Raw genomic sequence first — 60,948 nt, 5'->3', positions numbered from 1 at the left:
AGAAAGTAAATAAATAAACAAATGGTATAAAAACCAATTTTAAAGACTCCCTAAATACACACAGTGAATAATGCAGTTTATCAGTGGAATTCATAAAGAATGATCTTGGTTTTGCTTGTGTCTTCTGAAGTATCTTCATCTATCTCTGAAATATTTGTGTGCTTACACATTTTTCTCATGTTTAGCAATGTTCTTGTGATTTTGCTTCCAAGTATAAAACAAGTCCATTTGCTCTCACAGTCCTGTGGATAGTAGTCTTCTCCTGAGTGCTTCCCACTGTTAATCTTGGCTATGTTTTCATCTCCTCCTTCCTTATGGCACTCTCCTGCGAGTTTAAACATGTTTTAAGACAGTATAAAAGTTAAACTCTTAGCTTCCTGTGGTGTCTCCTCCTGCAGTTCCTAGTAACTAGCTGTGGCTGAGACAGGAGGATCTTCTGAATTCAAGACAGGCCTGGGCAGCAGGGCAGAGGGACAGGGTTTCTCTATGAGCCCTGGCTGTCCTGGAACTCACTCTGTAGACCAGGCTGGCCTCAGACTCACAGAGATCTGCCTGTTTCTGCCTCCCAAGTGCTGGGATTAAAGGTGTGCGCCACCACTGCCTGGTGAGAGGCCCAGTCTTAAAGCAAAACAGACCCCACAAAACCAAATTTGAAAGTTCTCTAAACAAATTCATAGAAGTTTCTTTATATGGATGTGATGGTTTTTTTTTTAAAGGCAGGATCTCTTACTTCAGGGCTGTCCTTGAAATCCCTTGACTCACTTCTGATCATTTTGCCTCAGCCTCCCAAATCATTACATTCAGTAGTGAAACAGTTACTTCTACTAAGTGTCTATACCTAATATATAATTAAATATATTTAATTACATTGATTTATTTTTCTACATATTTTTGAGACACAATATCACTATGTAGTCTGTTTTAGAACTTGCTTTATAGACCAGGCTGGCCTTGAACTCACAGAGACCCATCGGCCTCAGCCTCCTGAGTACTGGAGCTACAAGTGTGTACCATTATGCCAATTCTAAGTAGCATCTTTATTTGGCAGCAGTCAATGGTTCGGGGAGAACCTGTGTTGCTAGAGTTTTCCTGCCTGGCCCACAGTCAGGACAAATCTCTCTCACCCGCCAGTCCCAAGCCGCTCAAACCCGATCAAATAAACACAGAGACTTATATTGGTTTCAAACTGTATGGTCGTGGCAGGCTTCTTGCTAACTGTTCTTACAGCTTAAATTAATCCATTTCTATTAATCTATACCTTGCCACGTGGCTTGTGGCTTACCGGTACTTTACATCTTCCTTATCCTGATGGCGGCTGGCAGTGTCTCCCTCCCCAGCTTCCTGTTCTCTCAATTTTCCTCTCTGTTAGTCCCACCTATACTTCCTGCCTGGCCACTGCCAATCAGTGATTTATTCATTGACCAATCAGCAACACATTTGACATACAGACCATCCCACAGCACCTCCCCTTTTCTTTTCTTAAAAAGGAAGGTTTTAACCTTTACATATCTCTAAAGTAGGCTTGGTATATTTGGGAATTTGGGCGTAGCTTCTCTTACTACTTCCTGCTGGAGGGGGGCGCTGTATCTTCTGGGGAAACAAAGAAAATTTTAGGATCATGGAGTAGTCCGTGAGGCTGTATCATCTGAGCCAGTTGTCTTGAAACGGTTCTGGATGTTGGATCATCTGGGCCATGGTGTCATCGGAGACCTTTCAGGGGGTCTTGGCTGGTCAAACCTGATGTATCTTACTCTGGAACAAATCCATAGCCTCTTGCTTTCTGTGGAAACAAAAGAGACTCTTTTCCAAAGCAACATATCCTTACATCCAAATTTTGAAGTCAAAGTATCTTTAAAATATACGTACTGGTTTAACTCAGCTTCCTTTATAATCAAACATCTCTCTGTAGTTAAGAATCCCAAAGACAACACAATCCAGACTCTCTGTGTAATAGTCATCTCTACGTGGCTTATTTTTATATTAATTTTACTGTCTCTTTAAAGACTTTATTTTTTAAAACCATGTATTTGTTTCTATACTGTATATATCACCTTTTTTTGTCTCTTTCAAGCCCTACGTATATTTTACACACATTTTAAACTATTACATCTGAATCTGTCTTATTGTGAATCTATTGCTTTAAGCTGCAGCAGCTGTGGCTGCTGGCTCCGCCCACCGCAGCTTCCCAACTTGGCGTGGTACTTTACCACCAGCTCTGGGAGCTATCGTGGGTCTATGCTTTTATCCAAGCAGCGTGTAGCCCAGAAACCTCTTTTTTTGTTTTGTACTAGCAAAGGCTAAATCCACAATGTAGCTTAATGTGCCACTTGCAGAGGCCTCATTCCCGCCATACTGTAGGTCAAGCGCGCACGTCAGCAACCCGCCAGTAGCTCAAACCGGCAGCTGCCGCTCATTTGAGAGAGACAATTAGGAAGCTGTTTTTCCGCTCCGTTTTAGAATCTTTTTTCTCAGGTTTTAGGTGGAAACTCTTGCCCCACGTTGGGCGCCATTTGTTGCTAGAGTTTTCCTGCCTGGCCCACAGTCAGGACAAATCTCTCTCACCCGCCAGTCCCAAGCCGCTCAAACCCGATCAAATAAACACAGAGACTTATATTGGTTTCAAACTGTATGGTCGTGGCAGGCTTCTTGCTAACTGTTCTTACAGCTTAAATTAATCCATTTCTATTAATCTATACCTTGCCACGTGGCTTGTGGCTTACCGGTACTTTACATCTTCCTTATCCTGATGGCGGCTGGCAGTGTCTCCCTCCCCAGCTTCCTGTTCTCTCAATTTTCCTCTCTGTTAGTCCCACCTATACTTCCTGCCTGGCCACTGCCAATCAGTGATTTATTCATTGACCAATCAGCAACACATTTGACATACAGACCATCCCACAGCAACCTGGGTATTTCACATGATATAACTTATGCTGTACCTCATAGTGTAAAATTATTTGACTTGCTCTGATTCCTTGATATTTGGACATCCAAGAGACTTAATAAGTAACAAAGTACTATAATTGCTTATGTGAGGTTAAAAAAGGTATTTCTTTAGTCTCACAGTTACTCACTGATGAACAGTCTTAGTTGATTCTGCTTTTTCTCTTTTTTTCAGTATGGGAAATTGAATTTATGTATGCTGGGCAAGTACTCTTCTACTGAGGTTCACCCTCACTCACCCTCACTCTGCTATAAGAGAAATCCACAGAGTTTGTTTAAAGGGCAAAGAATTTATTAAGGGGAAAAACTCACTGTACAGAACAGAATTGGCACAGGTTCTGGAACGCTGTTCTGGCCACCTGGATCAGTCCTGCATCCAAGTCTCACAAGGGAGGACGGTGCCTACGTGCATCTCAGATCTTAGGGTCACCTACAGCCCATGCCCAGGGACATGTACTTCAAGGTCATAGGCAGGTGGAGCAGTTACCTGCTGCATCTCTAGGGATGGTGCTTCGAGGTCATAGAACAGCTACCCACTACACTCAGCACCCCCAACCCCCCCACCCCCCCCCCACCCCCCAGGGTTTCTGTGTAGCTTTGGAGCCTATCCTGGAACTTGATCTGTGGACCAGACCAAGCTGGCTGTGAACTCACAGAGATCCAACTGCCTCTGCCTCCTGAGTGCTGGGAGTAAAGGCATGTGTCATCACTGCCCAGCTCACTCAGCCTTTTTAAATTTTGAGATGGAGTCTTGCTACATTGCCCAAGGTGGCCTCAAACTTGTTATTCTCTTGCCTCAAACTCCAGAGTAGCTAGATTATGTGGAGGGGCCCTAAAACAGCTTGACCACACAGCAGCCATTACAGGCTTAGGGGCCTACACAGCTTCTGTGACAGGTTTACTGGCAGGCAACACCCACATCCAGGAAAAGCCTTAAGCTGATACCACCCAGGCATGAGGAAGTGCCTAACATCCCAAATATTCCAACCATTAGATGAGGTAGCCAGATGTCCTTGAGTCTAGCACACACCTATTTTTTGTTTTACAGATACCCCTAGACAGTTGTCAGCCAATCAGGGTCCTGGACCCTGGAAATCCCCTCACCCCAACCTCTGCTATGATAAAAACCCCACCCCACTGGAACTCGGGACTCTCTGCTCTCACCGCTGTGTCAGACAGACAGAGGGACCAAGCTCCGGAGCTTGAAATAAAGGCTCTTTGCTTTTACATGTGGGATTTGGTCTCAGTGGTGGTTTTTTGGGGGTCCCTGTGATCTGAGCATAACAGATTACAGATATGTATCACTACACTGGCTTCTTAGTCTGTTTTGTGCTACAATGACATAATACTTGAGACTGGGTTACTAATTTATTCCTTCATTTAAATACATTATTTATTTATTTAAATTTACTTTAAAAATGTATTTATTCCATCATTTAAATGTTAAATTAAATTAGTGGGTTGGGGAGATGATTGTGCAAGCATTAGGACCTGAGTTCAGATCCCTAGTACTTGGACTGAGTGATACCCATCTGTAACCCCTCATGGAATGGTTCAAATAGGAGGATCCCAAGGCCTCACTGACCAGCCAAGTTAGTGGAAATGGTGAGCTTCAGGCTCAGTGACAGACCCTGTCTCAGATATGTAAGGTGAAGGCGCAACTGAGGTAATACATCCTGGTGTTCGTATGGACAAGTACACCTGTGCACATCCATGCGCATACACAAAGGTAACATACACGTAAGTTCAACTATCAATGGAAAACTTTGACGTTTTTAATTTTTATATGCAATCATTCTCTATAGAGAGGTGTAGTGGGTAGCCATTCCAGCTTTGATCTGAAAGTTCCAACCCCCATTGAGGCTTTGGTAACTGTCAGGCTTACAAGGCAGGGCCAAGAGAGGACCCTGAAGACCCGAGATCCGGAGGCACCGCCTCTCTTGGTGCCTGGACCCTGGGCGCTGGACGCTGGAGGTAGACCGAGCAGAGTTCTCCAGAGAACACTGCCAGACTGTGCTATGTCTTCCCGAGACCCTGCAACCTACCTATCCCTTCATTTGTAAATTACGCCACTAAATAAACCTCCCTTTTAACTACGTGGAGTGGCCTTAATAATTTCACCAATAGAGAGGTGCAAACAAAATATATAAATACAAGCTTTTTTCCCCTTCAGTACACTGTAATCTTTGGGAGGACATCAACTTTAAATGTCTTCTTTAATGTTGTATTGCCAGTGTCTCTTTCAAGTGTTTGCCTTTATGTAGCAGGTGCTCGAGAGACATCGGAGGTGCCGGGCGGTGGTTGCGCACGCCTTTAATCCCAGCACTCGGGAGGCAGAGCCAGGCGGATCTCTGTGAGTTTGAGGCCAGACTGGACTACAGAGTGAGTTCTAGGACAGGCTCCAAACTACACAGAGAAACCCTGTCTCAAAAAACAAACAAACAAACAAACAAAAAGAAAGAAACATTTGTGGGATAAATGAGTAAAATTCAAATAAAAGCTATTAGAAAGCAATCATTGATTTTTGTCATTATAGATATGTCATATAATTGTCATTATGAATACTACTAGGTTGCAAATAATATCCTTCACAATCAGAAAAAAAAACTGACCTTTTCAACTTTTTGTATAACTTGAATTTCAAGAATATTAAAAATCAAAGTAATTAACAATTAAATATAAAAGAATAAATTCCATAAAAGAAAAACCAACAAAAGTATATAGAAACAAATTAGAAGGGTTGAGCGAGACTGAGCCATCTAGTTGTGAAATAATTTCACTATCTGGCATATAATTATGTTCATTAAATGTTGGCTAAACAAAAACAAATACATATTTAAGGCTATTTCATAGAAAGAACAGTGCATTATAACCAAAGTAACTGGCTTAACCATACTATCTATCTAGTTAACCAAAATAAATATTTTTGAGAACACATTATAAGTTCAACATAGCCATTAAAAATACTAGGCATCTCCCTAGCATTGAGCAATTCAATCACTTATCAAAATTTATATATAATCATGAACTATTTCTTCCTTTCTTCATGATTAAAAATCCATTTAGGGTGGTTAGGTAATAGTATTTTAAAGGTAGCTCATAAATGAACTATTAGCCGTGGGTAGGGCCAGTTATAACATGTTCAAACAAAAAACGAAGAAGTACCTTTGGAATGCACCTGTATGTTCAAAAAAATAGCAGGTGGTCATTAAAAGATATCTTAGGACTGTTTTATAGCTGGGTGGTGGTGGCGCATGCCTTTTAATCCCAGCACTCCAGAGGCAGGTGGATCTTCAAGTTCTAGGATGGCCAGGGCTATGCAGAGAAGAAAAACAAAAGAACTGTTAGCCTGGTGGTGGTGGTGGTGGTGGTGGTGCACGCCTTTAATTCCGGCACTTGTGAGGCAGAGGCAGGTAGATTTCTGAGTTTGAGGCCCGCCTGGTTTACCTAGGAGTGAGTTCCAGGACAGCCAGGGTTACATAGAGAAAACTTGTCTCAACTCCCCCGCCTCCCCCACCAAAAAAAGATTTTTTTTTGTCCATTATGTGACAGGCATTGTTTTAGGCATTGGGATACAAACATAAGAGAAAACCTTTGCTTTAAGTAGTTGTATTTTAGTGAGGTGTCATTTCTCCCCTTCTTACAGGAAGAGAATTACAGAACGCTTTAAAAAAAACTGTGGTCTTCACAAGTAGGTCTGAACTGTGTTCTAGGAATTGGCTGTTGAATTAAAGTAGCACTTCACAAGTATTTCTTTGAATCTGTGTTGTTGGCCCTACATCGAAAGCAGTGAAACTTGCCAGCAATGATAAAGTTTTACAGTTATTTCCACACTTTGCAGCAAGGGACCAATATCAAGTTCTGGAAAAAGACCACCCTTTTCCCCATCTTCTCCCTATCCTCCCAGAATCACCAGGTGTAGTATCACAATCATTCTTTATTTCCTACTTTTTCATCTGAAAAGTTACTTCAGGATCATTCTCCTTTTCTCCTCCCACGTCGTTCCCTGGAACTTCCCTTTGTTTTCTATAGATTACTTCCTTTCTTCTAGAATTGTCTCTCTTTTTACTTTTTAAGGAACATTTAGATATTAGATCACCATATATTCCACAAGGAACAGTGTGTATTTTGCTTCCGCTTTCTCCCTTCTGAAGCGGTTTTGCTGGGGAGAGAAGCTCTTCATGACTGGAGGACTTGGGTCTTTTCAGAAAGCGGTACCTTTCCCACACTAATTACCACCATAGTTTGCAGAGGCTTGAAAACTTAGTTCCAAGTGAGCAAAGCAAAACAAACAACCGAGTTAGGGTTTGGATCATGTTTGAGAAGGGTAAATGAGCAGTGTCAAATGGGACTTTATTAAGGGACTCGTCGAAACTACAAGAACGAAACCTCCACAGGAACGAAACCTCTACTGGAGAACTGACATTTTATTTTGTGTGTGTGCATGTGGAAGTGAATTTGCAGAAGTCGGCTCTCACCTTCAGGTGGTCTTGGAAATACTTAAAGATTTAAAGACAAAACGTAAAGCTCACCTTCAAACAGAATTAAGGAAAGGTGAGGACAAGCATAAATTAAGTGGGTGCCTCCAAGACAACCTTCTCTGTCACCTCAAGCTAGAAACTGGGCATAGGTGCCCGAATGCTGCAAAAGTACCTTCCAGAACTTTCCGAGCTTAGCAGGGTCCTAAAGGGGTGCGGTTGGCTGAGGAGAACCGCTCACCTTTACGTCTTTCACGCCCTGCCACGCCCCCGCGTCGGCTCCCACCCCGGGGCGTTTGTTTACGTGACTTTGCGTAGTAGGCAGGCCCCGCCCCCGTCCCTGCGGGCCGCCGCGTTTCCCGCGCCGCGCGGCTTCTCCCCTTAAAAGGACAATAGAGGCCGCGGGAGCGCGCGCGGACGCCCTGCCCTCTCCCCGCCCAGCCCGCGACGCGCACGCGCCCGTATGCAAATCAGCTCAATTCAAGAGAATTTGGTCCCGGGAGCTGCGCGTGCGCAGAGGGAAAGCGGAATCTACACCTCCGTCCGCGGTAGCAACCGAAGAACTGCAGGAGACAATCTTTCTGGACTCGGCGCAGGCGGAGGGAGTGCTTGCAGGGGGTTGGCCTGGTGCAGTCCGCACCGTGGGGACGCTACTGCGCGTGGAAGGTGAGTGATCCTAGTCGGGACACCGGTACAAAACTGTCTCCGAGGCTCCGCTTTCTGCATTTTTTTCTTTCCTCCCTTTACCTCCCCCGCCTCCTCCGTCCTTCCCATACACAAACACACAGGAAGTTTTGTCTTGGAGATGGCATTGCGAGGAGCGCTGTCCTCGTGCTCTACGGACTCCAGATTCCTTTGTACAGGGGTGTTGGATGTGCGCTTCTTAATTGGGGAGGGTATTTGAGGTAAACCGAAAGTCAGGGTGTGGGGAAAGTGAGTGCAGCGTGGAAACGAACGAGTAGCGGCGGAGTTGCATCCACGCTGAAGGTGACAATGACTTTTCTCAGTTGTAGTGTTCCCCACCGACCCAGAGAGCTGAGTCGGGGTCGCGGAACCCCTGTAGGCTCCGGCTGTGGTCTCGTGCGCCGCGAGCACCCGCGTGTTGCACTCCCGCGGCGCTCGCGATGGTTTGCACGCGGGTGCACAACAAAGCCGGAGCTCGTAAACTAACTTGCCACTACCTGGAGCCGGCGGCCACACGGGCTAAAGACAGCCGGTGAGGGCCAGCCCCGGGGTTGCGCGGCGCACGCGGCGTGGCGTTGTTGGCGAAGTCCGCAGGGACGCGTCTGCGACAATGAGCGCGCAGCACGCGGTCTCTGCACTCGGCCGGCGCCGAGCGGTCTCCGCAGCCCAAAGTTCGCCGCCGGTCTGGTCACCTGTAGCGTGGGTGCGGGCGTCACGCGAGGGGTGGCCGTGGCCCGCAGAGCCAAGCCGTTTGGATGGAGGCGGGGGCGCAGTCCACTGCAGGAGGCACCCAACTCTTTTTTTTTTTCCCCCCTTTTCCCTTTTTGTGTGTGTGCTCCACCTGACAAGCCACGTGCTCAGGGCCGTGACCGGTCTGCGTCCGAGTGTCCGGCTCCGAGTGAGCTGCGGTCGCCGTCGGGGCTGTCGGGAGCAGGACAATGTGATTTCCTGGTGATGGCGTCTTGCCAGTTTCCAAAGCACAGCGAAAGTCGCCAACTCGCAGCATACGCGCGGCGGAGACCTCCGGGCGTCTCTGATCGGGGACTCGGCAAAAGTTTGGCCCCGGGGGCCTGCGGCCGAGGGCACCCGACCTCTCCTGGGGCCCCGCGCGCGGGTCCCTGTCGCCCCGACGCCGCCGGACAACAAAGGGCCGCGTGTGCCCGAGCGGTGCGGGCCGGGCGGGGCGCGGGGCGGCTTTTGTCCCTCAGGTCCTCTCGGAAACTTCCGCAGCGGCGCGGCGAGGCCGTGTCCGTGGGGACACCTCGGCTTGCGGGTCACCGGCGGCGCGACGGAGCGCCGCTCGCCGGGGCGCACGCGTGGCCCGAGCTCCGAGGCAGGGAGGCCGCGTCTGGGAGGTCCGTGCATCCGCCTTTGAAGTGGAACTGTTGCCATGTTTGAATTACGTCAGGCCGAGCGTGCGGAGCGGCCCGGGAGCGGAGGCGCGGCCTTCGGGCGGCGCCGGCGGGGCGCGGGGCCGTTGTTCGGCGCAGGTGAGGGCGGCGGGCGGCGCGTGGGGCCCGGGAGCCCCGAGCGCTGCGCTCCTTCGAGGAGTGGAGTTCTGCGCCCTACCCCAGGACCTCCGACTACACGCGGGGAAGTTTCGGTGCTCCGGGAAGTAGTGACTGAGGAACTAGGGGTGCGTGCCGTGCCGCCTTTGTGTGTTTACACGTGGGGCGAGCTGCGAAGCGTAGCGCAGGTTTGGCAGGGCGGCTTTTAGACACGGTGCAGTTTGTTCTGGTAACTAGCACCCCAGCCCGCCTCTTGTTTTTATTTTATTACTGCAGGTGATGAATGACTTCGGAGGCAGATGCTCATGACCCCCCCCCCCCCCCCCCTCCAATGTTAGGAGTTCGTTCTTAGTAGACTCTTCGCCCTGTCATGTTTTCTAAAGATTGAGGGAACTTTTGCCTTCTTTTAGTAAGAGGTGGACATGAAACTTGTTATTAGCAGGGTACTGAAAGCACCTGCTTTTGAACTAAAGTTTGCCATACTTGAAAATAATTTTTAGTGATCTGTGCTGCAAAACTGAACACGTTTAAATTGCCCACTCTAAATGAAAGTCTGGGATTCGCTTTTGAGTCGGGGCAAAGGCTAAAAGCGTGTGAAGTATTCAGAGGATGATTCGGAGGATGTTTTGGCCTTTAAGAAATGCAGGGCACATATAAATCTCAGACATGACCTTGAAGAATCCTGAGTTGGGGAGTAGTCTTTCAAAGATAGTAAAAGGATGCTGGGAGAAGTTGCTAGAGTGTGACACTGCTAGGGAGCCCTTGCTAGTTTCATAAGTCCTGGGAACTGCGTTGACCTTCGAGTTACCCCTCTTAGACTTTTTTTTCAAGCTAACTTTTTTTGGTATGTGGCTCCAGGCATAGCTCAAAAATTATGCTGGTTTGACACATGGATGCTTCTTTGGTATTTGGGGTTTGCCTGCAGTCTAGACATCTAACCAGCAACATGGTGTCTTGCTTCTTTCCTGATTTCTCCCGTGTTTCAGTTAGTTTGTTAGCATCTAGGTGTGGCATTGACTGGGAAATAAAATTAGATGCTTTACCCTCATGCACCATAAAAATTGAAATCGTTTTTTGTTTGTTTGTTTATTGTTTTGTTATTAGAGAAACATTCCTTTCAAGTTTTGTTGACCAAGTTAATGATACCGAAAGGTAACCCGTCTTGGGGTGCATTTCTTTTGAAGTGACTAGGAAAAGCCTATCAAGAAAATGAAAAACCTTGGGTGTTATAACCTTGGCTTTCCTTTGGGTGACTCCTGGGACACGTGAAAAGACATGAGGTGCTTTGCAAACATTGTTTGATCTGGGTGTTTTTGTTTGTTTTGTATTTCATAGCCCGCTTACTGTGAGACTTCAGCATCTTAGGAAAGTCCACACACCGTGTAGAACTAAACTTATCTGTTCTTACAATCAAGTGGTGCTTGTAAAAGAGACTTGAACTAGTTAAGAGAAAAATGAAGACAAGGTTTCCACTCCCTTCTTGTGAATTTTTTTTTTTTTTTTTTGTGGGTGGTGGGAGACTTTTAAAGAGCATTTGAGGCTAGAGAACTACTTGGGAGGAGTTGGGTATCTCCACCACATGAGTTTAGGCATCAGATTCAGATAGGTAAGTAGGTGGTCAGACTTTATTGGCTGAGTCATCTTGGTAACACTGTTTTAAATACCCACCCTCAAACTTGGTATGTTGTACCACTGTGGTACCTCCACAACTATAACACACACACACCCTACCACCCCCGACAGGGTTTCTCTGTGTAGCTCTGGCTGGCCTGGAACTCAGATCTGCCTGCCTCTGCCTCCTGAGTGCTAGGATTAAAGTCATGTACCACTACCACCCAGCTAAAATAAACTTTTAAATGGAAAAAAACATTTTTTTCTCTTTTAAAAAGACTTATTTATTTTTACATGCAGTGGCATTTTGCCTGCATGTATGTCTGTGAGGGTACCAGGTCCCCTGGAACTGGAGTTGCAGACCATTGTGAGCTGTGATGTGGGTGCTGGGAACTGAACCGGGGTCTTTTGGAAGAGCAGCCAGTACTCTTTCTTTGGGGGGAGGGGTGAACACTGAAAGATCAGAGAAACAGAACAAGCCACAGCTAACCTCACCTCGCCAACTTCTCAGCCAATCCCAATGGATCTCAGCTGAACTGCTGCTAAAAAGCCTAAAAGCTTTAAAAAGCCTGTAGTTCCTGGTCTTCATGCCTTATACCTTTCTGCTTCCTGTCATCACTTCCTGGGACTAAAGGTGTGTGTCATTCCCAAGCAATACATGAGATCTGAAGTGCTGAGATTAAAGGTGTCTGCCGCCATGCCTGGCTTTTTCCAGTGTGGCCTTGAACTCACAGAGATCCAGATGGAGCTCTGCCTCTGGAATGCTAGGATTAAAGTCATGTGCCACCACTGCCTAACCTTTATCTAATATAGTGCAGCCAGTACTCTTAACCCCTAAGCCATCTCTCCAGTCCCAGTGGAAAAATCTAAAGCCAACTTCCTAAGGCTGCTTTGAGAACAATTAACTTTCCATGCCAAGTCCATAGCTGTTGCTTTAGAAATACGTGTTCTGGGCTGTAGAGTTGGTTTGCTTGCTGCTGTAGCTGAAGGCCTGAATTGGGATCACGGCTTCCATGTCAGGTGACCTGCAACCAACTGTAAAAACTCAAGCTTCAAGAGATCCAACACCCTCTCCTGGCAGCCCCTTTGGGCACCCTCACACTTGTGCACACACCCTGCATATACATTAATACAACAAATACTTTTTCCCTCCCTTCCTCCCTTCCTTCCTCCCTCCCTCCCTCCCTCCCTCCCTCCCTCCCTCCCTTCCTTCCTTCCTTCCTTCCTTCCTTTTTTTGAGACAGGTTTTCTCTGTGTAGCTTTGGAGCCTGTCCTGGAACTCACTCTGTAGACCAGGCTGGCCTCACAGAGATCTGCCTGGCTCCGCCTCCCAAGTGCTGGGATTAAAGGCATGAGCCGCCCTGCAAAACAAGTCTTTTAAGGGTTTGAGCCATCTCCTCAGCTCCCAGAAACAATTCTTCAAAAAACAAAACAAAACAAACAAACAAAAAAAACACATTTTCCCCCTCTAGGTAAATGTAAATGGTAAACCTAATTAAAACACATTATCTGAAGCACTTGCTTAATTGTTCAGAAGTTTCTGGGGTTAAATGCCTAGGATGGGGGCCAAATGTTGTGGCACCTTTAAATCTTTAATCCCAGCATTTAGGCAGAGGCAAACAAGTAGGATATCTGTGAGTTTGGGCCAGCCTGGTCTATCCATCCAGTTCCAGGACAGCCAGGGCTACACAGAGAGACCCTGTCTCCAACAAAAAAGAGGAGAATGTCTGCAGTGGGAAGCTGATTCGCTTCGTCCAGTGTTTTCATTTGTGATAATGGCAGTCATACCTGTTTCCACAGGGTTGAAAGTGACTGAAATGTGGGCAGTAAGTGACACAGCTGTTGTCCTCAGGCTGATGTCCTCAGGATTGGGCAGTAGACATCTCAGTTACTTTGCCCAGAGAAACAGTAAATGCTGCATGGAAAGAGTGTGTGTTTGGCCCCTTCCCCCACCATCAGAAACCAGTTCTGGGAAGACACTGCCCTCAACTTCTGTTTGTTATTCCAGATCTGATTCAACCATTTTACACCAAAAAGTCCGGTGAATACCTGGTAAATGTCACCACTTTGTTCCTGGTTTCTCTACAGCGCTTCCCTGGGGTCCTACACTTACTTTTGATTCTTCACAGATTTAAATGGGAAATACTTTCTTTTGATTCTCAAATTTCTTTTTTAATTTTTTTCTGCAACTAAGATTTTGCTGTTGTAGGACTAATCTAAAAATCTAATCCAAAAAGAAAGGCATTTGTTTTCAAGGTGAGAAGGCTTGCTTTCTCCACCAGGAATACAAGGTCACAGATACTTGCTACTACAGATACTTTGTTCTAGAACAAAAGTTGAAACCTAGGCTAAAATAATTCATTTCTAGTTGTGTATTTTGTTTCAGTCTATTATAAGTTTGATTGATTGAAGTAGTTCTAATTGTGAGACTCATTTCTCCTAATTGCTCCCCTCTTGAAAAAAGAATGAATTATTTTTCTACCATTTTATGAAAATTGTTTACCATTAATAATCTTAGGAGTTCATTTGGTTTATATTTTTGTGGGAAGTCTTTAATTAAAAAATTTAAATATTAAGGAAAAACTTCTTTTGAAAACTTTGTTCACTTACTCGAAATTCGTATATGTACGTGTACCAGGTGTGTGCCCAGTGTCTGCAGAGGCCAGAAGAGGGTGTCAGAGTCCCTAGAACTGGAGTTAATAGATGGTTGTGAGCTGCCATGTGGGTGCTAGTAATTAAACTAGGGTCCTGGAAGAGCAACAAGCTGAGACATGTCTACAGTCCTTTTTTTAAAATTATTTTCTTTTTTCTTTTTCATTTTTCAGTCTGCCTTTATGTTCATCTTTGCTGTCCTACTTTCTTGGTAGTAAGCAAATGCCCATGTGTAGAGTTAGTACATGGGTATAATCACGACTTGTTTGTCCTGTCAGGGTTTACTATTGAACAGAGGAGATAACGCAATAAAAAGGTTAAATGAAATCTCATTTGATAGGTAAGTGCTGGTTATTGTGACTCAGGCCTGTAATCCCAGCACCTAGGAGATGTAAGCAGGATAATCAAGAGTTTGGGGTCATCTCAGTTATATATTGAGTTCAAGGTCATCCTCGGCATGTGACTCTGCTTCAAAACAATAAAACTGATCTGAGCAGTGGTGGCACACATCTTTAATCCCAGCACCCAGGAGGCAGAGGCAGGTGGATCTCTGAATTCAAGGAGAACCTGGTCTACAGAGGGAGTTCCAGGACGGCCAGGGCCACACAGAGAAATCCTGTCTTGAAAAAAAAACAAAGCAATATTGAAATGATGAGGGGCTGGAGAGATGCCTCAAAAGTTAAGTGCACTTGAGATTTTAGAGGACCTGAGTTCAGATCTCAGCATACATGTCACATGTACATGCCTGTAACTCCAGCTCCTCTATGGGGATTCAATAATACTCCCTTCTGGCCTTCACTGGTCCCCACACATGAATGTGTGTACACATGTAGATACTCGTGTGTATGAATACAAATTAAATACATTTTTTTTTTTTTTTTTTTTTGGTTTTTCGAGACAGGGTTTCTCTGTGTAGCTTTGCGCCTTTCCTGGGACTCACTTGGTAGCCCAGGCTGGCCTCAAACTCACAGAGATCCGCCTGGCTCTGCCTCCCGAGTGCTGGGATTAAAGGCGTGCGCCACCACCGCCCGGCTTACATTTTAAAAGAATAAAGACATGTAAAGTTTTGTGAATAAACCCTGGGTGAGGGATGGAAAGGAAGCCATCTCAGACAGAAACACCAGCCTGAGCGCTGGAGTGGCTAGGTATCAAAGTTGATTTGGCCCTCCTGGAATACCAGTGTTACAAGTTGTGAGCAGCTGGTAGGCAGGGCCAGCTCCCGAAAAGCTTTGAATTCCTTGCCAAGGAGTTCAGAGCTTAGCCTGCAGCCAAGAGTTGGTACCCTGGAAGGATGATTAATATTTGAGCTGTAGGAAGATAACTATGTTCTAGAAGTCAATCCTAACAAAGACAGGGACAGGCAGGAAAGGAAGACAGCATAAGGACCTTTATGAGATTAGATGGGAGAGCCATGGAGAGAGTGATAGGAAGACAGCTGTTGACTTTCACATTTTTGTCTGGCTGTGGATCATAACCAAGGAAGCTGACACGGCAACAGATTTGGAGGGGCAATATTATCATCAGTGTTGGGCATTTAAAGGTTAGAATGGTTTCGTAGTCACGTGACTGTATTGCTCTCCAGAGCAAAAGGAAGAAATTGGATCAGCTTGGGGATGTTGGAGAATTTCCTGAGAGTGGACTAGACCAAAACTAATGACGAAATGAAATGTTGAGGAAGAAGAGCTGGCATTAAGACAGAACTGGCAGTTAGGGTTGTTGCTTGCTGGATGCGTCCTGTCCTCTGATGCTCTAACCCTTGTGTTGGTGTGTAATATTCAAGAGTTGAGATTTAGCTGTATTTTAAGATGACATTAAAGTTTAGGAATGTTCCTGAAGTGTGAGTCAGGTATGTGTCTGTCTGTGGTCTCTACTTAATATTTTGTTGGAGTGGATTACTTACGATCTTCCTTATGACCCCCTTCCCTCCCTAACCTCCCAAGTTTAGGTTTCACTTTTCCTGCAGGAAACACTCAGTTGAATCCCTAGGATATGTTCTGGGACTGGAAAAGTTTATGTTTCAGTAATGTGCAGATCTTATCAAATTCAAGAAAAAAAAATGTACCCTGGTATTTTCATATACTTGGCAGGAAGTGAGATTTCACCTTAATATTACCAAAGGGCCAATAGAATTAGAAGCAATTTGTGGTTTTTTTGTTTGTTTGTTTGTTTGTTTGTTTGTTTCCGAGGCAGGGTTTCTCTGTAGTCCTGGCCATCTTATGATTCACAGTGTAGACCAGGCTGGCCTTGAACTCAGACTTGAACTCAGAGATCTGCCTGCCTTTGCCTTCCGTGCTGGGATTAAGGGTGTCTGTCACCATGCTCAGCTAAAAGCAAATTTCTCTCTCTCTCTCTCTCTCTCTCTCTCTCTCTCTCTCTCTCTCTCTCTCTTCAAGAGATTTATTTTTGTTTATGTCTAAGCATGTTTGTGCATTTGGGTATGTGCACATGAGTGCAAGGACCTGTGGAAGCCTTCCTCAAGTGCTCCTAACCACTGAGCCATTTCTTCAGCCTCCCTAAAAGCAATTTCTTAATTGTGAAGAAGTGGTAGATAACCTTTTCACCATTTACTGTATGGCTAAATTCTGTAACTGATAATTGCCTCTTAAAAAGCTTACAGAGACTCCACCCCTTCCCACATCACTCCTAATCGAGAATTGGATGGGACGGTTATTTTTCCCTTTATGTTGTGCAAATAGGCAGACCTAGCATTTTTTTTTCTTAATATATACCATCTAAATTCCAGAGGCCTGGGTTTGTGATTTAATTTTTAACCTGTGTTGTCTTAGTGGAAGACTTATTTATGAGTTTGGACCCCTTTCTTGTAAAGTGAGTTTTAGGCTCTGCCAAACAGCATCTACAGTTAATGCTTAGGCATGTGGTTTCTTAAGAGATACGTGTTTGGAGCTCTTTGCAAACAAGTGGAGTCTACAGCCTCATACTCAGCTTCCAGGCAAATTAAAATCCATCACCTTCAAAGTGTTGAGGTAAATTTGGAGGCTTTAATGCAGGTATCTAGAAGGGGGAGGGCGAACAGTATTACTCTTGCTTTCCCTAGGCACCGATGCAGTGTGTTTCATTGTTGGAAAACTCTGCAGCCTAGTGACCTAGCAGTGGGTGAAGAAACAAAACCTTCTTCTGTTGACCCTTTGTGAAGAGTGTTGCTGCAGTTACACTGTTTGCTAGGTTCTGTGAGCACAGGTGATTAAAGAGCACACATGATTAAAATGCCAGCATTACCAATTGCAGCAACTTGGGGATCCCCATACCATGTGCTCACCAGTGGGTTTTCATGTTGAATTTGCCATTTTCTTTTTCTGCCTTCACTCCAAAGTTGTCTTTGGGTTTTTTTTTTTTTTTTTGCTGCTTTACAAGGGTTGTTCTGTTGTCTGTTCTGTAGGATCTGCAGTGGTGTGAATTGTCTAACACGTAGATACCTTTCCATCTGTTTGTTTGTTTTTGAGACAGGGTTTCTTCTGTGTAGTTCTGGCTGTCCTGGGATTTTTGTAGACCAGACTGTCTTTGAACTGAGATCCTCCTGCCTCTGCCTCCCAAGTGCTGGGATTAAAGGCACATACCACCACTGACCAGCTCCATCTGTTTTGCTTTTAAGAAATTTACTCAAGCTTTTTCTTGTTTTTATTGTGTATGTGTATTTGCCTTTGTGTGTGTCTATGCACCAGATATGTACCTGGTGCCTAAAGAGGCCAAGAGAGGGTGTTTGATCTCCTAGAACTAGAGTTAAAGATGATTGTGAGCCACGATGTGTGTGCTAGGAATTGAACCTAGGTTTTCTAGAAGAGAAACAAGTATACTTATCTGCTGAGCCATCTCTCCAGCCCTTCTTACTTTGCATAGGATCTCATGTAGCCCAGGCTATCCTGGAACTCCCTATGTATAGGATACTGATCTTGAGCTACAGCAGTCATTCTGCCTCCACATTTTAAATGCTGGGTTACAGGCACGTTCCATGCACTTAGCCATAAAATTATGTATGTATGGGGAGATGCTATGCACATTAATGTGTAGTGGGGGCCAAAAGAGTTTTGGATCCTCCGGAGCAGAGATTATAGGAGTTAGAGCCCACCCTCGTGAGTGCTGAGAACAAGAAGAGATCCTGAGCTGTCACTCCAATTCAGCCTTTATCTTTCATATGGGAGATTAACTCACCTTTTTTTGTTTTGATTTTTATTTATTGAGCATAGTATTTATAGCCACTCATCCTATAACTTTGCCAGCTATTTACTTTGCAACAAAATATGTTAGGATATTTATAGAAGGAAGTTATAGGGAAGGAGTGTGTATGTTGAATGGATACATTATTACATATTAACTATTTATTGTGGAATAAATTGAGAAATCATAGCTTGTGGTTTCTGGTCTATTTGCATTTATGACTTTCAGATGCAATTTGTATGTCATAAAATTTACTATTCATATAGTTCTGTGGTTTTAGATATTCAGTTTGTCATCACCACCACTGTCTGTAATGTTAGAAAATAAGTTACAATTTTAAGTCCTTTCTAAGATGAGATTGTGTGGTGTCTGTTCTGCTGTGAGCTGCAGCGGACTCACCCTCAGTCAGGAAGCAGGTGATTGCCTCTGGTGCAGGAATGCTTCCAGTATAGATAAGATGCACTGCTGACCAAGCTATTTGAGCAAGTGAGACGGCTCCAGAAGAACTACTTACTTACTGTTTCACAAATTGGGACTTGGAAAGAAGTAAAGAACAGCCACCAGGTTGCTGAAATACCAGGAATCTCAAAATCACAATCAAACCGTGCCAGTCCCACCCACCTTCTCAGATATAACCTGATATAGGGGCGCTATGCTGTGTCTGACTTCACTACAGGGATTGGGTAGATGTTTTGGTTTTGAATATAAGTGACTCCATAGATTTCAGTTAATTCTCAGGGCTCCCCAAACCTCAGTGGTTAAATACCACCACTTTAACGGGCTGCTGTAAACAAAGCTTGGAATGAACACCCTGTGTATTTGCTGCAGATTCCCACGTGCCTCTTAAGGGTGTGGAAGAGCTCAGAAAGGACTTTAATAGGGTTGAGTGGTCATCTAATAAGAGACGACTTGGGTTAGGATCTTGCTTAATTTCTCACAGCACTGTCTAGAATAGAGGATGGACCCTGGGTTTCTGCTCCCACCCCACCCTTGTTCAAGCAGAAGCTAGTCCACAGGAATGTGGTGGGCTGTTAAAAGTCAAAAAAGTCAAAATTCTTGACGGGCTGGTAGTTACTTTTGTGTGTATCCTCACCAAGAAAATTACTGATTGGCTTCACTGTTGAGCAGAGGCTGTAGCTTGTCAGTGTGATGAACGGACGAAACTGGCTTCTTGGCAAATCCAGTCTTGAAGGCAGCTAGCCTCACAGCTTAGAGACAGTCTGGGTGCCCTGTAGTTTTGGCACGGTGTTTTTCTGGGGGGAAGGGAGGGGCTGTGAGGGTAGTTTGTAGACTGCAGGCATGGAGCTTCGTTGTGTGTACTTCCTTTGTCCTTGCTCATGAAGAGGCTGAAGTTTCCTAGTGCTATTGATGATTGTAAGAGGAACTGTGGACTTTTGAACTTAATGGCAAGGGTGTTTAGAGAAGAAACAGGAATATACATGTCTAGTTTCTTGGGTCTGTCATTTGATACTTGCTGTTTTGACTGAAGTGGCATGACCATTTGTTTGGGAGGACATTTTCTTTAAATTTTCTTGAGTTCAGGTTAAAAAAAAAACAAAAAAAACCTCATCTTAACTTTTTTTAAACTTATTTTTTTTTCTTAAAGATTTATTTATTTATTTATTATGTATACAGTGTACTGCCTGCATGTATGCCTGCACACCAGAAGAAGGTGCCAGATCTCATTATAGATGGTTGTGAGCCACCATGTGGGTGCTGGGAATTGAACTCAGGTCCTCTGGAAGAATAGCCAGTGCTCCTAACTTCTGAGCCATCCCTCCAGCCCCTCTCATCTTACCTTATTCTTCAGTTTTTTTGTATTATGTACTTTTCTCACTTTTCTTCTAACAATCCCGCTACTTTGTTTTTCTGTCTTAACAATTTTTACAGGTAGCTGTTAGTTTAGACTTAATAATTAAAGTGTTAGTGGTCTTATTCAGACAGAGACAGGCAGATCTTTGAGTTCCAGGACAGCCCGCCCGGGCTACACAGAGAAACTCTTGTCTCAAAAAACAAACAAACAAGCCGGGCGGTGGTGGTGCACGCCTTTAATCCCAGCACTCGGGAGGCAGAGCCAGGCGGATCTCTGTGAGTTCGAGGCCAGCCTGGGCTACCAAGTGAGTTCCAGGAAAGGCGCAAAGCTACACAGAGAAACCCTGTCTCGAAAAACCAAAACAAAACAAAACAAAAACAAACAAACAAACAAAACAAAGATACACATGCCTCTGGATATTTGGTTACGTGTGAACCTCTTTGTACCTGCTGTGGTCCATGGACGGCACTGGGCTCAGGCAAGAGATGATCTAAGTGGCAGATAGGAAGCTTCATGGCTCTATAAATTCCAACACTATATGTGCAAAGGGAATTGTACCTTTTTATTTCTTTGCCTGATGTTTTTGTGGTAATTGGTAGTTGGGTGTACACATCCTGTGGTCCATTGGTTTTAAGTTTCCATATTTATTGTCCCTCCACTTGGCAGACCAGACTGACCTTGAACTCATGGCAGCCCTGCCTCAAGTCTCCCTGGTGCTGGGATTACAGGCATGTGTCCCCTAATCCAGATCTGGTGAAGTTGACCTTAGATGTGGAGTCTGACTGGCCTCCAGCCTAAAGATAGTTTTTAACCTTCCTTAGTATTGGGATTTTGACCAGAGGAGTTAATTTCCCTCAGTAGTGCATTGACATAATTTCTAAACTCCTAAGGTTGGATTTCCGTGATTTTCCTATCTTCCTTTCAGCTAAAGGTGACTGTATAGAACTTCCCATTTAGCAAAGAGCACACCAACACCAACACCTCTCACTTCCATAGAGGACAGTTGAGTGGAGCTCCTTGTGTCCTGGGAACGGAGGGTCATGGTGAATGCACACAACTTTCCTAGCGGGGAATTGTATTAATGCAAAGACACAAAATACCAAGATTGTTATTAAGTTTTAGGCACATTCTTAATGGCATGTGTGTATGCAAGGAGGCACAGTAAAGAAATTGCCAACATGCCTGACCACTACATGATATGACTAAAGTTTTTATTGTAGATATGAGAGAGAGAACAGCCAGAGGCATCTGGAATAGTCCAGAGCAGAGGGAGAAAGCAGACTGAATATGGTCAGCAAACTGGACATGGCCAGGGTTCTGTAAGAGAAAGGAGACTAACCAGAGACAGGGAGTAGAGAGAGCATAATGAGACTAGCAAGAGCAGAGAGCAGTGAGAATAGCTCGTTTATAAGGAGGATAGTAGTTGGACGAGCTTGAGCTGGAGGGAGTATAGGGTAAAAGGTGAGAAAGGCTAGTGTGAAACCTGTAACAGGTCCTTGTGATCCTGAGGGACCCTGGAGCCCAGAATGGGCTTTGATAGGCCGATAGGTGCCACAAGTAGCCATATGTCCCTTGAGGATTGTGGTATAGTAAGTTGGTAGGGTGTGTGATTTAAGAAAAATGCTGTCCCGTTTCTAGAATATTGACAGGGAGAAACAAAGGAGGTAGTGGATTTATGCCTCCTAGCTTTGGGCATTTTCATGTTCTGTATACTGGCCCTCATGCTGTGGAGTAGTAGATCTGGGGGAGCTCCTCTCTAGTTTGTTAGACTTGGTTATAAAATTACCTGTGCTGGGGGTAGGGTTGAGTAGAGGAAAGTCCTTGCATAGTTTCTTGTCATTGTCCTTAACAAAGCTGCGTCAATTCCCTTGTCTTTACAGCTATTGCCCAGAAGAAAAGATGTTTGGTTTTCACAAGCCAAAGATGTACCGAAGTATAGAGGGCTGCTGTATCTGCAGAGCCAAGTCCTCCAGCTCTCGGTTCACGGACAGTAAACGTTATGAAAAGGACTTCCAGAGCTGTTTTGGGTAAGATTAGTTATGTTCCATTCTTAGATGGAAAAATAGTCAAAGTGTGTGGAAATATTTCCGTGCAAAGCAATGGGAACAATCTGCTAATATTTAAAATCACTAGTTTTCTAATATCTGGATTAGTGAGGATTCATGTTCTTTCTTTTTCTTTTTTTTTTTTCTTTCAAGACAGGGTTTCTCTGTGTAGCTTTGTGTCTTTCCTGGAACTCACTGGGTAGCCCAGGCTGGCCTCGAACTCAAAAAGATCCGCCTGCCTCTGCCTCCTGAGTGCTGGGATTAAAGGCGTGCGCCACCACCGCCCGGCTCATGTTCTTAAAGTAACTTGCTGAGGAGGATGATAGCAATATACTTAATATTCTGCCCTGAAACTTACCAGGGTATGTTAACTTTCCAACAGTACCTGGACGAAATAAAATATTTAATGTTGAACCATTTCCTGTTGTAGAAGATAGTATGTGGAGAGATGGCTCAGAGGTTAAGAGCACTGACTGCTCTTCCAAAGGTCCTGGGTTCAATTCCCAGCACCCACATGGCAGCTCAAAACTGTCTGTAGTTCCAGTTCCAGGGGATCTGATACCCTTACACAGGCATCGAGGCAGGCAAAACACCAATGCATATAAAATAAAAATAAATAAATCATTTAAAAAAAAAAGATAGTATGCTTGAGAGAGAGTGCACCTGCATTTGCATGACATTGATTTTGATTGATTGCATGTGCGCTTTGTTTTCGAGACAGGGTCTCTCTGTAGCCCTGACTGTCCTGGAACTTGCTCTGTAGACCAGTCTGGCCTCAACTCCGAGATTCCCTTGCCTCTGCCTCCTGAGTGCTGAGATCAAAGGCGTGCACCACCACTGACTCCCTGACGCATGTGAACATTTGAGTGCTTGTGTGTGCTCTGTCATTCATGCTGGGGTCGGCACCCTTGAGTGTTGATCTTGCCTAGTCATTAGGCCAGGCTAGCTGGCTTGTGAACTACTAGAGATTCTCCTGTTTCCACCTCACAGCTCTTAGAGATGAGAGCTGGGATTACAGATGCACATGACCATGCTTAGTTTTGCATTGCACACCTCCACACCTGGTTTTATGTAAGTTCTGGATATTTGAATTCAGATCCTCCTGGTGTTTGTTCAGGAAGTGTTTCGCCCACTGAGCCATCCCCCCAGACCACATACTACTTTTTCTTAAAGCATTTGCTCATTGCTAATTCTAGACATAGACTCTGTCTTACTGTTATTAGTTGTTTTTTTGAGGAAGGATATCCTTGTGTATCCCTGGAATTTGCTATGTAGGTAGACCAAGCTTGCTTCTTGGCTGCTGGGATTAAAGGTGTGTGTATTATCCTTTCTGGCCTACCGTGTTTTTAAAGAGTGTGTGTCATTCTAGCCCATGCTATTCACAGTAGCCCTCTTCCCTCTACCTCCTGAATACTGACATTGTAGGTATGCATCACCGCAGCTCAGACTTTGTATTCTTTAGTTTCAAACTGTTAAAATGTAGTACATTGGGGCTGGAGAAATGGCTCAGCCCCTAAGAGCACTTGTTGCTCTTCCAGGGACCCTGGTTCAGTTCCCAGGACACACATGGTAACTCATCTGTTCGAATTCCAGTTTGAGGAGATCCTACTCCTGATCTCTATGGCACCAGGCACACACGGTACACACTTACACACATAAAAATTAAATAAATCTGATTTGACTTTTTTTTTTAAAAAAAGGCAGGCTCTCACTGTGTAGCTTTAGTTGCCCTGGAACTCAGTATGTCTATACCAGGCTGGCTTTGAATTTAAAGAGATCATCTGCCCCTGCCTCCCACGTGCTGGGATTAAGGGTTAGCACCACTACACCTGACTTAAAAAAGATTTTTGAATGGAATACATTGATATGATTGACTAATAACTTTTTTTATTGAAAATTTCGTGTGTGTGTGTGTGTGTGTGTGTGTGTGTGTGTGTGTGTGTGTGTGTTGATCAAATCTACCCATCTCATTCCTTTCCCACCACTCCCCATCATTTTTTTCTTCCAATTTCAACTGCTCAGACTCTTTTCTCTCTTTTTTTAAAAAAAGAACCCACTGAGGGGCCTGGCATGGTGGTGCACACCTTTAATCCCAGCACTCTAGAGGCAGAGACAGGCAGCTCTCTGAGTCTGAGTGAGGCCTGACCAGCACAAACTGAGTTCTAGGACAGCCAGGAGTGAATATTGAGACCCTGTCTAAAACCAATTAAAAAAAATAGGGTAAAAAAAAAAAACAAAAAAATTTCTTTTAAAATACCACTGACTCCACTTAGTGTTGCCTGTATGTATACACATGGGTGTAGGACCACTTACTGGCATATTAATTTAATATCTGAAATGCACTAGAGAAACAGTGGAATAGATCATGTTAGGATAGTCAGAAATCGCATCTATGAGCCATAAATGGGTGTATTTTTCTCCAAGCGTGGTAACATTCTGTTTTCCTTGCAGGTTGCATGAGACTCGCTCTGGAGACATCTGCAATGCCTGTGTGCTGCTTGTGAAAAGATGGAAGAAGTTGCCAGCGGGATCAAAAAAAAACTGGAATCATGTTAGTTCATCTTTTCCTATCTCTTTTAAAATAACATTGACACCAGCATTCCCAATTTAGGAAAGTCTATATCACTAGGATAGAAAAGGCTAAAAGATAAAGATAAACTAGCCTGGTGTTGCATTTCCTGGTCTGTCTACAATACCCTTATTGGAGATTTTGCGGTTGCACATTGTCAGATTCTAAGACTTCATCTCTAGGAAGTCCCAGAGTTAGACCTGGATCCTTTTCACTCTTAGACTGACATGCTGCTTTGAACTAATGAGCGCATAGTTTAGTCTTGTGTTTACTACTTGTCTGACAGGCTACAAAGCTGTCAGCTGCCCATAGAGCTACTGTGGAACCTGAATGAGGTGGTGCCCATAAAATAAAAGGCTAGATGGATGCTGTTCTGGATAAGCTGTGTTAGGTCAGCAGTGTTGATGTGGATTCTGTTATGCTTTTTCCTTTTTTTGCCCATGTCACTAGAATTATATAAAATATATTTAGATATATTTGTATTTTTAAAAATTATGTGTGAGTGTGTACCAGAGGTGGGGGCTATTGTATCCTTTGGAGCTGTGCCTGGGCATGGCACTCAGAGTCAGCTGGAAAAGCCGCTCCCTCATTTGATCTAGATGATCTGAGCAACACTTTTTTAATGTTATTTTTGAAGATGTATTTATTTTCAATCTATATGTGTTTTGTCTACTTTTATGTGTGTGTGCCTGCAGAGGCCAAAAGAGAACGTTGGATCCCCTGGTACTGGAGTACAGATGGCTGTGAGTCACCAGGTGGATGTTGTGACCCGAATTCACTTTCTGCAAGAGCAGCATGTGCTTTTAGTTGCTATACCATTTCTCCAGCCCCCAATCCTTTTTCATTTTTGGTGCTAGGGATTGAACTAGAGTGTGGAACATGCTAGATTAAACTTGTGCTGCTTAGTATCCCCTAGTCTAGAGTTTTGTTAAATTCTTGAATAATGTTAGGTAGCTTTTCAGATTTTTTTTGCTTTATTAAGACAAAGTCTCATGTAGGCTCAGCTAACCTCAAGCTCCCATATGGCAGAGGACAACTTGACCTTCTGATTTTATTACCCTGCCTCTCAGGTACCAGGGTTACAGGTGTGAGCCCCCATCTGTGACCAAGATATGAAATTTACATTACATAAAATATTTTGCTTAAATAGGCGTTTTTCTTTACACAACACAGTGCCTCCCTTTGACAGTGTTAAATTACTGCAGTGGGTTTCCTATGGACCTGTCACCTTAATATGAACATAAGCTTTTCTTTAATAGCTTATCTGAGGAAATCACAATTGTGGTATTTGAGGGTGATGACAACCTTTTATTTTAATTTTTATTTTTTTAACTTTTTTTTTTCTTTTGGTTTTTCGAGACAAGTTTTCTCTGTGTAGCTTTGCACCTTTCCTGGATCTCGCTCTGTAGACCAGGCTGGCCTTGAACTCACAAAGATCCGCCTGCCTCTGCCTCCCGAGTGCTGGGATTAAAGGTGTGTGCCACCACTGCCCGACCAATGACAACCTTTTATGTTGAAGGCCTAAGAAGTAGAACCATGCCATGCTAGACAAGTGAGAGGAAATGCTGCTGTGGTTGATAAATTTAGGGATTGGCATGCAGAATGGTCTAAGTCGTGCTTATTCTTTTCTGTCATGTAACGGTTAAAAGTAGAGAGGAACCCTCGTCACTTTTGAGTATAAAACTGGTTCTCAAGTAAGCATGGGCCCAGATGGTATTAAATATTCAGTATTTTCTTCCAGGTGGTAGATGCAAGGGCAGGACCCAGTCTAAAGACAACACTGAAACCAAAGAAAGTGAAAACTCTATCTGGAAACAGAATGAAAAGCAACCAGATCAGTAAACTGCAGAAGGAATTTAAACGCCACAGTGAGTTTGTTGTTGAGCACCAGTACTGAGTTGTAGTGTTTTATTTTTGACCGGGGCTGGTTTTACAGTATGTGAATCCATTTCCTGCTTACTGTCTGCTAAGTACTGAGGTGGACCCCCTTCCTGTTTTGGAGTCTTAGCCTTTGGAAGGTACTATTGAATCAGTGACTGTGTATTCTTTTTTTCTGCTTTTCTTTTCTTTTTTTTCTCTTTGTGTGTTCTTATTTTGATATCTTAAAGTAACTATAAAGGGGCTTGGGAGATCCTGGAGTGGATAAAGAGCTTGCTGCAAAAACATGAGGACTTGAGCAAGACCCCAGCACCCACATAAAGGCTGGGTGGAGCCTGCAAGGGAGCTCACCTGGAAAGGCAGTTGCTGCCCAGGCCTGATAGCTGGAGTCTCTAATCTCCAGGACCAATGTGTTAGGAGAACCGACTTCCAAAACGTTGTCCTCTGACTTCTGCACGTGCACTGTGACATGTATATGTTTATATACGTACACTAATAAACGCAGCAACAACAAAAAGCTGGGCAGACATGCCTGCCTGTGATCACAGCACTCAAGATTCAGAGATAAGGGATCCCTGAGACAAGTGAGCACTGGATTCAGTGAGAGACCCTGCCTTAGTAAAGATGTCAGTCTGGCTTTCTCATATCATGGGTGTAAACATGTACACAGACAAAACCAACATTCGCATTCTCTCTCTCTCTCTCTCTCTCTCTCTCTCTCTCTCTCTCTCTCTCTGTCACACACACACACACACACACACTCTTATAATAGGTAGCTACTTTTTCAAAGCATACCAAGACAGTGTGTCTTTATTGACATTTTAATTTTCCAGACTGCACTGCCAGCTTGTTTACTTGGGTTTTATACATAAAGAAATTAAGTCCTGGAGATGTACAGAAAAGTCAGCAAATTAGTGGACACAGCATTCAACCAAAGCCTAGATTTCTGGAAAGAAACTCTAGAAATCATCACTCACATGGAGGAAAGTAGCTTCTGACCTTTCAGTGTAAGACACATGTGTTGTGTTGGAATGTCAAATTCATACTGGGTTCATAGACTGTTGTTGGAGATTGTGGTTATCCATATGTTCAGTTTAGACTTTAGACTTTGAAAATGGAAACAGCCTCTTGTTACTGTATAATACCTGTTTAACCCTGGGGACCTGAGGCAAAACTGCTAGATTAAACACACGAGTATTTCATAATAAGAATGTAGTTATTCACAGTTGATAGAATGGCTAGTTTGTTGTCGTCTTTTTACTACAATAAAGATAAATGAAAGTTGTTAAGTGTTTTGGAGGTTCTAATTCAAAGAAGCCTGAGACTTTGTTTGTTGCCCACCTGCCTCATGCTCTCTTGTTCATGCCTAACTGATCCTTACCAATTACAGTTCTTTACTGTATACAGTTGTTATATTATCTTGTATCCCAAAGTCTTAGATTAATCTAAGGGCAGCTTTTAAATGTAAAAATGGTCCACACTGAAATTTGAAATGTTTCAAAGAATACTGAGCATTTAGGATAGGGAGCCTCCCTCACACAGAAGCTGTCTGCTGATGTTTGGGAGGTTTAAATATCCTGCTAGGTTATTCCTTTCAGGTGTGATACTCTTGAAGATTTTGTCTTTAGGAAGTTGAATACCATTTATTAAAATAAAATAGCATACTAATAACACATGATACTTTATTTCAGATGTTTAATTTTCCATTATTTATGTAAGGATTTTTAAAGAGGAACTTGTGAGATCCTTACATTTATAAGCTTTTATTTTCCTTGAATGCTAGAGCTCAAACCTGAGGCTTTGTGCCAGGAAAACATTCACTACTGAACTGCATCTCCTGCCCTTGTAAGCACTCCAGAAAATGTTTCAGTGAGACTAGAGAGATGGCCCAGGGTGTCACTGCTCTTGCAAAGAAGCTTGGTGCCCATCAAGCACCCTTATCAGGTAGCTCACGACTACCTCAGACTCCAGCTCCAGGGCATCAGATAACCTCTGGTCTCCAAGGTTGTCTGCATATGTGTACATGCACACACAAAATTTAAACTAAAGCTTTGGTGTTTAATAAATATTAATAATTGTTTCTCTGAGTTAGAAACTTAGACTGTTAGAGATCCACCTGCCTCTGTCTCACAAGTGCTGGGATTAAGGGTATGCAACACCAGGCCCAGCTCATAATTACGTAATTTTTAAAGTGTTTAAATTTACCTCAATATTTACTATTTCATCCATTCCTCAATTTTAATCTGGGATCTCTTTGTCTCTTTGTAGATAAATCTATTTTCCAGTCAAAATAATTTGTTTGGTTTTGAAGCAGGGTCCAGAGCTGCCTCAAACACATGATCCTCCTTCCTCAATGGATTAGTTAGACTGTTCTAACTAATAAATAAATAAATAAATAGTTAGACTGTTCTATCCATATCCTGGATAGATGGGAAGTTTAAGTGGTGGTTTTGGTCTAAACAGTACTAAAAAGCACAGTGACCATCAACCAAAAGGTTTTTCTGGCTTTCATTCATTCATTTATTTATTCATTCATTCATTTATTCATTTTGGTGTTTTGAGAGTGGGTCTCTCTACATATCTCTGGCCATCCTAGAAATCACAGTGCTGATCAGGCTATCCTCGAACTTAGAGAGAGTGAACCCACAGAGATGGTGTGCCTCTGCCTTCTGAGTGCTGGGATAAAGGGCGTATGCTTTATTTTCTGGCTTTTAAATGCAAAAATATGCTGGTGTAGCTCTAGGCTAGTAAATTAACCTTTATTTTGTGAGTTATTTTTCCATATAGATAAGTGGAGCAGCACCTGGACTTTGCACATGGTGAAACTGGAAATGTCTTTTGTGTTTAATGCAGATTCTGATGCTCACAGCACCACCTCAAGTGCCTCTCCAGCCCAGTCTCCCTGCTACAGTAACCAGTCAGATGATGGCTCAGATACAGAGATGGCTTCCAGCTCTAATAGAACTCCGGTTTTTTCCTTTTTAGATCTTACCTACTGGAAAAGGTAAAAACCAAAGAAAAATTTGTTTATAATCACCAACCCATCTCAACTACTGACTGCAGTGTTCTAGGTATATAGCAGTTGAAAGTATTTGACAAATAACTCGTGGCACAAATAGGAAGTTGGATTAGCAGGAACTGAGCAGACCTTGAATGTAAGACATACATCAAGGTACTTAAATTTACATTGATGGAGTAAGACCTAGCTATTCAGACAGTTATCTCTAAAAAAAGGACAAGTGGTTTAAAGTCTCTTAAAAGGTGTCTTAGTTTCATTTCTGCTTGCTGAGTTAAATATGTGGGGAGAAAGGATATTTTAGCCCACAGTTCCAGGTTACAGTGTCTGTCACCATGGGGAAGTCATAGTAATAGAAGCTTGAGAGAACTGCCCACATCACATCCGTCAAAAGCAGAGGAAATAGTGTGACCTATGTGTGCTTGTGCTCAGCCAGCATCCTCTACTCTTACACAGTCTAGGATCAGGGCCACCCATAGTGGGCAAGTTTTCCCAACTCAATTCTAGATTATGTCAGGTTGGCAGTTAAAACTGTCGTGGTGATAGGGAACACTCAGGCCAGATATGTGGCCAGAGACCAAAAAGAGTCAATAATTAGAAAAGGGAAAATATTTCCAAAGAAAAAGTAGTATCTCTAGGATACAGAAAACAGATAAGACATTTTACTTGTAGACATGCCTAGAACTACAAAATATGAAGGACAGTATAGTTCTGTATGGAGAAAATACACTGCTTTCACAGGAACAATCAAGACACAAAGATGGATTATTTGAAATATGCATAAAGCAAGCCAGAAACCAGTATATTAATGTCTTCAGTTGGCTAAGAGATATTAGCTCTGAGCCAGGCATGGTGATCTTTAATCCCAGCAATTATGACACAGAGGCAGGCAGATCTCTGAGTTCAAGGCCAGCCTGGTTTACAGAGCGAATTCTAGGTCTTGAAAAACCAATAGAATGAGAGAGAGACAGACACAGAGACAGACCCAAAATAAAACTATATTTAGCAAAAAATATCTTATGCACAAGTGCGTGAGACAGTTGACTGGAGCCAAGCATGATGTCTTTTGCCTGTAATCCATTGAGGAAGGAGGATCATGTGTTTGAGGCAGCTCTGGACCCTGCTTCAAAACCAAACAAATTATTTTGACTGGAAAATAGATTTATCTACAAAGAGACAAAGAGATCCCAGATTAAAATTGAGGAATGGATGAAATAGTAAATGTTGAGGTAAATTTAAACACTTTAAAAATTGTGTAATTATGAGCTGGGCCTGGTGTTGCATACCCTTAATCCCAGCACTTGTGAGACAGAGGCAGGTGGATCTCTGTGAGTTCAAAATTAGCCTGGTCTACAGAGGGAGTTCCAGGACAGCCAGGGCTACTCAAACTGTCTTGAAGCACCCCGCCCCCCCCCAAATCAAAAAAGTAGTTGTGGAAGTTTGAAATGAAGAGAAACTAGAGAGCTTGGTGGTCAGAGCACGTTTCAATTAAGAGCAGTTGGCTCTTTGAGAGGACCAGAGTTGAGCTCCCAGCATCCTGTTGTCTGGAAGCTTGTAACTGCCTATAACTCCAGCTCTAGGTGATTTGACATCTTTTGGCCTCAGTGAGCACCTGTACACACACAAAGACATACACACACACATAAATAAATGATAATAAAATAGAGGGAGGGTTATTACTTGTTGAGTCTGTGGTAGTAAAGATGATGGTGGATTTAAAGTGTCCTTGCCTTGCTGATACTAAATACACTGAGTAGCTAGAATTCTATGAAGTAACTAAAGCCAACAGTGTTGAATTAGCATAAGTTAACCTGTAATCAGAATTTTCCTGTCCTGACTTCTCGGTCCCAAATAACCTACTCAGAGACTGAATATGAATCATAAATACTTGGCCGATAGCTCAGGCTTGTTACTAGCTAATTCTTACACTTAAGTTAACATATAATATATATTATTTATTTATATATAAATATATGCTTTGGCTCATGGCTTATTACCTACCTCATTTTCTACACATCCTGCTTGCTTGGTGGCTGGGTGGCGTCTCCCTATGACTCTGCCTTCCTTCCCATCATTCTCAGTTTGGCATTCCTGCCTAGCTTCCTGCCTGGCTACCAGCCTGTTAGCTTTTTATTAACCAATGAATGATACATATTCACAGTGTGTAGATGGATTATTCCACAGTATTATCCCATATAAAAGATAGTAAAGTAGGAAGAGTAGAACAGAAAAAGTGAAGTAATATGATAGAATAGGACTGGGCATATAGGTTCTAATTAATATATGTAAGGACCTAGGTTCAGTCTATACCTAGCTCTTCCCTGAACAGAAAGGAATAGTAGAACCCAAATTAGTTAGTGATCACAGTGATAACATTAGCATTTCAAAGATGGATAATCAAAGAATCTAACAAGGTAAAGTATATTCTATACAAGATAAGAGACAGGAAAATTACATCCAGCAAAACAAAGTAATAGAAACCAACCCATATAAATGGAAGTGAAAATATAATACAGATTGGAACATACAAAGGAACATAACTGTGTGAGCTTGAGGTTGATTTTTGATCTCAGCACTGGGGAGGCAGAGATAGGATCCCAGGGTTTTGCTAGCCAGCTAGTCTAGCCAGATTGGTGAGCTCCAGGTGAGGGGCAATTGAGGAAGACACCCCATGTTGAACTCAAGTTTCCACACACATTTGCATGTGCACATGCGTACACACAAGTTCCACATCAAGATGTATGGGTAAATGATTATTGCTTTTGGGATATAGAGGTAGATTAAGCAGGATTAATTATATTTTCATAAATAATCTGATGAGTATCTAAGATCAGTAAAGTACCTAAATCCTAAAGGTAAGCGTAGAAATAAAGGGAATCAAAAGGAAATAGGCAGAGAATCAGAGAAGAGTAGGATTTACTAAAAAGATCTGACCAAAATGTGTTTCAAGAGAACAGAAGCTGTGGGACTGGAAGGATGGCTCGGAACTGAACAACTTGAGTTCTGAAAATGCACGCTTATAATATATCTTGTTCTCCTTTATTTTAGACAGAAAATATGTTGTGGTATCATCTATAAGGGCCGTTTTGGGGAAGTCCTCATCGACACACATCTCTTCAAGCCTTGCTGCAGCAGCAAGAAAGCAGCTGCTGAGAAGCCTGAGGAGCAGGGCCCGGCGCCTCTGCCCATCTCCACTCAGGAGTGGTGACTAAGGTTCATGTAGAGGGGAACAAAGAGTGATTTAAACGTTGAAAAGACCACAAAGCAACAAACTGACCCTCCTATTTTTAACTTGGATACCTGCTATTCTGCCAAAAGACATTTTCTAGAATAGTTTTTAATGGGTTACCCGTCCCCCATCCAACAAACTCTGAAGCCAGTTTCTAGCTTACTACAAGAAAAAAGTGTACATAATATTTAAGATGCTGAGTATTTCATAGGAAAGCTGAATGCTGCTGTAAAGTGCTCTTTAAGTCTTTTTTTTTTTTTAAATCCCCTTTAATGAACAAAATTAGGGGATTTCAGGGGACAGCGATGGGATTTGTTGTGTGATAAACCATTTGTAGTTTAGTCTTTCTGTGGAGAGGCAGTGGTTGGGGCATTTTAAAATGGCTGGCTACACTTGTTTTCCCTCATGATAATTTGTCATAACTCAGTAGCATGACCTGCCCCTAGAGGTAGTTAAACATTTTTAAATGCTAAGGTGTTGCCAAGGTTCTGATGAATCAGACCTGTACTACTGATTTTTAAGCAGGACAGAATGAGCTTTCTGCAAATAGCTTGAAGGAGGAAGCAATTTCTGAACACAGGTAGTACCTGTCGCCTCCCTTCATCATAATATTTGATAAAAGACTTTATGTGAACCTTATCAAACAGAACCAGAGCTCTTTCTGGGGAAGGCAAGCCTGTAGGATGGGCAAGGTCCTAGAGGGATAGTACCAAAGCATCACCACACAGTAGGGAACAGGTGGTTAGAAACCACTTAAACAGAATGTGTAAGTCCTGGGGATGCACGGGGCACAGCTGATGCTGCTTGGGGCACATTTCTTAGAGGGCTTGCAGTGTGTAAATAATTGACATTGGTGTTACACAACTGTCTGGGATTCACTGAAATCCACATGATTCAGTTCTAGCTCTGGATTACCTCAGTTGACCTTTGTGGAGGTTTTATCTATAGAGTAGCTCTTTGCCTTGTCATAACTTTATTAGGGTTTGGGGTTTTGTTGTCTTATTTTTCTCCCACTATTTAAAGTTGATTAGAAGAAAAGAGTTGTGTGTTGAGGTTGGCTTCTTGGAGTTGGGCTCCTGAACATCAAGATAGCTGAATGGAGCTCCTCACATAGAGATCTCAGCAAGGGCTTCTCAGTTGAGCCCTACTGAAGTTGTCTGATTTCCTCTTCTCAAAATTCAGGAAAAACAATAGTGCCATTTCAGACCTCTCACAGAGGGAGAGGTATATGGCTGCCTTAGTATTCTGTCACTCATAATTATTTTAAAAACTGGAGTTTTATTAAAGTCTGTTAGTGTTTCACAACAAGGAGGGCCACAGTTTGTGGCATCTTACAGTTTTATAGTTTTACATTGTGTGTCTTTTTCCTTTTTGGAAAACCTACCTAGTACAAGCCACCACATGCACAGACTGCTCAATGAGTGGGTTGGTTCTCCACGGCCCTTGACGTAGTACAGAGTCCAGCCATTACCATTCTCCTGCGTTACTTTGACATGGGATTTTTTTTTTTGTACATTTGGCTGCAGTATTGGTGGTAGAATATACTTTGATGGATCATCTCTACTTCTGTATTTATTTATTTATTACTAGACCTCAACCACAGTCTTCTCCCCCTCTACTCTCTGCCTGTAGGATGTACTGTATGTAGTCATGCACTTTGTATTAATATATTAGAAATCTACAGATCTGTTTTGTACTTTTTATACTGTTGGATACTTATAATCAAAACCTTTACTCTAGGGTATTGAATAAATTTAGTCTTATTAGAAAATAAAAGCTGTTTTGTGATTTTGTTTTAAAGGTCTCTGGTAAGAATATTTTTCAGGGCCTGGAGAGATCACTCCCTTGTTAAGAGGACTGACTACTCTTGCAGAAGACCCATGTTGGGTTCCCAGTACCCATATGACAGCTCAAGTATCTGTAGATCTGGTTCCAGGGGCTCTGATGCAGTCTGGCCTCCTTGGGGACCAGGCAGGCGTACGGTGCAAGTTAGAGGCAGACAAAAACACCCCATACACATAAAATAAATATAAGATTTTCTTCATGAAGACACAGTATAAGCTCTATTTTGATGAGCTGGGGTGGGGACTCAAGAATAAATGGATGTTACAATTGACATGCAGAGAACTTCATGTCCTGATTTTAACCTGAATGTCCATAGTACTAGAATGTCTGTGACAAGGTTTCATTGTCTGTGGGCAGAGTCAGACCTGGACAGTGTGTAAAACTGCAGAATTATGAGGAACTCAAAAATAAGATAGAAGCTTTAAACAAGATTTTTGAGAGTTGTATATCCAAGCTTGTGGGTGAGGTAGCTGAGTAGTGTGGGTATGTGAGCCAAGCCTGATAGTTTCTGGAGTTGGGTCTCTAGAACCCATGAGGTAGGAGGAAACTAAATCCCACAATTTTCCTCTGACTTCCACACATGTACTTATCACACCCTAGACCATTTCCCTCTGTCTGTCCTTAGTGTGCCATGCACAGGTCAGAATGCTTTCATATACAGAATGTGCTTCTCAGACTACATCTTAAATAGCACGTTCCCGTTTCCTTGAGCTGGAACCTAGGTCCCTAGTGTGTCAAGGGTCAGAATGTCAGCGTAGAAACCTGAAGGCAAGAACTGAGCAGGGATCATGGAGGAAAACTGCTTACTGTTTGTTTTTCATGGCTTGCTCTACAACCCAGGACCACCTGCTCGGGAGTGGCACTGTCCCCAGTAGGCTGGGCCTTCCAACATCTATCATTAATCAGGAAAATGTCCCACAGACTTGTCTACTGGGCACTCTTATTAAGGCTGCCTTAGTTATTATTCTGTTGCTGTGAAGAGACACCATGAGCAAGGGAACTGTGATAAAGCATCTAATTAGGAGCTCGCTTACAGTTTCAGAGGGTTAGTCCGTTACGGTGGCGCACAGGCAGGTGTGCAGACATTGGGTAGAGATACAGCCTGGTCTGGGCTCTTGAAACCTCAAGGCCCACCATCTCCAACAAAGCCACATCTCCTGACCCTTCCCAACAGTTGACCAACTGGGAACCAAGCATTCAAATATATGAACCTATGGGGCCAATTTTATTCAAACCACCACAGAGACATTAAGATTCTCTTCTCAGATAGGTCTAGGTCTGTGAAATTGACAAACCAACTGGGACAAATTGTGATCTACCATACCTGAATCATCTTTTAAGATGAAGCTCTAAATTTACATTGGGCCTCTTGATCTATTTTTTTTTTTTGGTGGTCCCCCCCCCCCGCCCCCCCCCAGCTGAGGACTTGAGGACTGAACCCAGGGCCTTGCGCTTGCTAGGCAAGCGCTCTACCACTGAGCTAAATCCCCAACCCCAGGCCTCTTGATCTATAATGCTACTACTTTGTATGGCAAATCGGAAAACAGATCTGTTATGAAACATTACTATGAGCCAAGTGTTTTTAAACATTAAAAACATCCTGCAAAGTTGTCTTAGTTACTTAAATGTTGTAAAGAGATGCATGACCAGGACAACTTAAAGAACGCATTTAACTGGGGGCTTGCTTAAGGTTTCAGAAGGGGAGTCTGCGACCATTGTGGCATGGCAGAGGTAGGCCCGGTGTTGGGCCAGTTGCTGAGAGTTTACATGTTAAGACAATGGCCATGAGGTAGAGTGGAGAGACTTAACCAAGAGAAGAAAGGAAAGCCCAGCCCTAGTGACACGCCTCCAACAAGACCACACCTAATCCTTCCCATACTTCCACCAGCTGCCGCCCAAACATTCAAATGTAAGCCTATGAGCACCATTCTCACTCAAATCACCACAAAAGTTAATTTAAAACAAACACGGGGTTGGAGAAATGACTCAGTGGTTAAGAGCACTGGCTACTCTTTCCAGAGTTGTTCCAAGGGATCTGGCACCCTCACACAGATCAGTGCACACAAAACAATTGGCAAAAACACCAATGCACACAAAATTAAATACTTAAAGCCCAAAACCTCGTTTGCAGCTGAGTAGAAGTGTAAAGAACAGTGTAACTTGGATAAAACCTGCTTTTCTGATTTGTGTTTTTTTTTTCTTTGAAAAAGGGTTTCTCTGTAGCCCTGGTAGTCTTAGAACTCTCAGTAGACCAGGCAGGCTGGCCTCAAATTCAGAGACCTACCTGGCTCTGCCTCCCTGGTGCTAGGATTAAACCCTGCCCAGCAGTGTTCATTCTCTTTTGGAATGATTTATGTATAACTAGGAACCCCAGGGTCCCTCCTGCCTCCACCTCCCAGCACTGGGAACACAGCTGTGCCCCACCAATACTTACTTTGTGGATACTAGGGCTCTAAACTCTGGTCCTCATCTTGTGTGACAAGCACTCGATCAGCTGAGCAGAACCCCAGTTTTGTTTTTTAATGCTGATCTTAAAAATGTATTATACAGCTTCCATGGTGGTACACACCTGTAACCCGAGCACTTGGGAGGTGGAGGTAGGCGGATCACAATTAATTCAAGACCACCTGAGGTATGTGAGGTCCTGAGTTAAAAAAAAAAGTCACCACAGTTGGACAGCCTCAAGTGTAGCCAGATCTTAATGCCTGCCCTGCAGTGCAGAGCCAAAGCTCTCCAGGGACACCCTGGGAAAGAGTGCTCAATGTTGCAGATCGGTGTTCTGGTGCCTGCCAATAGTTTTTTTAATGGTGTTCAATGAACTGGGCCTGGAAAGGAAGGAGACAGCTAAGTTGGATCAAAGGTAGGTAATTTCACAGACTCATTTATGAAAGAAAGGGACCAGAGGATACTGTTGGAGGATTTCTCTATCTAGCTGTGGAGTTTGGTTACTCATTGTCAGTATCATGTTCCCTACACCCTGAGTAAAGGCTACTTATTATTGTATGTTGAGCTTGGGGGTGGTGGTGGGGGTCTTAGACAAGCCTATTCATTCGGTGTAGAGAGTGACTAAAATGAGAGCTGTCCTTTGTCTCCGTGTCTGGAAGGGGGAAATTATTCTGTTTTAGAATGTCTATACTTACACAGCTTACCTGCACTTAACTTCAGGTGTGGGATTTTGCAGCTACAAGGAAATAGGGGGTTTATGCTTGTGTTTATGTTTCAGTCTCAAACAATGGCTCAGCAGTCTTGAGTTGTTGAGCAGGTCCCTGGTAATGTTAGAAAAGGAACTGAACAATTGTGCTGTTGTTGTTTAAGTAACAAGTACATTCTTGGTCCTGAGCTACTTTCACAAACTCCCTGTTGACTTCCCACCACTCAAGGTCCCTGCTGACTTTCCTATGGGAGATGGCAAATCCTTTATAACCATACAGCCTCTCTGCAGGTGACCTCCTAGGGCCTGTGAGCTTTAATACCAAATTACAAACTCAGCTTTAATTAGAGCAGAGCTCACCTGACCTCAGACTCACTCACAAACCTGGCTAGGAGCACAGGGTGTATTCCCCAAGTTCAATAACGAAACCATCTCCGATTGCAAGTGGGCTGAATTACTGAGAAGGCTGTTGGGGAACGGCCTGCAGGAAGAGCCTGCTGCTGTGGCTGTACACAAGCTGGGCGGAGTTCCTTCTCATGCGCTGAAACGAATACACACCAGGTGGCGCTAGTTGAAAAAACTGAGAACATTGTGGGCATTCTTTTTTAAAGACAGGAAACCCAGATTGCAGAACTATTGGAAGGTGAGGGAACCTTTTTAGGAGGCAGAACCAAGCGGGAGGAAGGTAGGTCATTGGAGGAGCTCCCTAGAAGGAGATACCGGGATTCTGAAAATCTCAAATCTATCAACTCCGTCTCTCCCTCCCTCCCATCCTCCCTCCTTCTGCTCTTCATCTTCTTCCCCTTTCTCCTTTTCCCCAGTTTCTGTGTTGAACAACCTCATGCTCTGCAGTTCTGTAACAGTCCTCTGCCTCTTCGCAGGCCCCCCAAAAGCAGTATATGGATTGAAACCTTTAGAGTCATTAGCCAAAATAAACTTTTCCTTTTTATAAACTGACTTTTCAAGGTATTTTGTCATAGAATGTTTACACATCTTTAAGAAAGAAATAATACCTACCTTCAAAACTCCTTTTTGATAAGGACAAATGACATTTCAGGCCAATATAACATTTTGATAATAAATAATTTTTATTTTAATCAGCATATAATTGCATTATTTCCCACCTTCCTTTCCTCCCTCCAAACACACACACACACACACACACACACACACACACACACACACACACAAACACACGACAGGGTCTCAACCAGGTTGGTGGTGGCACATGCCTTTATTCCCAGCACTCAGGAGGCAGAGGCAGGTGGATCTCTGAGTTCGAGGCCAGCCTGGTCTACAGAATAATTTCCAGGACAGCCAGGGCTGTTACACACACACACACACACACACACACACACACAAAAACCCTGTCTTGAAAATTGTCCCCCAAAAGAGAGAGAGAGGGAGAGAGAAATTAAGAAAACACTTTACTTTTAACATCCACATGTCAGATAAACTCACTGAATGGTCACCCTAATATTTTAGGACAAAAACGAGCTAATGTGTTGCTTCACCCATAGTTTAGTAAATAATTATTTCAGCCCAAATGTAAACTTTTTTCTTTTCTTTTTTTTGAGACAGGATTTCTCAGTGTAGCTTTGGAGCCCGGCCCGAATGTAAACTTTAAAAATGATTTTGTTTCCTATTTATTTATTTATTTATTTTGGTTTTTCGAGACAGGGTTTCTCTGTGTAGCTTTGGAGCCTGTCCTAGAACTCGCTCTGTAGCCCAGGCTGGCCTCGAACTCACAGAGATCCACCTGCCTCTGCCTCCCGAGTGCTGGGATTAAAGGCTGCGCCGCCACCGCCTGGCTCCTTTTTATTTTTATTTTGTTTATATATGAGTGTTTTGCCTACATGCATATGTCTTGAATTCCCTGGAGCTGGAATTAAAGTTGTCAGCGGCCATGTGGGTATTTGGAATAGAATCTGGGTCCCTTAGAAGAATAGACCATGCTCTTAAACTGCTGAACGAACTCTCCAGCATCCCCCCTCCCCCTAGTCTGGGCCCAACAGAATCTCACTCTGTAGCCAGGCTGGCCTCAAACTTGAGGCAAACTGAGGGAATTCTGTCTGCCCAACATAAACTACCACGCTCAGTTTACAATCTGTTTCCATTTGTTTGGCCAGGATAATTTAGGAAAGAACTAAGACAGAGACAGTTATGGCTGATGCCTATAACCCCTGAATTAGAGAAGCAGAGCCAGGTTGATCATAGTAAACTCAGGCCTTAACCTGACCTATTTATTTATTTATTTACTTATTTAATTTATTTGAATGTTACGTGTGTGTTTTTGCCTGCATATTTGTATGTGTACTGTGTGCATTCCTGGTGCCCTCAGAAGCTGGAAGAGGGTGTTGGGCCCCCTGGAACTGGAGTTACAGAGGATTGTCTGCTGCCATATGGGTACCGAGAACTGAACTCAAGTCCTCTGCAAGAATAGCCAGTGCTCTTAACTGCTGAGCTATCTCTCCAGCCTCTCTTTAAAAAATAAAAAAAATATTACACTTATTTCTTTATAAGGGAGGCATGTATGCCTCGTTCAGTCTGCAACCACAGTGGTGTACTTCAAATTATTTTTTAAAAGATTTTTATTTTTATGTTTAATTATGTGTATATGTGTCTGTCTGGGGGTGTACATACTGAGTGAGGGTACCCACAGAGACCAGAAGAGGATGTCAGATCCCATGGGAGTTACAGGCTTGGTTGTTATATGACACCTGTGGAGGCCAAAGGACAACTTGCTAGAGCTGGTTCTCTCTTTCTAATAAGCATGTCCCAGGGATTGAACTCAGTTCACGTGGCTTACAGCAAGCACCTTTACCTTCTGAGTCATTTTTCTGGCTCCTTCCTTTCCTTTATTATTATTATTTTTTGACGTTATTTTTAGTTAAAGAAAAAAAAAAAAACAGACTTTCCAAGGGTGACAAAGTGAACTGAAGGTCAGAAGGAAGCTGTGTGTGGGCTTATCATAAGCTCTTCCTCCAAAGCCTGGAAATGAGAACTGACTGGATCACCAGAGAGACTCTTTGTTGGGGTGGGCAGAGCTACCATTGGCATGGTCTATATGGGCTCTTGGGCAACCACCCTGTGCCCACTGACATGATTAACACTATTATTCTGGGGGATGTTAAATTAAGGAATGACACGGGAAGCCGAGACAGTGGCTTATTTGGTTATTCAGTTGGATTCTGAATCACAATCAGGAAATAGTCTTTATCTGGTGCAACCATAATTTCATTTTTCTTGGATCGAATTCGAAGGAAGGTTAGATCATTCTGGGGGTCCATTTCACGCACAGTGCTCCGTGCCTTCAAGATGAAGTTGTGCATGAGGTTGGCATATTGTGTAGTAGTGGGATTGTCCATGGTGCTCTTGATGGGAATGCCTTCCGTGTTCACCACGATGATTCCCTGAACTCCTTTCTGGCTCTGAAGTCTCTTGAGTGTTTCCTCCACCTCTGCCATCTCGGACCGATCCAGCAGCTCCGAGTCCACGACGCCCAGCCAGCTCCCCGCCTTTCTCCTTTCCTCTATTTTTTAAAGATACATTATTTTATTATTTTGAATTGTGAGTATGTATATGTCTGTGAAACTGAGTACAGGTACCTGTTGAGAACTAGAAGTATCAGATCCCCTGGAGCTGGAGTTATAAGCAGTGGTGAGCTGGTAGACATGGATACTGGGGACTGAACTTGTATCTTCTGTAAGAGCAGTAGGTGCTTTTAACCACGGAGCCATCTCTCCAGCCCCCTCATTTTTTCTTGAGATAGAGTCTCACTGTAGCGCCCACTGCCTTGGTGCTTCACAGTGTCACAGTGATGGCCGCCAGCCTCCAGAGTTTTGTGCTTACAGATGTTGCCAACATGTCTAGCTCTTTTACCTTTTTCTGCAGTTAAATTGTCAAGAATAGAAAGAAAGCACATTGATGTCCTCTGCATGCTGCTACCCCAGAAGATTGCCACTGAGACGTGACCAGACACATGCAATTGCGGATATGCCGGAAACTACGACCACAGTTCTAAACTTGAAGGACAGCTTCATACCTGTCAGTCTATTTCTTAAAAATTAATTTTATTTATTAATTGGTGTGTGTGTGTGTGTGTGTGTGTGTGTGTGTGTGTGTGTGTGTGTGTGTTCTTGTCAGTTCCTCCTTCCTCCATGTGGATCCTAGGGATTGAACTCAATTTGTCAACCAAGCCTGTAACTCCCATGGGATCTGACATCCTCTTCTGTTCTCTGTGGGCACCCTCATTCAATGTGTACATCTTCAGACAGATACGTATACACATAATTAGACACAAAAATAAAAATCTTAAAAAAAATAATTTGAAGTACCCCACTGTGATTGCAGATAGAACCAGGAAAGCTGAACTGGATATAGTCTCGTCTATATTAGGCTTTCCAGACCACTGTGATTCTTTTCTCATTATTATTTTTTAAGACAGGGTCTCATGTAGCCCAGGACTTGAATTTACTATATGTAGTTAGAAATAATCTTGAACTTATGATTCTCTTGTTTCTGCCTCTCAAATGTTGGGATTACAGGCATGCACTGTCAAAGCTGGCAAATACCTTGTCACCTTTTAAAAAATGATTATTTTTAAACATTTATTTTATGTGTTTGTGTGTGTTTACACACATGTGTGTGGAGGTCAAAAAAACTGCCCAGGAGTCAGGTTTTTTTTTTTTTTGTTGTTGTTGTTGTTTTTTTGTTTTTTGAGACAGGGTTTCTCCATGTTGCTCCTGTCTTGGTCATCAAATCCAGAGGCGTGGGGCCTGCTCTGGAGGGAGAGAAAAGACTGTACCCTGAAGTTGTAGGCCTTGGCTAATTTGAATCCTCTGGAACTGGAGTATATGTGTAGGAGTGGATCCTGGGGAAAGGGAATTGAATTTAAGATGGAAAAAGGAGTTTACTTAGAACAGTCATGATGCAGTGTCATGCCCTGGCTAGGCGTCCAGGAGATGGCGCTAATACACTGTAAGGTTGTGTCTTACAAGTATTGATCATATGACTGAGGAAACGGTGAAAGCTCTGCAGTAGCAAATCGTGAAAGAAGTGGAATGCCCAGAGAACATCTATGCCAAAATGCATATATATGAGGGCTGTGCTTGGTACACAGTTACTGGGCAGATTGAAGCAGGAGGACCATGAGTTGAAGACCAACCTAGGTAATTTAGTAAGACCTTGCTTCAAAATAAAAGCATTTAAAGAAGAAAAGAAAGGAAAGGGAGATAGGAAGGTAGAATGGTAGAGTGCTTGGTTAGCATGTGAGAGGCCCCTGGATTTGATCTCAAGTGCCTTACATTATATAGGCTATAAAACCCACCATCATGTCAAATGGGAGACTCAGAGGATGTTCCATTCTCTCTCTCTCTCTCTCTCTCTCTCTCTCTCTCTCTCTCTCTCTCTCTCTCTCTCTCTCTCAGACACACACACACACACACACACACACACACGTATAGCCTGGTGAAAAGGGGCAAGAGTTGAGTGAGTGTAGTGAGTGGTGGGATATAGTATCACGTGCTGGGTATGTGGCTCCTGGAATACCAGAGGCCTGTCAAGAGCACCATTGAGCATGATGGGGGCAGCATTAGATGAATAGCCAGAAACAGTTGACCATGGACATAGAAGTCAGGATGGGATTGGGCAGGAGGTATAGATCCAGCATCAGTCCACAGCAACTCAGTGAGGCCAAGTCTTCCCACCTGAGGTTTCTAGACAGGGTCTCATTCTGTAGCCTAAGCTGCCCTAGAATTCATCCTTTAGGCCAAATTGGCCTTAAATTATAGAGCTCCTCTTTTCTCATCTTTAGTGCTGGGATTATAGATATCTGCCACCACACCATTGATTTCTACTCTTAGATATATGTACCTCCCCATCTTTTCCTATAGGTCAAACTAAATCCATGCCAGCCAAACTCCGGGCCTCTTTCTCATGCCATTATTCAGCCAATGTTATCAACCATATTTCAAAAACTGTGATGCTGTTGTTTAATCCATCCCTATATGCAGACATTTCTTTATTGCCAGTGCAATTAACCTGAAGTATGATCATCGCTTATGTAGAATGCTAAGCATTTCCCTTGCTTGTCTCTCTGCTTCACCCTTGACTTATAATTTTTATTCCACACTGCAGCCAAAGGGTCTTATACAAGAACTAAGACTCATATTAAAACATGAGATCATCTAATAACACAGTTTAATGTCCTCTCTTCATTTCCCATCACATTTTGAATAAAAACTTAAGCCTCTTCCATCACCCTCAAGACCCTGAATAACCTTGGCTTCCCTCTCTGTTCTATTTCTTCATTATTATTTATTAAAGCTTGACACACAGGTTCTCTCTCTCTCTCTCTCTCTCTCTCTCTCTCTCTCTCTCTCTCTCTCTCTCTCTCTCTCACACACACACACACACACACACACACACACACACACACACACACACACTCACACTCAAGCTTGACTCAATCTACTCCTCTAAATGTTCTTACTGAGATACTCATGAAGCTTGTTCTATTTAGAAGAAGGATTGAAAAAAAGAATTAAATATTTTTCTTCCTTTTGGTTTGATCAACTTGGATGGTGGTTCTGTTTATGGGGTGTGGGTATTGGGGGAAGGAAGAACTTGAGAATTCTATCACTAGCTGACATTTGTAAGGGTGCTTGGTGCTGTTAGCCTATTGCTGCATAAGAACTTATCCCTAGATTTAGTATTTAGGGGCTTAATGTAACTTTTTTTAAAAGACATGGTTTCACTCTGTAGCTGGGTCTGGCCTGGAAGTCACAAAGATCCACCTGCCTCTGCCTCCTGAGTGCTGGGATCAAAAGCATACACCACCATGGCCGACTTAACACAGCTTTTATTAGTTCAGTTTCTGTGGATCAGTGGTCTTATTGTAGCTTGGCTAGGTTTTTAGAGGCAGTTAAAACTCCAGCAGGAAGGTTCAGCTGCCTACTCACTGCAACTGTTAAGTGGGGAGGTTCCTTGCAAATTGTTCTACTGAAGTTTCATTTTCTCATAGCCTGATAGCTAAAGTCTTGGCCCAGTTTCTTACCACGCAAGACTCTCCTAAGAGCAGTTCACAACACTGGAGGACAATAAGATTATTAGCAATAGAAGGAGGGAGAAAAGGAAAATGGAAAAAAGGGATGGGTGGGAAGAAGAGGGATTAGGAAGTGGTATCCGTTTGTAAGCTGATGACCTAGGAAAACCATTGGTAGAGTTTCCTTCTAGCTAAAGAAAGGCCCAAGGACCAGGAAGCACATGTCAGTGGGCAAAATCAGTGAAAGTAACTATCTTAGCTCCAGCAGACTAAAGTTATTCTTTGTTCTGACTGTGTTCTTAGTGGCTTGGGTGATGCCCACTACATTGGTGAATAAATGTTCCTTCACTCAGTCCATACATTCAAATGTTCATCTTTTCTGGAAACCTCTTTACAGACATAAACAGATGTACTATTTTTACCAGTTTTTATTGATATAAAAAATTCACCATCCACCATCACTTTTGTTATATTCCATGTTTCAAAAGGAAGTTATTATGTTTCAGTTCACACTCAAGGGAAGGTATTACACAGATCTGAATCAAGAATCAGAGACCATGGGGAACTATGTCAGAAGCTGCCTACCACAGGAAGGTGGTCCATTCAAAACACTTCACATGTCTTAATTCACTTCATCTTTTTCCTTCTTTTTGATGTAAAGATTTATTTCTACTATTTTAAAATTATGTGTATGTGTGTGCGTCTATTTATGTATGGGTGCACATGAGTTCAGTGCCTGTGGAGGTCAAACGTATTGAATTCTCTGGAGCTAGAGTTACAGGTGGTTGTGATCCACCCACTATGGGTGCTGGGAGCCAAACTCTGGTCTTCTGGAAGAGCAGTTAAGTGCTCTTAACTGCCAAACCATCTCTCCAGTCCCAAATCACAGGAATTTGACTATGGCTTGGCTATCTTGTCTTAAACTGTACTAATATTGTTTCCATCATAATATCAATAGCTAAAGTAACTTGTCTGAGGTTCAGCAGCTTTCAGCCTAGACTGCCCTACTTCAGCATTTCTATCTCCTTTTCGGTGCTAGAGGTTAAAAGCAGAACCTTGAATGCACTAGGCAAATACTGAGCTGCATCCCAATAATGTTATTTCTTCTTTTTTTTTTTTTTTTTTTTGGTTTTTCCAGACAGGGTTTCTCTGTGTAGCTTTGCGCCTTTCCTGGATCTCGCTCTGTAGACCAGGCTGGCCTCGAACTCACAAAGATCCACCTGGCTCTGCCTCCCGAGTGCTGGGATTAAAGGCATGCACCACCACCACCACCACCACCACCACCACCCAGCTAATTATTTCTTTTAGATGGGGTCTTTCTTGCTCTGGAGTCCAGGATAGCCTTGAACTTGGCATCCTCCTGTTTCAGTCTCCTGAGTGCTGGGGTGGTATCTGGCTCAGCATCTGTATTCTCAGGGAGTTGGCTGGAATGTGAAGTAGAAGTTGGATGGCTTGGGAAAGCAGTGGGTTGGCAAGGAGAACTGGAAGAAGAAATTCCCGAGCATCGAGAGAAGAATCTAAGTTAACCCTTAGGTAGTTCGGCTCTAGCTTGCAAGTTCCTGGTGCCAAGGACAGTCACTTGTTCCTTCTGTAAATATTAAGACAGATATGGTGGTGCACACCAGAACTTGAGAGAGTGAGGCAGGAGGATCACAGATCTGAGGTTGGCCTGAGCTATGTAGTAATACTCAGTCTCAAAATACCCTTTCCTGTTGCTAGAGTTTTCCTGCCTGGCCCACGGTCAGGACAAATCTCTCTCATCTGCCAGTCCCGCAGCCACTCAGACCCAACCAAGTAAACACACAGAGACTTATTATTACTTATAAACTGTATGGCCGTGGCAGGCTTCTTGTTATCTAGTTCTTATTTATTATTATCTAGTTCTGGCTTTTTTTTTTTTTTTTTTTTTTTTTGGTGTTTCGAGACAGGGTTTCTCTGTGTAGCTTTGCGCCTTTCCTGGAACTGGCTTTGTAGACCAGGCTGGCCTCGAACTCACAGAGATCTGCCTGCCTCTGCTTCCTGAGTGCTGGGATTAAAGGCGTGCGCCCAGCTAGCTTATTTTTTATACTACCTTTACTGTCTCTTTAAAGACTTTATTTTTAAAAACTATTTCTTTATATAACTATATATATTCCTTTTTCTCTCTTTTCCAAGCCTATGTACATTTTTACACACATTGTAAAGCATTAAAGTCTTGTTCCATCTGAATCTGTCTTATTGTGAATCTATTGTTTTAAATTGCAGCATTACTAGGGCTAAAATAGCAGCTTTGGCTGGTGGCTCTGCCCACCTCAGTTTCCCAACATGGCGGTGGTACATTTACCACCAGCTCTGGGAGCCAGCAACTCTTAGAAACAGTGGTTCTATGCTTCTATCAAAGCAGCATGTAGCCCAGAAACCTCTTTTTTGTACTAGCAAAGGCTAAATCCACCATGCAGCATAATGTAGATGCCTCATTCCCGCCATACTGCAGGTCAAGCCAGGAACCCGCCATAGTAGCTCAAACCGGCAGGCTGCCGCTAACTTGAGAGAGACACTAGGAAGCTGTTTTTAGCTCTATTTTAGAATCTTTTTTCATAGGTTTTAGGTGGAAACTCTTGCCAACCCGTTGGGTGCCATTCATTTACTGTCAAGCAGTGGAAGAATACTATTCTGGGGACTGTATTTGTACAGTCTGTGGCTACAAAGATGAAATATAAATTGAAAATTTTGAATAACTAACTCAAATCATTCACTTAACTGTCATTTATTAAAACTTGAATTCTCTCACTACTAAATGTACCAATAAGGAGTGCTACAATATTAGGACATAAGCAATTTGTAAATTGTTTGAACAGATTTTAACCAGGCTTACTACTTTGGCATTCTCTATTATCTACTTAGCAATCAAAGTGTCTCCTCCACTTAACATATAAAGTTGAAAATACTTTCACAATATTTCCAGTTAAGCTTCTTTTCATATTACTGCTGCTTTTTCTCTACTCAAGCGTAGTATGACAAAATTCTATTTCCTATTTTATCAATAAATCTGCTGTGTTCTTCCATTTGGTTCATTAACAACTTACTATGATTCAATTTCAGAGATATGAAATTAAATACTACTCTACAAATTACAATAACCAACTTCTCCAAATGAACCATAAGGTAAAACCAAAGTTAAACTACTTTTTCTTCATTTGTCTACAACAAGCCAAAGCTTGATAGTTCATTTTAGTAAGCAGAGTGGGCAGAATTCAGGAGTTTATTGGTAAGAAGTCTGACCTACAACAGAGAGGACATTACAGGAAAAAAAGAAAAGATGAAATCACCTATGTTATCTAATTCATAATTTAAAGTTGGAGAATATAATTGAAAGGCAACCTGGTTTCCTTTTTAACAAAACACCCAAAGTAGAAGAACAATGTTTTTCTGCATTCAGTATTTATTAACTAATTATGAAGAAAAGTAGGTTGTAAAAACCTACATATAAAGTGGGCGTGGTGTTGAACATCTGTGATCCTAACACCCAGGAGGCAGAGGCAGGAGGATCTCCACATGTTCAAGGCTAGCATGGACTACATATTGACTTCCAGGCTGAGGAGGAGTACATAGTGCCTTAAAAAATCAAAACAAGAGGCTGGAGAGATGGCTCAGTGGTTAAGAGCATTGGCTGCTGTTCCATGAATCCTAAATGGTCTTACAATAAAAATCCAGAGCCAAATATCAGGGTGAAAGCTGAAAGATCAGAGAAGCAGAGCAAGCCATAGACGCCATCTCTTACCTCACCAACTCCTCAGCCCGAAAGAGAGCAAGTTCCTGTCTCCCCCTGCCTTATATTCATTTCTCTGTTCAGCCATATCACTTCCTGTCTCAACCTTCCTAGTGCTGGAATTAATGGTGTGAGCCACCACTGCCTGGCTCTGTTTCTCTTTTATACTGGATTAACTCGTATAGCCCAGTGTGGCCTTAAACTCACAGAAATTCAGACGGATCTCTGACTCTGCCTCCTGGGTGCTAGGATTAAAGATGTGTGCCACCACTGCCTGACCTCTATGGCTCTGTGGCTAGCTCTGTCCTCTGATCTTCAGGCAAGCTTTATTTCCTAGATTACAAACAATATGTCAGCAAAGGCTGCCCTTCCAGAGGTCCTGAGTTCAATTCCCAGCACCCACATGGTGGCTCACAGTCATCTATAGTGGGATCTGATGCCCTCTTCTGGCAAAAAGCCATACATTCAGACTGAGCACTCATATACATAAAATAAATAAGTAAATCTTAAAAAAAAAAATCAAAACAAGCTAGGCATGGTGGTGCATGCCTTTAGTCCCTGCACTCAGGAGGCAGAGGCAGAGGCAGAGGCAGAGGCAGAGGCAGAGGCAGAGGCAGAGGCAGAGGCAGAAGGAACTCTAAGTTCAAGGCCAGCCAGGTCTACAAAGTGAGTTCCATGACATCCAGGACCACACAGAGTAATCCTGTCTCAAAAACCAAAAAACAAACAAAAAAATCAAAACAAGACTGGGGAGATGACTCAAAGGTTAAGAGCACAATGCTTTTCTAGAGGACCCAGATTTGATTCCAAGTGTACACATGGCAATTCACAACTATCTGTAACTACACTTCCAGGGGATCAGACACCATTTTCTGAATTCTGAGGACACCAGGCATGCACATGGTGCACAGACATACATGCAGGCAAAACATCCATACACAGAAAATAATAGTTAAAAAAAATCAGCCAGGTTGTGGTTACGCACGCCTTTGATCCCAACACTCAGGAGGTAGAGGCAGGCGGATCTCTGTGAGTTTGAGGCCAGCCTAGTCTACAGAGTGAGTTCCAGTACAGTTAAGGCTACCCAGAGAAACCCTGTCTCGAAAAATCCACCCCTCCAATTAAAATATCTTAAAAACAAATAAACAAAGCAACAACAGTATATGGAGAATGTTGGAGAAGTTATATCACCTGGGGAAAGCTATTAATTTTTGTTCTTGTTTTAAAAAGCATCTTATTTCATAGCCCAGGTGTAGTTGGAGTTTTCCTGCCTGGCCCACAGTCAGGACAAATCTCTGTCACCTGCCAGTCCCACAGCCACTCAGACCCGACCAAGTAAACACAGAGACCTATACTGGTTACAAACTGTATGGCCGTGGCAGGCTTCTTGCTAACTGTTCTTATAGCTTAAATTAATCCATTTCCATTAATCTATACCTTGCCACATGGCTCGTGGCTTACCGGTATCTTCACATTGTTTCTCATCGTGGCGGCTGGCAGCGTCTCTCTGACTCAGCCTTCCACTTCCCAGCTTTATTCTCCTCCTTGTCCCGCCTACACTTCCTGCCTAGCCAATGGCCAATCAGTATTTTATTTATTCACTAATTAGCAACACATTTGCCATACAGAACATTCCACAGCACCCAGGTTACCTCGAACTTACCATGTAGCACATGCTGGCCTTGAACTTATAGCAATATTTTTGCCTTGGTTGCCTGAAGGGTGGGCTCACAGGTTTGTTCCACTATGCCTTGCTTAAATATTTAGTTTTGATAAACATATGAACTACCAATCTGGTTATACCATTAGATTTAGATAAATAACAACCAATTTCTAAGGAATAAACTTGACACGTTGATGATTGCTTCATTTATTAGTCCAGTTTTATGTTTTCATGTTGTAGCTGTGGTAGCGCTCTGATGACTCACATGACTATCCCAGAGTCTCCTTATTTGTCTATTAGAATTGTTAAGAACTTCCTTTGCAAAAGTGCTCATTTTTATGTATCTAAGATACCAAAGCAGTTATTCTCCAAAGAATATCAATATCAGGAATTAAATTTAAAGAATTAAACATACTACAAGAGAGTTCATGTTTGAATCCTGCAAATGTTCTGTGGGTCTAAATGAGTCCATCTGACAAGCTTTAGTAGCCTTGAAACCCTTACTATTGACTCAGGCTCAACTTCCTAAGGACTGGATTACAGGTTAAGGCTGCTTTTTTCTCTCCCTTCCTTTGTGGATCATGCATGCCCCCTACCCCCACCTTCCAGACAGGGTTTCTCTATATAGCTCTGGCTGGGCTTGCCTCAAACTTGTGGCAGTCCTCCTGGCCTCGAATTCACAGAGATCCACTTGCCTTTGCCTCCCAGGGTTGTTTTTGACTAAACCTCAATCATTTGATTTTACCAATAAAGACTTAGGAGCCAGATGCTGGGGTGAAATCTTGCTAGTTCAGAGAGGCAGAGAAAGCACCCAGCTGACCTTCCTCCTCCACAATGTCCCAGAAACCGCTCCTCTCTCCTGCCCTCTCATACAAGACTCCTCCCACTGAATGTCCCTCCTTTCTACTTCCTGTGTCTCTCCATTGGTCCTCCTGACTGCCTCTTGCTTTCTATGTTTTTTTCTTAATAATCCTATATTGACTTCCTGTCAACTGGTTGCTTGTTCTCTTGACCTATGGTAGACTTTATTTAATCCTGTTTACAATATTCAAGCAGAAAGCTCTTGGATTAAAGGCATGTGCTAGGGCTGAGCCATACCAACTAGAAACAGGTTTTTCCAGTAAATAATGCAATCTCAGGATTCACAGTGTGATCAAATACCCTGCAACATCCCAGTGCTGTGATTAAAGGCTTGGTCACCATATCCAGCAACTTTTGGGCTTTTTGAACCTCACATGTGATTCTGATTATTGGGTCTGGTAACTGTCAAAGTTTGGTCCCTGGACCTATACTATTAACAGCACCTGGGAACTTGTTAGACATGCATGTTCCCACCCAGTCCAGTGGAGTCCAGAGGCAGGGACTAACAGTGAAACCCTCTTGGTAATCCTGGTGCTTAGCCTTTTCAGTGTTTGCTGTAGGTATCTGTGTTCTGCTCTCTTCCTGCACTGATGACGGAACAAGACTGGGGTACTTAGGCAGATTCTCCTCCCTTGGGGTCTTCTTACTTTTAACGTGTCTGAAGAAGAACGTCTGCAAATGATTATTGTTTGGGGGAACAGATTTGAGACAGAATCTCATTAGGAAGCCCAGCTTGGACTTAAATGTGTTGTGATAGTCCTGCCTCAGGCTCTCAAGTGTTGTTATTACAAGAATGAGACAGCCAAGCCTGGGCTATAGCATGAGACTCTATGTCACCTCTAAATTTAGCTTGTTTATTACATATTTATTTTATGTGCATGTGTGGGCATGCACATTGTGGAAAGTGTGTGGAGGTCAGAGGACAACTTGTGCAAGTTGGTCTTCTCTTTCTACCATGTGTGTCTTAGAGATTGAACTCAAATCACCCAGATTGGCAGCAAGTGCCTCTGCCCACTGAGTCATCTGGTCAGCTCCAAGAAATTCTCTTTTTTGTTGTTTTTTTTGGTGGTGCTGGAGAGTGGACCCAGGCTTCAAGAATGTGAGGCAAGCACTCTGCAACTGTGCTTCTTCCTGGTGCCAAATGTTAGTTAAAAAAATTTTAAAGTAGTATTGTATGTACATATGATGTGTGAGTATATGCATACCATGGTGTGCATGAGGAGGTCAGAGAACAATTCTCCTCCAGCTTTATGTGGGTCCCAGGGACTGAGCTTGGGCTGTTAGACTTGTGTGGGAAGTGCCTTTTGTAGGCAGACTTTTCTTTCCCACCTGCCAGTTCCCAAATAACCAATACAGAGACTTAATATTAATTATAAATGCTTGGCCAATAGCTCAGGCTTGTTACTAGCTAACTCTTACCACTTAAATTAACCCATTTATATGAATCTACATTCTGCCACATGGCATTACCTCTTTTTAATCTTGCACATCCTGTTTCCTTTTCCTGTCTTGCTGGTGATTCCTCTCACTTCGCCTTTCTTCTTCCCACTGTCCTTATTCTGGTTCTCCGTCCTAACCTTATCCTGTCCAGCTATTGGCCAGTCAACTTCTTTATAAACCCAACCATAGCGACATATAGTCACACAGTGTAAAGGAATATTCCACAGCCTTTTCTTTAACCCATTGAGCTGTCTCACTGGCCCTCTCACCTCTAAATGTTGTTTAAACATCAAACAAACACCACAAAGGCTGCTGTGAAGAAGCAGTAGTACTATGACTTGAAAAGATACTTTGGAATTGAGAACCATTATAGTTTGAGTATACAATGTCCCCAAAGGCTCATGTGTTGGAGGTTTGGCCCTCAGCTGGTGGGACTATTGAGAAGTAATTCAGTTATTAGGATGCTAACTTGATGGGTTAATCAAGGGATGATTTTGCAGCTGGATGGGCTATTAGGAGGTAGGGCCACTTGGAAGAAGTAGATCTTTAAGGTGTAGCTTTCGTGCTTTCTCTTTTTATTTTTGAGACTGTGTCTCTGTATACAGCACAGCCTGATGGTCTGGTAATAACTGCATAAACAAGAGTAGCCTCAGACTTCTGGTTTTCAGGGTCTCTGTTACAATCATAGCCAGCAGAATAACAATCCAAGGAATGCAAGAATGTAGTTCGGTTCAACAGAACTAAGTAGCTGGTGTTGGTTTAAACTTCAGGAGTCTGATCCTGAGTAGTTTACTTTAGACACATTTAAGCACAGCACGAGTTGGGAAAAACTTTGCTGGTGATAATTAACTCAATCCCATGTGTACAATAAAGTACAAAATATTGAACTTGACTACATCGAGGGTCTTTGAAAAGTACATGTGGCACCTTCTGTAAGGATGGGTTCTGTAGACTGGCTACATGTGGCACTTTCCATAAAGATGGGTTCTATAGACTGACTACCTGTGACATCTTCTGTAAGGATGGATTCTGTAGACTGGCTACATGTGGCACCTTCCACAAAGATGGGTTCTATAGACTGATTACCTGTGACATCTTCCATAAGGATGGGTTCTATAACTGACTACATGTGGCATCTTCTGTAAGGATGGGTTCTATAGTCTGACTACCTGTGACATCTTCCATAAGGATGGATTCTATAGATTGACTAAGAAAAACAAGCTCATGATAAGGGTCTGGGAGAGGATCTGGCATGGTCTTGACCAAGTAGTGCCAAGGTACCAGGCTACCTTCTGGGTAGATAACAGGTTATGTATCACTTCCTTTGTAGAATTAACCCTGTGTGCTTATCTGTGAGCCCAAAGACCTCTGGACTTATGACACCTGGGATCCTTTTGCTTCTTCTGTCTCTGGAGTGCTGAGGTGATAGGAGCATGCCAGCTCCCTGGCTTTCATGGTTGGATCTTGTCCTTGTCCTTGCCCTCTCTCATAATGGGCTTCCTGGCTGCCATGAAGTAAGAAGCCCTGCCCTGCAATCCCCACAGGCCCAGCAGACACAGCAACAGAGCCAGTGGTCTGTGGAAGGGAACCTCTGAAATTGTGAGCCAAAACAAACATTAAATCCTTCCAGATTGATATCAGGTATTTTGTCATAGCAACTTAAAGTGACTAATACAGTGACAGTTAAGTAGGTAGGGATACCAAAAGCAATTGTCCTGGAGAAAATGCTACTCCAGCATTGGCCTAGAGTCCTGTGTATTCCTACTAGCAGCAACATCTGTTTTGTCTCCTTGGACATGTGTACAGAAAGAAGCCCAGGCAGCTTCAGCAGCATGAACCATATGAGCGGAGATCAGCAATCTTCTAAGATGGGAGCTCTCTTAATTACTTTTCTGTTGCTATGAAGAGACACCATGACCAAGGCAACTTACCATTGTGGCAGGAAGCAAGGCATGATGCTGCATCAGTAGCTGAGAACTTACATCTTTTTTTTTTTTTGAGACAGGGTCTCTCTACATAGCTGTAGCTGTCTTAGAACTCATGATGTAGACCTTGAACTCACAGAGATTTGCTGTCTCTGCTTTTCCAAGTGCTGGGATTAAAGGTATGCACCACCACACTTGGCAAGAGCTTACATTTTATCCACAGGAAGCAAGCAGAGAAAGAGAGACTTGGTAGGCCTGGCATGGGCTTTTGAAATCTCAAAGCCCACCCCCAGTAACACACTTCCTCCAATAAAGCCACATTTCCTTATCCTTACTAAACAGTCCACCAACTGGGAACCAAATATTCAAATAAATAAGCCTATGAGGAGTATCTCATTCAAACCACCACAGGGTATTGTTGAATTTGTTTTATTTCACTCTTTGTTCTTTGTGGGGCCCAATACCCAGCTCCCAAATAATCACATAGGGAGACCTTTTCTTACTTATAAATGCCCTGCCTTAGCTTGGCTTATTTCTAGCCTCATTTTCTTAACTTAAATTATCCCATATACCTTTTATCTCCGGGCTTTTGTCTTTCTCTATTCTATATATCTTCCTTTACTTCCTAATCTATGGCTTGCTGTGTAGTTGGGTGGCTGGCCCCTACTGTTCTCCTCTCCTCCTTTCTCTTGCTTCCTTTCTTCTCCTCTAAGATTTCTCCTCCCATTTATTCTCTCTGCCTGCCAGCCTTGCCTTTCCATTCTTCTGCCCAGCTATTGGCCGTTCAGCTCTTTATTAGACTAACCAGGTGTTTTAGACAGGCACAGTAACACAGCTTCACAGAGTTAAACAAATGCAACAAAAAGAATGTAATACATCTTTGCATCATTAAACAAATGTTCCACAACATAAACAAATGTAACACATCTTCAACTGATATTCTACAACAGAGAATGTCTTGTTTTATGAATGCCTATGTAGGGACCCATCCCCTTTCCTTTGACTGCTTTCAAGAATGTTTCACAGGTTGTGTATTTTTCTCTTTCTTATGAAAATCAGCATGTTAATTTCCTTTTCTTTTCCATGCCCTGTAGGTTGCTAACCTGTAGGAAGAATGTCATTCTCTCAGAATTCCTCCTGAGATTACAGGAAATATTATTTTTCAAATAATTCACTGAATTTATTCTGATACAGACATCCACTTTAAAGCTTTAATGAATGTGGCATGATTTAAAAGAGGCTAATTTCCAAAAGCTCTAAAAATAAAATTATGATGGATGAGGCGAATGGAGAACCATTTATATTAGAGTCACAAGCTCAGTTGCCACAGGGGATCTAGAACTTGCTTGCACACCTTCATTTAGTCAACTTTGTCATTGTGATGTGTAGTGTGTGTATATATCCCTTTGTGTGTGTGTGTGTGTGTGTGTGTGTGTGTGTGTGTGTGTGTATGTGTGTACAAGCCAGAGATCAGTGCTGGGTGTCTCCCTCATGTTGTGCAATAATCTTTTTGTGCACTGTGAAGATGTGTCACTCAGATTGGTTTAATAAAAAGCTGAATGGTCAATAGGTAGGCAGGATTTTTGGGACACAGAGGACACTGGGAAGAAGGGCAGAGTTACCAGCCAGATGCAAAGGAAGTAGGACATGCAGGAGGAGAGGTAACAGCCACAAGCCACATGGCAGGACATAGATTAATAGATATGAGTTAATTTAAGTTATAAGAACTAGTTAGAAATAAGACTAAGCTATAGGCCAAGGTTTCACAATTAATAATAAGTCTCCATGTCATGATTTGGGAGCTGGCTGGCAGCCAGAGGAAAATCTCACTACACCCTCTCTTGCTGAAACTGGAATTCCTCACCATTTCAGCCAGACTGGCTGGCCTGCAAGACCCAAGGCTTCTGTCTCTGCCTCTATAGTGCTTAGTTTACAGATACATACTATCATATTTTGTTTTTTATATGAATTCTGGCGATCCAAGTACTCAGTTCTTCATGCCTGTGTGGCAAGTACTTATTGACTGATCCATTTTCCTAGCTTGTTTTTATGAGACAGGTTCTCACTTTGTAGACCAGGTTGACCTCCAAATTGTAAATATTTTCCTACCCAGCCTCCTGAATGCTGGGATTAGAGGCCTGTGCCACATCTGGCTGCCTGATAATAATCACAAAAAGAATTTAAAGTAGAACTTCAAAGTGGGAGGTGATACCAGAAAGGGAAGAAGGAAAGCGTCAAGTAGAGCGTGTCAGACAGTCAGCAACTACTCACTGCTCTCCTAAGGGACTTCAAGAGGCCCTAATGGCAAAACATAATGTATTCATTTCAGTCCCACAAACAACAAAAATAAAGCTACTGAAATCTGATTATAATTTGAAGGAAAATATAAGCCCCTCAAACATTAATTTTAGCTGGGTGGAGTGGCATATGCCTTTAGTCCCAGAATGAATGAATCTCTGTGAGTTCCAGGCCAACCTGGTCTACATAGCAAGTTCTAGGCCAGACAAGGCTGCATATTAATTGATTAGATTAATTATTGTCTTAGGGTTTCTATTGCTATGAAGAGACACTAGGACTACAGCAACTCACTTACAGTTCAGAGGTTCAGTCCATTATTGTCATGGCAGGAAGCATGGCAGTGTGCAGGCAGACATGGTGCTAGGGAAGGAGCTGAGGTTCTTACATCTTGACTCACAGGCAACAGGAAGTGGTCTGAGACACTGGGTGTGGCCTGAGCATATTTGAGACCTCAAAGCCTGCCTCCATACTGACATACTTCCTCCAACAAGGCCATAGCTATTCCAATAAAGCCACACCTCCTAATAGTGCCACTCCCTTTGGGGGCCATTTTCTTTCAAACCACCATAATTAGTTAGAAACTATGAATTATTTCAAAAATATTCTAAATGGCAAGAGGAAGGGAACCAATCAGAGAAGAAAGGGTATGGGGAAGGCCAATGGGGTGTTGAATAAGAACAAAATTTAGCAGAGCATGTTTCCACATGCCTTTATTTCCCAGCATTCAGGAGACAGAGGCAGGAGGGTCTCTGTGAGTTTGAGACCAGCCTGATCTACATAGGGAGTTCCAGGAAAGCCAGAATTACATAAAGAGACTCTGTCTCAAAAAAAAAAAATCAAACAAAAAACAAACCCCCAAATGAACAAAACAACCCCCCCAAATTTAATGATATATATGTATGGAAATGCCATAATGAAACCCATTGCTTTTTACAATAACTAAAAAAGCAATTATGTGTATATGTTGACTATAGAAACAGTTTCATACTATCTGTCTTGGTTACTATTCTATTGCTATGAAGAGACACCTTGACCAAGGCAACTTATAAAAAAATATCATTTCACTGGGGGCTTGCTTACTGTTTCAAAGGATGAGTCCATGACCATCATTGTGGGGAGCATGGCAGCAGCCAGGCAGCCAGGCATGGCACTGGAGCAGTAACTAAGAACTTACATTTTGATAATGCACGTTGGCATACCTCCTTCAACAATGCTGCACTTTCTAATCCGTCCCAAAACAGTTCCATCAACTAGGGGCCTAGCACTGAGTATATGAACCTATTTGGGCCATTCTCATTGATACTATTGCACTATCTGAGGTCTATTGCTCAGCTCTTCACTTTCATGATAACTTTCTTCTCAAGTATCTGAAGAGATATCCTATGCTATAGAAGTACAGGAGAGTACAATTTCTAAAATCCTTAGGTGAAGCTCCACTTGGTTTCATTCCCCACAGTGTTCTTATTAGTTGTTTGGCTTTCCTTGGGGTAGGGAGTACATTGAATCAAGGATCTTGTACATGTTCCCAAGGAGTCTCTATTTTGTTTTGACTTCTTATTTTTCTAGTTCTCCCACCCTCTCTCAACAAAGTCTTTAGAGTACTGACAAACAGACTTCTAGCATCATAACAAAATATCCAGGGTAGATGCAACCAGCATTTACATCTTTTGGTAAATTAATTTGTTCAGTATTAACAAGCAATTAACATTAATTATGTGGCTGCAGTCTAATCATCCCTGCAGGGACCTGACAGTTGCCAGACAATGCATATATAAGATCTTCACATTTTTCAAGAGAGGCAAGGTCTGGCCAATTTTGATGAAATAAAAAAATCCACTTTAACACTTAAGCATCAGGGCTGGAGAGATGGCTCAGTTGTTAAGAGCACTGGATGCTCTTGCAGAGGACCCAGATTTGATTCCCAATGCCTACATAGTACCTCACAATTGTCTGTAACTACAGTTTCAGGGGATCCAAAGCCCTCTCTATCTAGCCTTTGAGGGTACCAGCCACACAAGTGGTATAAAGACATGTATGCAGGCAATGTAAAACACTTGCATGCATTAAAAAACAAATAAAAATTAGCTTTTTTGTTCCTATTTTATTGGTCTAGTTGTTTTACCACTTATACCTGAAGCTTTCTTTCTTTCCTTCCTTCCATTTTTCTTTTTCTTTTCTTTTCTTTTCTTTTTTTTAAGCTATAGTTACACAGTGTAGACCAGGCTGGATTTTTACTAACTCATAGAGATACTCCTGCCTCTGCCTCCCAAGTTCTAGGGTTCAAGGCATGTGCAATAACGCCCAGTTTTACTTGCAGCTTTTATGAGTCCCTGCTCAATTCTATGCGGGAAGGTGCTGAGTTATCTTGTTGACACTTACAGTGGTGTTCCCTAACAGGGATTCTTTATGCACCCTGGCAGTCCTGGAACTCGCTCTGTAGAACAGGCTGGCCTCAAACTCGAAATCTGCCTGTGTCTGCCTCCTGAGTGCTGGGATTAAAGCATGCTCAGCTTAAAGTGACATTTTTTTAGTTATCTCAAATATAATAATTCCATGGTGTAGTTGGTGGTTTGAAAGAAAATGATCCCCAAAGAGAGTGACACTGTTAGCAGGCATGGACTTGTTGGAGGAAGTGTGTCACTGTTGGGGAGGAGGACTTTGAAGTCTCTTTTGCTCAAACTTCCCTCAGTGTGACTGTCAGTGGACTTCCTACTGTCTACAAGATGTAGGACTCTCAGCTACTCAAGCACCACGTCTGTCTGTAGGCCACCATGCTCTCTGCTGTGATAATGGACTGAACCTCTGAAACTGTAAACCACCACTTCAATTAAATGTTTTCCTTATAAGAGTTGGTGTGGCCTAGCTGTAGAGGCGCACGCCTTTGATCCCAGCACTCAGGAGGCAGAGGCAGGTGGATCTCTGTGAGTTCGAGGCCAACCTGGTCTACAGAGCGAGATCCAGGACAGGCACCAAAACTACACAGAGAAACCCTGTCTCGAAAACAACCAAAGAGAGAGAGAGAGAGAGAGAGAGAGAGAGAGAGAGAGAGAGAGAGAGAGAAAGAGTTGGTGTGGTCATGGTATCTTTTCACAGCAATAGAAACCCAAACTAAGAAGTTGTTTTATATCGGATGTGGGTGTAGGTTCACGTGGGGCTGTGGAATCAAGAGACAGAGGCACCTCGAGGATGAATCTTTGGCCTTTCCCAGCTGTAGGGGGATTCATCTCTAGGGACTGGTCCACCGTAGCTTAGCAAAGGGCCCTTTTATTGTTAAACAATTCACACCTTCAGCAAGTCAATTCCGTATAACAAAGCTTCGTATTATAAGTTCCCCAGCGGAACAATGCCAAACACAAATTCTCATCAAAAGAATACCACAGTGTTCTGTGTTGTTCTTAAACTAAGTTTGCCTTGACCCCCTAGGAAAACTCTCAGATAAGACTTCAAACAGAAGGTAAGGAGACAGGAGGTAGCAATCACAAAAGGCAGATCAAAGCAAGGTGCTAACACTCTGGAGTCAAAACAGTTGTAGCTCTGTGGGAATTCTCCCATCAAGAAGTTGGTACCACGAGTTGGGTACTGCTATGATAGGCCTGACCATGTGTTTGTTTGGAGGAATTTGGACTTTGGTACTTTGGGTTTGGAAAGCAGTGGAATGCTTGAAGCACTGCTTAATGGGTCATACTAGTAGGAGCATGGAAGACAGTGGTGCTGATAATGATTTGAACTGTGTGGACTCACTCAAGAGGTTTCAGAGAAGAATTTTAGTATGTTGCCTAGAGATCATTTTTGTGATATTTTGGTGAAGAACTTTGGGCTTGTCTGAAGAGTATGCCTGAGGCTAAAGCGAAGAGTTTTGGATTAATTCTATTGGCAGAGGAAATCTCAAAACAGCCTAGTATAAATTCTGTCATGTGGTTTTTTTTTATTGGTAACTCTAATGGAAATTTATAATGAAGAGGAACAATCTGAGCAGGGTAAATTACAAAATGAAATTTTTGAGAAGAGCACCAGGAAGTGGAATAGAGCTAAATTCTATAGTTAAGGAGATAAATAGATTAAGAAATGGAATAAAGGGAGTGGTGACCTCAGGACAAGATCCCACCCGGCTAAGTTTCCAACTTTTGAAAAGAAACTGAAGAAAAGCTTAGGGCCAGGTGTGGTGGCACACACCTTTCATCTCAGTGCTGGGAAGGCAGAGGCTGGCAGATCTCTGAGTGTGAAGCCAGCCCCTGGTCTACAGAGCAAGTTTTAGGACAGTCGAGGCAGTGAATGACAAAAAGCTGGTGAAGATGTAATTGAATGAGGGGGCCATGTTCCAGCCCCAGCAAGTGGCAGAATGTGGCAGCTTCTGCCACATGGTTCTGGCGTTAGAA

General features: G+C 42.9%; 2 protein-coding genes across 2 annotated transcripts; one reads left to right on the top strand and one right to left on the bottom strand.

Moving 5' to 3' along the window:
• Positions 1-7,859: 7,859 nt before the first annotated feature.
• Sinhcaf (SIN3-HDAC complex associated factor) lies at positions 7,860-34,366 on the top strand. Its single transcript, XM_052721758.1, has 6 exons — positions 7,860-8,084; positions 21,740-21,886; positions 24,356-24,455; positions 26,215-26,341; positions 29,205-29,355; positions 32,416-34,366. The coding sequence occupies exons 1-6, from the start codon at positions 7,882-7,884 to the stop codon at positions 32,573-32,575; spliced, it is 888 nt and encodes a 295-aa protein (XP_052577718.1). The 5' UTR covers positions 7,860-7,881; the 3' UTR covers positions 32,576-34,366.
• A 6,213-nt stretch (positions 34,367-40,579) lies between these two features.
• LOC128098910 (dynein light chain roadblock-type 1-like) lies at positions 40,580-41,109 on the bottom strand. The gene has a single exon (XM_052720432.1). The coding sequence runs from the start codon at positions 41,057-41,059 to the stop codon at positions 40,769-40,771; it is 291 nt and encodes a 96-aa protein (XP_052576392.1). The 5' UTR covers positions 41,060-41,109; the 3' UTR covers positions 40,580-40,768.
• Between the last annotated feature and the right edge of the window lie 19,839 nt (positions 41,110-60,948).

The sequence above is a fragment of the Peromyscus californicus genome, unplaced genomic scaffold (assembly GCF_007827085.1).
Source record: "Peromyscus californicus insignis strain IS unplaced genomic scaffold, ASM782708v3 Scaffold_6__1_contigs__length_162567912, whole genome shotgun sequence".
Classification (NCBI taxonomy): domain Eukaryota; kingdom Metazoa; phylum Chordata; class Mammalia; order Rodentia; family Cricetidae; genus Peromyscus; species Peromyscus californicus.
The sequence above is the reverse complement of the archived record's forward strand: the minus strand, read 5'-3'. Positions and strand labels throughout refer to the sequence as shown.

Bases quoted from the DNA above. Each gene is read 5' to 3' on its own strand.
- LOC128098910 (XM_052720432.1), bottom strand. From the start codon at position 41,059: ATGGCAGAGGTGGAGGAAACACTCAAGAGACTTCAGAGCCAGAAAGGA.
- Sinhcaf (XM_052721758.1), top strand. From the start codon at position 7,882: ATGCAAATCAGCTCAATTCAAGAGAATTTGGTCCCGGGAGCTGCGCGT. The intron at 8,085-21,739 runs GTGAGTGATCCT...TTGTCTTTACAG, and splicing joins GACGCTACTGCGCGTGGAAG to CTATTGCCCAGAAGAAAAGA. The intron at 24,456-26,214 runs GTTAGTTCATCT...ATTTTCTTCCAG, and splicing joins CAAAAAAAAACTGGAATCAT to GTGGTAGATGCAAGGGCAGG.